Here is a 60,948-nt window from a genome sequence, read left to right as displayed (position 1 = left end):
TTTGTGAGCCCACTAAATGGTTGGGACATTCATAACTCTGCAGTGTTTTGTAGTCCTTCAGACTGCTGCTGCAGTTGGCGGATGTAACATTGTTTGGTGGTTTTGGGGACGGAGAAAACCGGGACTTTTAAAGCTTTGAGGAAAGGGAAGTGGTTTTGGTTGATAAAGATTGGGGATATAATTATCAGCTGGAAAAACACGCTTTGTCACCAGGCCTTTCAATTAAACAAATGGAATAAAGGTGAAGGAAATTAATCAAATTTTGGAATGAGATGTAAAGGCAGCCTTTTGCACTTAGTGGGTTTCTCTCAGAATCTGGCAAACGGTTAGTTCTGTCTTCCAAAGACAACCCTCTCCCTCTCTCTCCATTAGCAAATATCAGGGTCTGCAGTGTGATCTCTTATACAGTAAAGCTCCTGTTCTAGCAGAATGTAAGCTGGTGCTCTCTCTCTCTTTCTCTCTCTTGTGTATGTGTGTGCGTGCACACTGCAAAAAGGCCTTAAAGTTTCATCTTTAGTATTTGGACTTTTTCATAGAAAAGTTCAAACTCCAAGGAATTGTGAAGCCATATAGCACTTTCTCTCTATAGCAACTGAGGGAGGTCTTCATTGTTCTTCTTCATTTTCACAAGTTGGGGTTTTATCATCAAGGGTTTATACGGTGAGGAGATTGGAAGGTGGAGCTTTGAGACATGGTGAGTGTGTTTATCTTGGTGGTTCTGTTCTTGAGCTATAGTGGCTCTGTTCTGTGCTTAAATGAAGAAGGGTTGGCCCTTTTGGCATTCAAAAACTCCATTAATGATGACCCACAAAACGCTACCAGCAATTGGGATTCATCCCAAGAGACTCCATGCTCATGGAATGGTGTGGCATGCAGAGAAGACATAGTGGTTTCTCTCAGCATACCCAAGAAGCAGCTCCTGGGTTCTTTGCCATCCACTCTGGGCTCTCTAGGCTTCCTTAGACATATCAATCTAAGGAATAACAGACTGTATGGAACTCTGCCACCCGAATTGTTTCATATTGTGAGTCTTCAAAGTCTGGTTTTGTATGGGAATAATTTATCTGGACCCCTTCCTGCACAGATTGGAGAACTAAGGTACCTTCAGTCCCTAGATTTATCAGTGAATTTATTGAGTGGTTCTATTCCTCCTCCTTTATTGAACTGTACTAGATTGAAGTCTTTGGTTCTTGGGCACAACAATTTTAGTGGAGTTCTTCCTCATGGATTTGGTGGTAGCTTCAGTGATTTGGAAAAGCTTGATCTTTCTTATAATGCTTTGGAGGGTCTCATTCCCAGTGAGATTGGCAGTTTGTCTGGCCTTCAAGGGACTGTAGACCTGTCGCATAATCGTTTTTCCGGCTCGATTCCGGCATCGTTAGGAAACCTTCCTGAGAAGGTTTACATTGATCTTACTTACAACAATCTCAGCGGCCCGGTACCGCAGAACGGCGCTCTGGATAACAGGGGCCCAACTGCGTTTGTGGGTAACCCAGGCCTCTGTGGTCCTCCATTGAGAAACCCATGCTCTGACACTTCCCCTGGTTCATCGCTGCCAAATTTGCCAAGCAGCTACCCGCCTCCTACATTCTCAGACGTGGTTAACCCCAGCGGTAGGCACAAGAGTTTGAGCAAAGGAATCATAGTAGCGATCGCACTGAGTGATGCTATTGGGATCGCATTGATCGGATCTGTGTTTGTGTTTTGCTACTGGAGGGTTGTTTCTTGCCGTCGGAACGGCGAGCTTTCAAATTCTGAGAAGGGCCATAAGGGGAAGAGGGAATGCCTGTGCTTTAGAAAGGATGAATCTGAGACTCACTCTGAGAACATGGAGCAGCTTGATTTGGTGCCATTGGACATACATGTTGGATTTGATCTGGATGAGCTGCTGAGGGCATCTGCATTTGTTCTGGGGAAGAGTGGGATTGGCATAGTCTACAAAGTTGTGCTTGAAAATGGGCTCAACTTGGCAGTAAGAAGATTGGGTGAAGGTGGGTCACAGAGATTTAAAGAGTTTCAGACCGAGGTCGAAGCAATTGGAAGAATACGCCATCCTAACATTGTTACTCTCCGAGCATATTACTGGTCTGCTGATGAAAAACTTCTAATCTATGACTATTTACCCAATGGAAGTTTGGCATCTGCAATGCATGGTAAGTACCAAGATTCAAATCACATGCTTGGTAGATTATGATAAGCAGTATTTTTTCTTTTCCCTATTCGTACAGTTTCATCCAAGTAACCATGAAAAATTCATGTTAAACTATGATGATCAATTTTTAATTGCTTTCCTTGTACTCAGAAATCTTTTCTGTTTCTAAAGTTGGCTAACGTTTAATCAGACAATAAAATTTTCTTAAAATGATGGTGCTCGTCGATGAATTTCATGGTTACCTTGGTTCTGATCAGTGTAGTCGTAAAATAGTTTCAATTTTGAGGACATGCTGACTTCTTTATCATATTGGTATTGTTTATTCTTTAATGATCTTAGTTTATTTTGGCTGTAATTGCAGGGAATAGTGGAGCTCCTTTGTTGTGGGAAGTGAGAATTGGAATTGCAAAGGGGATAGCGAAGGGATTGGCTTACTTGCATGAATACAGCCCGAAGAAATATGTCCATGGTGATCTAAAGCCTACAAACATACTCTTAGGTGTGAACATGGAGCCATATATATCAGATTTTGGCTTGGGACGGCTGGCAAACATAGCAGGTGCATTGTTAGGATCGCAATCTAATCGAATTCCAACTGAGAACAAACAACAACAATCATCCGAAGCAGCAGTTAATTTAATGGTCAGTCCTAGATCTTTATATCAAGCACCTGAAGCTCCAAAACTTCTAAAGCCATCGCAGAAATGGGATGTTTACTCATATGGGGTGATTTTATTGGAGTTGATCACTGGTAGATCACCAGAAGTTTTGATGGCCACATCGGATACAGATTTAGTAAGGTGGGTTCAGCTGTGTATCGATGAGAAGAAGCCGTTTTCAGATGTTTTGGACACTGTTCTGCTACACGAATTGGAAATGGAGGAGGAAATGAGCGGTGTTTTTAAGATTGCATTGGCATGTGTTCACAGCAATCCAGAAAGGAGGCCTTCGATGAGGAATGTTTCTGAATTGTTGGATAGACTGACAAGGACAAGCTAAGAATGCAAAACAAGCAATGATGCTGTATGTATGACTGCTGTTAAACATATTGCAGATTAATCAAACAAGCTCCACAGGCATTTATTTGAATAAACTGAACCAGAGTTCATTTCAGTTCAATGAAGAAGGTCTTATTCCATGCCTGAGCCTTTCATGTTGATGAAAGCTACGGTGTAAAAAGTCCTGTTTTCCCACCTCACTTTTCTCATGTGTTTTGGTTCCATTTCAACAAAAGGCATCTGTCATGGTCCACTTCTTTCCATATCCTTTTCTTGGCCCTTGGTGATTCAATACGTTGTAGTTTCGCTATTTTAATAGCAATGAAATATATGAATTCTGCAATCTGCATTGTCATGGTTCGTAGTTCTGTTTTTTATGAAGAGCGATGATATTATGCTGGTTCAGTGGAAGACCCACATTGCAACGGTATTATTCATAGTTATATAGAATTTATGAAGGGTAATAATATTATGCTGGATCAAGCAGCCGACTCACATAGCTGGTCGGTCTGTGATTCATTCATCTCTACAATTGGCGATGGATGGCAAGTCAATGTAGAGTATCACTGTCCAGGTATTAGCCACGGTGTGTGGCTATCTGTTATACTGAACAAAATCCAATGCTGGAAGGAATGTCAGTGGTTGTTCCAGCATCATGATCTTATGCTAGATCACAACCATTAAAAAAGATTATTCAAATCAGCAAGATTTGTAAAGATCTGAGGGAATATATGTTCTCAGCGAGAATCTTGCAGGATTATAATGTTATCTTGAAGATTGCATTGGCCCCATGATTACTGACCCAACTGAGTTTGGTCTTTCCAATTTGCATATGCTTAATCTACCTGGCCTTCAGGTTGGTAGCTTTTCTGACATTATAACCAATGTCTCTTCAACACTCTTGGTTGAGTCCATGCAAGATGTGTTCTAATCTCTAAAAGATTCCTATTGAGTGAAAAATCATAGGTTAGAATGGTATTTATTCTACCATGAGCCTGTGCCATTACTATAATAAATCAAGGTATTGAGAACTCAAAACTTTCTTGGTACTTGCAATACAATAGTCAACTAGACCATGCTAATATAAGAGCATTGGCCATGTGAGCTCTATAAATTTATCAGTATTTTAGGTTTCCAATATTGAGGGAGCCTGTGGAATGGGCTAGAAGAGTCTTTTGCTAGAGCACTAGTGACTTGTAAAGATGGGATTTACAGCAGTCATGCTATTCAAAACTCTGGTCAAAATGATTTTTTTATATAGTAGTTATGTGGTGTGTCTAGCGTATACCTCATGCCAATATGTGCGTTTGGATGCTGACCTACATGTGGGTGACATCTTAGTTACTCGATGCAAAAATGTATTTAATCAAGGACAGCCAAATAAGACATACTGCCATGCTGGATCTGGCGTGGTTCAGGAATATCATTTGTTGGACTTTGTGATCTTTGTTTTGTTTTAACCATGGGGACGCCACTGGGCCCGAGATGGTCAATGGTCAAGGGGATGCTCTGTGGCCATGATGAATTATGTCCTGACTACTGGTTAGGTGATTGTACTGATTGGTGTGAGTTCGAGCTCAGATCAGCTAAGCCAGATTTTCTTTATCTTAATAGAAAAACTGCTAAGCAAGAAATTAATATGCACAGCATGACTAAACAAGCTTCATGCATTCTATGCTACGCATTCACCATGAAGGGCCACGCATATATACTAACTGGGCCAGTGACATGCAATCCAAGTTTTTGGCTTCCTCATTTGGTGGCCAGGCTTGGGCGCATCATGGCTCGGCCAAATTGTCATGTCTGCAACTCTATTCAGTTGGCTGAATCCACACTAGACCACCCTAGAATCATATTAGTTTCCTTAGTCTGTACATGAGTTCTGTACATGAGTTGGTCTCTGTAAAAGGTTTAATTTCTGCTACTTGGCAACAAAATAAGGTTCTTGCCATCTCGCTGATTTATCCTTAATGGCGGTATATTGTCATAAGACTGCATACTACCCTGTGCACCCTTTCGAGCCACTCCAATGTACTCAAGAATAACAAAAGAGTTTGGACAGGAGTGACAAAAAACCATAGGAAAGTACCTTTTTGCAGTGATTCCTTTTATCCTCGTACACAAATTAACTAAGCCAAAGAGCAAGATGCCTCGGTAGTGGTCCTAGCTATATCTCTCATCCCTGACAGGAACTTTATTTGATATGGCCTTAGACATGCTCTAGCTGAATGGGATTCTCAAACTCAATCTCTGTAAGAAAGCAATCAGGTCCCAAAAATTCATTACAAGCTAATCCATGATGGTTGGCATGGTTGAAAAGACACAAGACAGCCCAATGGATGCTGAATGATAGATCCAGTTGGCTTAGTTCATGATGCATCTCACTGTATTTGATACAAATCATCCAACTTTGGGGTGATCTATACTAAAAGTAATTTCCCCTTTCTACACAGTTTTTATTGTTGCCAGTTTTAAAGTTTGAACGTGATCAAGTAAATGTCACCTCCTCAACTTGGACTTGATTAGATTTGGATTGCTACTTTGTTTAGTAATCTACATGATCAGTTTAACATGCCCAAGGTGCTTAAATGACGGAATGAGATTATGAGCGATATTAAACATAACATTCTAGTCTTGCATGATATATTTTTGATATGCAGGTTGGGAGATAATGGCAGCATATAGGGTGAAGGATAGGCCATCTAATTGGGGTTTTCTTTTGTTCTGATGCTGAGAATGGTTTAGTCCCCTTAAATTAATGAGGGAGGCTTTAGTTCCCAGAGAGAGAGAGAGAGAGAGAGAGAGAGAGAGAGAGAGAGAGAGAGAGAGAGAGAGAGAGAGAGAGAGTACTAGGTTTCAAATCCCAGTCCTCTTGGTTAAAGATAGTGCAACCCATCAGGATGGACCCAAACCTGCCCAAATAGCAAAACACTCAGGTTTAGGTTAGTTGAAAAATGGAACCTCCCAAACCCGACCCACATGATTCAGAAGGTATTTAAGATGTATTCTTTTACACAAAAATATACAGCAAAAACTCTCTGGTCAGCTGGGATCAGCTATTACATATCCATAGAAAACCATGTCCCAAATCCCACCATTTTATTTCGGCCGAGGTAGGTAGGGTCTACCTGAATAACATTCATGTTTAGCATTTTTTATGCCCATACCCGGGATTGAGTCGGGTCATGTACTCGAGATAAACCCAACCCATTGACAGACACTACTGCAACATATTTCCAGCTATGAACTTTGCTTTGTATATTAGGTAATGATAAGTACCATATGAGACTGTATTATATGCTTGAGCTAAAAATACAGCCATCCATAACCCCATTTGCATTCTCATCTCAAATGGAACTTTTTGAAAAGGCAGGTGGGAGCCACACAGGTGCATTCGTGGTGGTACTCCAAAACCACCTTAGCTTGGGCCATCATCAATGTCTTGAGATGACTGACATGGTAGATAGGTCCTATAGAATGCCTTTATGCTTTTCCACTGGAAAAGATGAAAATAAAGGGATGATGGTCACGAGTCATGACCAAACTCCAAGGGCTTCTCTAGAGTGAGTTGAAGGGACAAAGCATAACAAATATGAAACAAAATGTTTGTATGGTGAGGGGTCCTTTTCCTTTGTTCTCTTGTGTACCGTCAGCTCCGTGACCAGATGAGGCCATTGAGATAGGGCTAAAGTTGGTAGGGTTGCCCTATAAAAGGATCCAAAATTTGAACACTAATAGTCAAGGAATGCAATTCCCAACAGCCCTTCCAGCACATGTGATGCCAGAAACCAAACAAACCCATGATTGAGAGAGAGAGAGAGAGAGAGAGAGAGAGAGAGAGAGAGAGAGAGAGAGAGAGAGAGAGAGAGACCAGTTCATGAACTGGCCTCTTCACTAGTGGAGTACATTTTGGATTGTGTGAAGAAGAAATACTCACAGCAGTGAAAAAGAATAGGAGAATGAGGTGCACTTTAATGAAGGCACATTCAAGTTCCAAAGGTGCAACAAAATGTACTGCTATAAAAGCATATTCATAGTTCCAAAGGTGCATGGACATCCATCCCAACTTCACCTGTGAATCTACAGTTAACATTTTCTCAAAGAAGAAAACGCCAACACTCATATGGAGAGCACAAAGCAAACAGAAAGTCATCTATCTGTCATTGTTGTAATATGGAATCAAAGCATGACTGATCATAACCCTATGCACCTTTCGTACAATGCTTGATCACATGCATGCTTCTTCTAGCCCTCAAACAAAATTCCTTGTTGTTTCCAATAGTTGAAAGAAAAAGAAAAACTGAGAACAGAAAATCCAACTCATTGAGCATATAAATATTTTGAATATGGAGCCAAGAGATCCAAGTGGCAGAATAATTCATCACATAAGAGGCCACGATAACTCGGGCCCGGGAGTGGTAGCGGGCCTGGCAAGAAGGTGCAGACCCCGTTCATCCCAGGTTCGATTCCCATCGAGTGTACGGGTGCCTTTCACAGGTAGGCTCTGTAAGGGCTGGAGTGTTGGTGATCCCACCAAGAGATTACCCGGCTTTGGGGGGCAACTTTGTTAATAAAAAAAAAGAGAGAGGCTGTAGTAGGCATCCATTCATAAAGCCTAAGGTGGCTCTCATTGTACTAGGTCCAGCGTAATAAGCATCTGCCAAGTACTTTGTCATGGATGTAAGGGGTCCTCAAGGAGAAGATTTTTTTTTTTTTTTTTGGATTTATAACCCGAATAAGCAGCACCCCGGCACTAAGACCTGGTCACACTGGCTCAGCTTGCCATACCTATGGTCATCATGCCGGCAACGAAAAACTCCAAGGCTAGGACCCCCTGACCCTGTGGCCTATGCTACGTTGTTGGCTTGTGCAGAGAGGCGACACCCATGGGAATCGAACCTTGACTGCCTGTCTAGCAGCCAAGGCCCCACCCCACTACACCAACCCCCCTTGGGGCTTAAGGAGGCGTTTAAAAGCCTGGGATGTGAGATCCCAGGATCTGAGAGGTGGCGCAGGCCCCATACCAAAATTTGGAAGCAGGATATCAGATCAAGGATCTAAGACCCTTGGTATAAATAAAAGGCTAAATCCTTGGATTGGAGAATGGATGGAGAGGGATCCATTCTCAACTCCTCAGTTTTTGAGATCTGAGGCTCTCAATCACAGCCAGTGTGCCTGTGTCTCCAAGTAGTTGTTCCACAGCACCCACTCATGTGATTCTTACTTGCAAAGTTAAGCACATCCATCTTTGAGAGAGTTTATAGTTGACATGAAACTAATGTAGCATTAAGTTAGCTGGGCTGTAAATGGATCGAATATGATCAGATATCCGAGCCGAGTCCAACATGTTATTTCCTGATTTTGATCCTTCAAGTAAAATCAGAATGTGCATTCGGATCTATTCAATCTGATTACTTTAGGATTTGGATAATTGTTTTGAAGGGGATCTAGAATTGATCTCAGTCAAAACCTGACCTGGTTTCATTTTTTATATGCAAATACCATGTTTTTGTTCTATTTTTTCTGGATTCAGCATACCAGATTTAAGCTTATCTCATCACATCATATCTGATTTGGATTCTAATCTACTGTTTGTATTTCAGATTTGGATCTGGACAGATCCAGCCCACACCCAACCCTATTATACCTAAGGGTGTCAACAGGTTTGGTTTGGTTTGGACTCAATTAGGACCAAATCTAGATCTGATTTGAGATGCTGGTACTGAGTCTAGACCAAGGTCCGATCGGACCTACCATAAGAGAAACCATACTGGTTCCTATAAGGATTACGTGAACCAGACCTGGACCTAGGGGCGGAGCCACATTAGAGCCCGGGTGGGCACGTGCCCACCCTGGCCCAAAAATTTTCCCTATAGGGCGAACACAAATGCACCTAGACTTCAGGCCAGTGCCCACCCTGACGCACCCAACAGTGTGGGCACTGGGAAGTGCCCACACTAACCCGGTGTATGATCGGGTCAAGGTGGGCACACCCTGAAGATAGGTGCATTTGTGTCCACCCTAGTCTAGATTCTTGGCTCCGCCCCTGGCTGGGCCATACCTGGTAAAATAATATTTTTATCCGTTTTACATTGAAAATTGTGGATGTTTGTCAGAACTCAGGTTGGACCTGGGTCTGGTGTGAATTTTCACATGCCATACCCAGCTCCATATATTAATCATTGGACCCTTTGAGTCTGACCCGGATTCTAATCAGACCCCTTTGTTTATCACCAAACCCTGACCCTATAGAGTTTTGGTATGGGTCAAGTCCAGGTCAAACCTGGCCCATTGGCACCCCTAATTGCACCCAAAGATCCGGTCGAGGAGAGGGGATTGGGGTGAGTTGTGTGAGAGAAGCACATGAATAACACAAGTTCTTGGGGCTAACTTGGCCCATGGAGGTCAGACCCGGATCTGGAGCCACATGGATAGCACAAGTTCTTGGGGTAAACTTGGTCCATGCAATCATTTTGCTGAATTAAGCCCAGTCAACTTAAGCCTATCCAATAGCCGAGTCAACCCACCCCTGACTCAGGCTCAACCAGAATCTGACTTGGTGAAAAATTAAGCACCAACAGTTCCTTGTTTTGAAAGACTTGTTACATTATATGCAACGTCCGCTGGCATTTCTTGAGATGGGTGCGTTTCTGTCCACAAGAAGAGAGTGTAAAGGCTCAAAACCAAAAGCTTTTGATTTGCCATTATATAGTAGTTTAGCATACAGCATAGTTTGATATCGAACCAAGCGAATTTTGCAACTTCTTGGAAAAATCATGACAACTTTGCTTCCCATACAGGTAGCTGTTTTATTCCTCAGCCTGCTGAACTTTACACAATAAAAAGACATTAAGATGGTGAGACTGGAAGAGATCTTCTGATGGCTGCAGTATGGTTTCTTAACCTCTGCATAAACTCATGATTAGCTCTAAGGCGTTCTTTGACATAGCCCGTACGAGCCTCAGCTACAAGTTTATCAGCTTTCTCTGCATCATCTATCAGAGCATACAAAGTCCTCAGACAGTCCTTTCGGTTCTCTTCCCGATGTTCAAACCTTCATGAAGAAAAAGTGAAATTGTTATGGTGCCCTTTTATATTGCAGTCATAATGCTGTTATATGCAGAATGGAAAATAAGTAAAAAAATGATGCTGATGACAGACAGTAAGGCATCTGCAAAGGCCTGTATTACACGGTTTTAGAAGGAAAAATGATGGGGGAGTTTTTTCTAATTAGCTATAGCAAATAACATCATCAATGTCATCCAAGTTGTAATTTTATGATTCGAAAAAGCAGAAAATAAGTAGTGGGACCACGTTCAATAAGTTTCTTAGATGAATATGTCACAGTGCAGCAGTTTTTCAGATAGCAGAAAGTCTAAACATGCGGAATAGCAAAACAGGCACATTTCCATGTGTGTGCATCAATACCTTTCACTGGTTATTGTAAGCTCATCTCTCCCAGGGTGATATCGCTTGCCAACAACCTCCCTTAATCGACGATAAGCATATTTTGAAAGGCCCAGCTCCTTCACAGTGACAGAGAGCTTCACCTTACGATTTTTGGGGTGGTATGCATCTCCTCCAGGACCAAAAACTACACGAGTTTCCCACCTCAAAACAGGGCCTTCACCAGGTGGGTCATCCAGGGATTTTGTCCTGTCAGATTCTTTTCCAACATCTTCAGGGGGCTGCTCAGCTGCCATCATATCAGAACATTCTTGGACAATTTTGTCCTCGAACTCTTTGAACATTTCATATGCTACAACAGGTTCTACTTCTCCTCGTTCACACATATTGCAAAGCTCGTCGTATTTAGCCTCTACTTTTTTCTTTATCGCATCTGAAAAGAATTTATTTTTAACATATGAAATGAAGGAATGATAATTGACGTCAAATTCAAATAGCCATTAGCAGTTTCCAAATATCTAAGCAAACAGTAATAATGGATGATGAGAAGACGGAAAGGAGTTGGAGGTGGGGTTGCATTGGTGTTGGTGTGCAAAGATGGCTCAGTCACCTGTGTTATTTCCTAGTTATCCATAGTTGACTGAATAAAAATGAGCACTACTTTCTTGTTTATAGTATCCACTAAACAATGCGTGAGAGGCAACAATGGTGCATCATGTGCGGGTCAATCTTAAAGCATTAACAAGTAGAAACAAACCCTGGACTTCTAAAAGCAAAAAAGCACAAAGCAATTCTCATGCATACAGCACTATACTGAAAAAAAAAAAATTGAATGGAGATAAAAAATTTCTCTGACAGAAATTTCCAGCCAGCAGTACAACATAGCTCTCCTCCTCAGTGATGAAGAACACCTGTTGCTTGCAGTGAATGCTAACAACAAGAGGGAAGAAAGAAGTCTCTATTACCCTATCTCATCAAAGATGCCAGGTCAAGCCTTTTCTGCTCTCATCAGACCTATTGGCCTTAAAGGCTTAAGCAAGATCCAGGCAGTGCAATTAGATTAAGATCACTATGTTTTTAGTGATTAAACACCAAAAATAAAGTTAACTCATGCTGGATTGGCTCAAACTCACGTAATTTGTGTTAGAGTGACTTCACTACCCCTCTTTAAAGAACAAATAAGCTTTTCATTTGGAATGTTATGGTTGATTGAAAGTTTCCGTATCTAGATCAACTGACAGATCCAACCACGTATCATCTTCTCCGTTAAAAGCCTAGCTACCGGACGAGAAGCAAAGACATCTAATCTGTTTCCTTATTTTCCTCTCATATGTGGCAACACTAAGAAATATCATAAAAAAAAATCTTCAAGATGTTTCTCCCAAATTCAGCCTGTTTATTATGAAATGAATTCTCCAAGTCTCAGAACTATATGTCTATCTCTTGTTTCTAAGCATCATCTCAAACTCAGAAATGCTGAAAAAATAGAAAAACATTGTACTTTTAGAACATAAACACTATGTCACAAAGACCAATGAACAGTGGAACCTGTCGAGGAATAAAACACACTGCAATACTTCATAAAATGTAGCTATTACATGCCCTTTTTATTTTCCCATTGTGTTGAAAAGAAGCCATTGGGGTGTTCTCTATGCAAAAACCATGAATACCTCATACCTCATACAATGAAGAATACATTCAATACCTTGACAATTTGAAAATATCTTGACAACAGGAAAATTTTTTCATACCCTTTTTCATTACTTACTCATTTCTTTTTTCTATAATAGAAAGATTTATCAAATAGTTTGCCAAGCAAATTGATTAATTTCAAATCGACCCAAGCGATAGACTCACTGTAAAGTTGCCTTCACATGGTGAATAACTGAATATAGTCATAATATATGAAGCGTAAAACTGCACATGTGTGTCATGTAATGGTGGAGGCAACTAAACTTTTCACATCTTTGCCAAGTGAATCAAATGTAGCACACTAGTCAAAGTGTGCAGCAGGTAAGGTAGGCATATTCAAGGTATCTAATAGAAGCGGATTTATTATCAACCTGGGATTTAGTCTAGAAACTGAAAAAAGAGTAACACATGAAAACAATGGTTTAAAACTAATTGGTGAAAGCTTTTAAAGGATATGATATATGTTTTACAAAAGCATAACATATGGTGAAAGCATAATCCCTGAACAAAAATATCTTTGCAAAGAATGAACTACTACAAACAGGACAAGGATTGAAGCATTTAAAATATGCCTTAATCACATTACTTGCATGTTGTAATGGATTCATTCATCACTACTATTGGTCGACTTTTCCTTTTTTTCACTAAAATTTTGGATGTAAATGAAACAGTCATTCCATATACGAAAAGATTCACACCACTTGCAAGATGGTTTATGTACAAGATGATTTGAGAAAACCAAGAAGACAACTTAAAATTTAAAAATAATATACACCATCAAATTGCAAGACAATGCACAAGACCACCAACTACTGAACACAAAATTATCAGTTCTGAACTCCCTATAGTTCATGGCTGATAGTTCAACAAGCATTCACAACAATAAACTAAATAAATCATTGGTATTTGGTATGGTGATCCAGGAAACAGTAACAAATTCAAATAGCATTCTTCAGGGTTTCAATATGAATGCTTAGCCAAGGAAAAACAAAAAGAAGTTACCTCCCGAGAAAAAAGGGAGTGAAAACAAACACAAGTTACCTGGAAGGAGTTTATCCCAATTCAACATGTCCTCCAGAATCTCTTCGCATTTGCCTGTATCCTGAAGAAACCCTTTCTCTGTCGCCTCCTTTATCATCTCATCATACTTCTCACTCGACATATTGAAAAACTCATCCTTCATCAATTTCTTCTCCACATACTGCCTAGCATTGTAAAGATTATCAATTTCCTCATCTGTCTCATGGAGCTCCTCAAAATCAGACTCAAATTCCTGATCACGGATATCATCAAGGGGCTTGAATCTCAATTCATCCATCAACTCATCGTCAGTTTCTTCATGTTTTCCAGATAGTTTTCGGGCAAGAATTGCTTCCATGATAGAACCAAGGGCTTCCTCATCACCCTTGAAATACTTCCAGATTCTGTGATTAAGCTCTACAAAGTTAAAAACAAAAAGTTATTCTCCAACCCAAAATCTGAACAACCTTCAATTCTTTCATTGAAACAACCAAATAGATAATCTAGAAACACCAATTAACTAAGCAGTAGAATCATATTCAGATTCAAAATGATTCTGAATTTCCAGAAATTTTCCTACCTCACAAAGACTAATATCCACAAAGGCCTAAAATTTCAAAAAATTTAAACCAAATCTAAGCCCAAAAAATTTTCAGCTGTCGAAGCTTCTAATTGTATTTGAAATCGTCAAGGTTGGTAGAATCATCAAAGATTTCAGCCAATTTCAACCCTAGAAACATTAAAAAAAAAGAAACAGAAAGCATACAAAATTTGTGACAATTAATCTCAATAGAAACTAATTATTTCCAAGCATTCAAAAGAACATTTAATGCGAGAATTTTTCAAAAAAAAAAAAAAAAATCACCGATGCTTATAATTTTACAATGTTGTTAACTATTTAAACAAATTTAAACCGGAATAAAATTAAAAAAAAGTAAAAAACCACCGATTTTTTTTGTCCACTAATCTTCATATAAACTAATAGCTTCCGAGTAACGAAAAGAATAACCATCCAACAAATCCTACCATTAACACTTGTAATGTTACAAGTCTTATGACCTTATCAACCGTTTAATCAATTTTAACTCCTAAGAAAAAAAGAAAGAAAACAAACAAAAGAGCAACAAAATCAAGAAAAATTGCCTAATCTTGAAAATTGTGATAAAACTTCTAAACATTAAAAAATACAAATTCAAAACCAACTAAAACTTTTAAGCTTTACTATGTACTTAATCTTGTAATCAACCTGAGAAGTCTAGAATGTTCACAAAAACCAGCAAATAGAGAACTTTCTAACTATTTCATTGTTCAAAACTTCAATTTTTTCTAGTCTTTGTATATCAGATCTAGGCAGAGATACAAATCCCCCATTAAACAGAAACCGCAATAAAAAAAATCCCATTATGTACAACTAACGTACGTATAATTTAAACTCGAAAGCCCAAAACTTAATAAAAGGCATCTACAACAAATTCAAAGAGCACCACGGAATCAAAATCCGAGATCGTAACAGAAATGAAATCTAATAAAAATGTGCGAAAGAGTTCGAGATTATTAAATTATTCTCCTACGAAAACCCTGATTCAGAACCAGATTCGTCGATAAAAATCTCAAAAACGACGATCGAGAAACCGAGAGCAAGAATGGGGAGACGCGGATCAAGCTCGTACCTTTGGTGCTGACATCTTCGAGCTGGCTCGAGGCTAGGGATTTCTCGGACCCGGCCGGGGCTATCTCGGTGGTGGTGGCGGGAGGCTCCGGCGGCGGATGGGAGTCGCCGGAGTTGGAGCCACTATCGGCGGAGAAGAAGCGTCTGGCGGGGGCGGAGATGAGGCCAACGGAAGGGAGGGAAGGGTTAGGATTAGGGTTTGAAGGGGAAGAGAGGAGAGAGAGGGCGTAACGAGGGGCGACCCTGAGGAGGTTCCTCATTGGAGCGGGAGCCAATTAAGGAAAGCATGGCCGTTGTAGCAGAGGGAAAGGGTATAAGAAGGGCTTTTGGTGATCGATGGCGCAAGGTTTCTTAGTGGACTGGATCAAGCAGTATAGCGCATGACGACGTCGCATCGGTTCACCTTTCCTGCGTGCGTGCGTGTGCGTCGGGTCCAAGAAATGAGCCAGGAAGTTAGTGGCTCGGCTCGGTGGGTTCACAAAGGGACTTTATTGATTCGCGGACAATGCTGGACAAACTGTGTTCTGTTTAGTTATGTTTTGATCCGGTCTTAAACAGTGACAGCCTTTCTTGTCCAGCTTTTGCTTCAACCTTGGTACTGTCCATGTGTCTAGTATTTGATTCATCTTCATGGATAACTTTGACAAATATACAATATGAGTCCCATAGCATGCATTCACTCAATAAGTTGCCAAAAAAGTAGATTAAATTACAAAATCCTTAAAATTAAAAGCATAACTGAAAAAAATTTGGATTTAGCATCATTTACTTAATAAATTATAAAAATAGAAATTAAAATATAAATCTCTAAAATCTAAAGCATACTAAAAAAAATCAGATTTAGTATCATTTACTTAATAAATTGCAAAAATAAAGATTAAAATACAAAATTCTTAAAATTTAAAGCATAAAAAAAATTCAAATTTAGCATCATTTAACCAATAAATAAAAAAATAAGAATAAAATAAAAAATCCTTAAAAACTAAGCATATTAAAAAAAATAGATTTAACATCATTCACTCAATAAATTATAAAAATAAGGATTAAAATGCAAAATTATTAAAATCTAAAGCATACAAAAAATCAAATTTAGCAGCAAATATAAAATCCGTAAAATCTAAAGCATACAAAAAATCTGATTTAACATCGTCCACTCAATAAATTATAAAAATAAGGATTAAAATATAAAATCCTTAAAATCTAAAGCATACTAAAAAATAATAATATTTAACATTACTTAATCAATAAAATGCAAAAATAGGGACTAAAATACAAAATTATTAAAATCTAAGGCATACAAAAAACCAGATTTAGCATTATTCATTCAATAAATTACAAAAATAAAGATTCAAATATAAAATCCCTAAAGTCTAAAGCATATGAAAAATTAGATTTAACATCATTCACTCAATAAATTATAAAAGTAAGGATTAAAATATAAAATCCTTAAAATCTAAAGCATACTAAAAAAAATAATATTTAACATTACTTACTCAATAAAATACAAAAATAGAGATTAAAATACAAAATCCTTAAAATCAAAAGTATTTCCAAAAAATAAAATCAAATTTAGCATCATTCACTGAATAAATTAAAAAAATAAAGACTAAAATCTAAAACCTCTAAAATCTAAAGCATGTTCGAAAAAATGAATTTAACATCATTTTACTCAATAAATTACAAAAATAAGAATTAGAATGCAAACACCCATCATCTTTGGCTAAAAACCAAGGGTGGTCGTAAGTGACGAGGGGGCACCAATTGACAATCTTGTTTCATCACCACCCTTGGAGCTCCATAACGAGAGGAGGTGCCACCCAGGATTCTTGATCCCATCATCATTGTTCTATAACCGGGGGTGGCCCTACCTGATGAAGAGTCCCTAACTGGGGTTCATTATCGGATGTTTTTCTGCCACTGTTCACATGAGGACCAATGATGACAATTTTTTTAAAGTGAAATAGGAATTATCGGAGGTCACAACTGTCACTAATTTTGTTTTTTTTGCAGCACATTAGCGGTGGTTGTGACTGCTGCTAATGAGCTGGTTTTGTTCAAAATGAACTTATCACAATGTGTCCAATGTCGTTCGATGTTAAGGCCATCCATCATTACAACTTTAACACACACACACACACACACATATATATATATATATATATATATATATATATATATATATAAAGGAAGGGAGACCGTCCAACCAAAGAAAGGTCCAAAATCTACAACCAATGATAATCAATGATGTTCCTTCTCTAATGATCGAGTTTTTCATCGATCAGAATTTGTATATTGGATTTTTATCATTCATTTAGCAAGTGATATGTTTTGGATTATGAATTTTTTATGTTTAGATATATTTTTTAAAGAGCAGTTTTGCCAAAATACTTTTATATTGTAAAGTTTTAAATGCATTGCGAGACATCAATTTTTTTATGTTTGAAAAAACATACCTATATATATATATATATATATATATATATATATATATATATATATATATATAGAAAGAGCGAGAGCGAGAGAGAGACATGAACTTATATAGCTAAGTTAAGTTGAACACTTTGTATTTGGGCTTGACTCATTTAAGCTAGATGAGCAATTCGTAGTTTGGCTTTCTAGCTATACGAATTGATCATGAATTACTTCACCACAAACCGAACTGAGCTAAGTCACAAGATGCTCAGTTCATCCCCAGCTCTATTGAATGGGCCGGGGTTTCTAATAAAAGACACACACATAAACACAAAGAGGATTTACATGGTTTGGCAATGACTGCTGACATCCATGGGAAGGAACGTGGGCTGAGCCCAGTTTATTTCTCACGCACTCTCATCCACAATGAATACAATATTAAGGATAAATAAACAATCTCCATCCACAACAAAGGAAACCACCAGCTGAAGATAAACACACATAACCAAAATGGCAACTCGATAAGACAAATGTTGAGTTACCAAAGAATGTAGGTACACTATCACAACCATATTCTACTCTTGCCAAAAAATCTCAACAACAAATATGGAGGACATAAAGACTTGTGTGCACCCACATGATAACAATCTCCCCCTCAAGTTGGAGCACAAATGTCCATCAAGACCAACTTGGAACTTTGCTTGAGATGATTTTCACAGCTTAGGGATTTAGTAAAAATATCTGCCAACTGCTCCTTACTACTGACATATGATGTGAATACTTCTTTAGCTTGAATCTTCTCTCTTATAAAATGGCAGCCAACTTCTATATGTTTGGTTCTCTCATGAAAAACCGAATTTACTCCAATGTATATTGCAACCATGTTGTCATACTTGAGTTCCAGTTGATAAATTTTGATGCCCATATCAAGAATGAGAGCCTTGATCCAAATGAGCTCACATGTACATGCTGCCATGGCACGAGACTCGGCCTCAACACTAGATCTGACAACTACAGACTGTTTCTTGCTCCTCCAGGTGACAAGATTTCCACCAACAAATGAACATAAGCCTGTTGTTGACCTTCTATCATTTGGGTCCCCTGCCCAATTGGCATCAATTAAACCCATTATGTCAAGACTGTTATTTCTTTTCATAAGAATCCCTTTGTTAGGGCTCCCTTTAAGATAATAAAGAATTTTGTGAGCAGCTTTAACATGAATGGATCAAGGTTGATGCATAAAATGACTGATCACACTCACATCATATGTAATATCGGGATGTGTGATAGTCAAATATATTAGCTTTCCTACAAGCCTTTGAAAACTCTCGATGTTGGCAACAATATCTTCATCATTTTTTTTTAGTTTGTAGTTAGCTTCCAGGGGAGTTTCTGCAACTTTAACACCAATCAAACCAGTATCTTTGAGAAGATCTAATGTATACTTCCTTTGACATAGGAAAAGACTTTTGTTTGAATGAGAAACTTTTATGCCAAGAAAATACCTTAATTTTTAAAGGTCTTTAATTTCAAATTTGGCATGAAGGATTTCCTTGTTTTTTTGCATCATAGCCTTATTGTCTCCTATCACAATTATATCATCAACATATACAAGCAAGATAATCATGCCCTGTGAAGAAATGTGCACAAACATGGTATAATTAACAGTACTTCACTTAAAACCAATTTTGATAAGAACCTCACTGAGCTTGGCAAACTAGGCTCAAGGAGATTGCTTGAGACTGTAAATAGATTTTTGAAGTTTGCATACTTTCCCACGATCATATTCATAATAGGGAGGAGGATCTATATACACTTCTTCCTCCAACTCCCCATGGAGAAAAACATTTTTCACATCTAGTTGGAAGATGCCCCACTACTTATTAGTAGCAACAGAAACAAGAATGCAGATTGAACTCATTTTTGCAACGGGCTCAAAGGTTTCAGTAAAGTCAATACCTTCTTTCTGCATGTATCCATTTGCAACCAGTCTTGCCTTATACCTTTCTACGGAGCCATCACTATTGAATTTAATTTTATATATCCATCAACATCCAACAATTTTCTTACATTTAGGCAATTCAATTAACATCCAAGTATTGTTTTTGAGTAAAGCTTTTAGTTCATCATCCATAGCCGATTTCCACTTAGGGTCTTCAAGAGCTTCTTTATAACTCAAAGGTTCATGATGGGCATATGTTTTGGCAAGGTAGGTTTAATAAGGTACGGGCAATTTTGAAAGTCTAAATTGATATTCTATTGAATGAACTTTAGGAGTCTCGATAGTACAATAGGAGTAATAATCTCTAAGTTTGACAGGAGGCCTGGTGGAACGGGATGACCTTCTCAAATTATTAGTCTCTTGACCGATTTGACACTCAGGAAAGGGTTGACTTGAGTTAGTACCGGTCACGGGATTCACAGATATTGTATTGTAATATGGTATGGGTGAGGACTCAGAATCCTGGTCTGGTGGGCCAATCAGATAATTAGGGCTAAGCGAGGTAGGTCGGAATTCAAAAAGAGGTTTGGGTATAGGCAAGAAAGAGTTGGACATATTTGGTTGATTCTCCCCCTCATTAGGATACTTGAAGTAGGATTCTTTCTAAAAAAAATTCATGTCCCTTGACACATAAAGGCTTTTTGAGATAGGATTGAAACATTTAAAACCCTTTTTTGATGAAGAACATCCAACAAACACGCATTTGACGGCTCTTTTTTCAAGCTTGTTGCGGAATTTGTCTTGTATATGCATGAAGCACTTACACCCAAAAACTTTTAAATGGTTGATGGAAATGTTCTTATTTCTCAAATTTTTCATAGGGATCTCATACTCCAGACTAGAACTTGGAATACAGTTTATGATGTAATAGGTAATAGCTATGGCATTGACCCAATATTGCTGGGGGATGTTCATATGAAACATAAGAAACCGTGCAACATTGATCAAGTGACAGTTTTTCCTTTCGGCAACCCCATTTTGCTGGGGGGTTCTGGCATAAGTAGTTTGAGGCATTATACCTTGCTCAAACAAGAAATCACCAAGAACTTCACTAATATATTCTCCTTCATTGTCAGATCTTAGACGTTTAATCTTGTGATCATATTGAGTATACACAAGATTATAATTTTTTTTTAAAAACTTTGGCCACTTCATGTTTATGTTTTAGGAAATATACCCAGGTGACCCGAGATCTATCTTCAATAAATGTGACATAGTATCTAAAACTGAACACCGAGTCTACGGGGGCTGGACCCCACACATCATAATGCAACAATTCAAAAAACTCGCTACTTCTAGTGGAGGAGTTTTGAAAAGGAAGCCTGATGGCTTTAGCAAATTCGCAAGCATCACACGATAAACTATTATTATTAAATTAAAGCAGCAAAGATTTTATAATTTTAGCAAAAGCATGTCCAAGACGTGAGTGCCAAAGGCTATAAGTGTTATTTGATTGGGCACTACTTAAAAATGTTGTCTTTGGTTGACTGAAGATATATAGACCATCACGTTCTATGCCTCTACCAATCATCCTCTTTGATCTCTTGTCCTGAAAGACATCCTCCTTAGAAGAAAAAACATCCAAACAATCACGAGTCTTAGTAATCTAGCTTATAAACATAAGATTAGTAGCAAGTTTTGAAACGATGAGGACTTTAGAATCGATATCACGATTCATAAAATTGACATTTTTTGTGCTGGTGACCATCATGATAGAACCATCGACGGTATATACCAATTTTTTTGAGCTAGTTATACCATCATCATGGTTCATCATGTGGTCTAAGGCTCCAAAATCTATAATCCACTCATTGTTTGTAATACATGAAAGAAGAGGATGAGTTTTACCTTGTTGTTTGGCAAGTGCATCACTGATAGGAGATGACGATGCTAAGTTAGTCTTGGCCATCTGTTGAAAAAAATGAGTAAGGTCATCTTTGGTGACAAAGTTTGCAGCATTAGGCTTAGTATTGTTCTTCTTGTTACGGTTAGGATGACCTACAAGATCCCACCACCGATCTTTAGAGTGACCTAACTTTTTACAATAGGAGCATTTGAGTTTCAACCTTGGTCGGGACGGGTCTTGAGAAAAGTTGCTTGGAGGTTCGGTGCTTAAATGACTTTGCTTTATGTTACCTAAAAAACATTTTTTTGGCCTGATCTTCTTTAATTTGAATGCTCAGATTCATAAATTTTTGGCCAGATTCTTTTCGCTGATCATTGTGCATACTGTGTTATATGAAGGAAACAACATTGTCATCAAGATTTGGCTTCATCGGTTTTCATAATCTGGGCCGAGACCTGCAAGAACTTTAAACACTTTGTCTTCCTCAAACTTTTTTTTTAACTTTTAAGGATATCACTAGTCAGAGGATGATATTGGAGCAATTCGTCCCACATCCCTCTAAGTATACCTATGTACACACTAAAGAGCTTATCGTCCCAAGTATATTTAGCTATTTCCAGTTGAAGCTTGTAGAGTCTTGCAAGGTTAAATTGTTCACCATAAATCTCTTTAATCACATCCTAGATTTTCTTTGCAGTGTTCATAAACAGAAAGCTTCTAGCAATAGCTGGTTTCATAGAGTTTAACATCCAACTTATGACCATATCATTCTCATATTCCCATTTTTCATAAGTGAGATTTGTGGGATCTAGTTTATCATTTTCTCCAATGATATATCGAAGTTTGGATCTGCCACTTAGAAATAACTTAACGCCCTTTGCCCAGCTTAGATAATCGGCCTCGGAGAATAACATGTTAGTAATTTTAAGAAGATGATTATGCTCAGAGTAACCAACCTTATTCTCGATAATTTGGGTGAAGGAACTTTGATTGTTCTCAGCAGCGAAACCTCCGATGGTATTGGTAGCATTAACGACCATTGATCTTCTACTCAATACGAAGACTAAAAGAACGTTGATCACTTTAACGCATCACGCTTTGATACCATGATAAAACACACATGCAGACACAAAGGGGATTTACGTGGTTCGACAATGACTACCTACATCCACGAGAAGAAACGTGGACTGAGCCCAGTTTATTTCTCACACACTCTCATCCATGATGAATACAATATTAAGGATAAATAAACAATCTTCAGTCACAACAAAAGAAACCACCGACTGAAGATGAACACACACAACCAAAATGGAAACTCGATAAGGCAAATGTCGAGTTACCAAAGAATGTAGGTACACTATTACAATCGTATTCCACTCTTGCCAAAAAAACTTAGCAACAAATATGGAGGAGATAAAGACATGCGTGCACCCACATGATAATAGTTTCTTGTCCAGAACTAGACCAACCTGTTGTCCAACATACCAACATGATCTCAAACAGGGATACCCTCTTAAGGGTGCTTGAATCAAGTGCAATCACATTGCACAAATGCAATATGCCACTGCACCTGATCACCATCCATCTGCTGTTGTGACCCACTCTGAGAGGATGTAAAGCGAAAGATAGGGTTGTGAAACTAAACATAGGTATGTTTAAAGGTGAGAGCATGACAGTATAGATTCCTTTTAGCCGGGGGTCGTTTGCATACCGGAGCAAATGGGCATTGAGAAGGTCTGACTCTTGTCCCTATTTTTTGAACCTCGCCCAATTTGTTTGCAGACATGGGAAACTATTGTGTCCTCAGGCGAGTTTTGTCCTGCATTTCAAAAGCCTCTGTTCAGTGCCCATGCACACCTTACATATGGAAAACAACTCGCATCAAAGGATATTTGCACTCTCCCATTAGCATTGTAAGTAAAGTTGGGTAGATCATGTTTGTTCACTACACTGGGTCACATAAATATGTAGATGTGTTTTCAAACCAACTTATCTCTGTTTCCTTTACTCACAGTGAACTCTAATTTGAGTCTGTGTTTTTCTACAAACGCTTTCCAATCACACTTTTCCCAAACCACATAATACTAGAATAAAGAAAAATAGAATTTGCACAAAATACAATGGAGAGAGTACATGTTTCTATCAATATGTTATCCTTCATTTGATCTAAAAAGAGTAGCAATGAATATGGATTGTGTTGTTGGATGTTTACTATGTAGGATAGAAAAGAGTGTGAGGTGTAAGGGAGTAAGGGTTTTCCAAAGAGCTAATTTTGTGTTTGGTGTGCATGGAGGAAGACTCCAAGCCTTACAACTTGCACACATATCAGCCAGCTCGTCACCTTACAGAAGGTAGCAGTGGATTTTGGAACATTCTAGATAGTTGGATGGCCAAGTGCACTCCTAACTATGTTATACCTAGAGAAATAAAGAATCTGCTATTCATAGTTTAGTTATTCTGCGCCAATGGTTTAGTTTGATTGGTCACCCCTAATTATGATTTTCTGGTTTGTTTAGAGCGTGTCTGATTATGATGTTGGTTCAAACCGAGAAACACACAGCAACACACTACAGAATAGTAACTTAATAATGAAAGAGGTAAATACTAAAAAAGCTTCTTAATATAAGATAAAAACTTAGGTAAAACACAAGGTGATAAACTACAACTCATACAAGCTACAAAACTCACTATTTATAGATAAAAAACTTATAACTGCTTCTTCCTAATTAATAGGCACTACCCCATTATTCCTATTACTAATGCACAACTCTAGTAACTCAAAAAACTTATTCCTTACATTTTGGAACCACGTAGACACAATGTGGATTCCCAAGAGTCTCACACACCCACTAACCCATGACTTATGGTTACCCATTCATAACCTCTCTTTTGCATCATACACCATCACTCCCCCTTGATGCAAAACTCGATACACCTAAAGTGAATCTGAATTTCACAAACTTTTAATAACTAAGTGCTTTTGTAAATCCATCTGCAATTTGGTTATTTGTAGATCAATATTTCATTGCTATAGCTTTATCAACAACAACTTGTCTGATAAAATGATGATGCAACTCAATATGCTTAGTTCGCCCATGGAACATAGGATTCTTTGTCATGGTAATGGTTGCTTGGTTGTCACAATAGAGTTCCATTGCATTTGCCTGTTCTTGATGTAGGTCCGCCAAAATTCTTCTTATCCAAATAGCTTGACATATAGTTGCATTCCCAACAACATACACTGCTTCTGAGGATAAAAGTGCCACTGTTGCTTGCTTCTTTGACATCCATGACACGACTCTCGATCTAAGATTAAAGATGAATCCACTTGTGCTTTTCCTGTCATCTACAAAACCAACCCAATCACTATTAGAAAAACCAGTTAATTTGAAATCAGAAATTGATTGGTATAAAATCCCATAATTAGTTATTGCTCGAACATAACGAAGGATCCGCTTTGTCACTCCAAGATGATGTATCATGGGACACTGCATAAACCTTGAGATTAGGCCGACTGGAAACACGATATCTGGACATGTCTGTGTAAGATACATTAGCCGTCCAACTAAACTTCTATGTAACCGTTCATCAGCCTTCATAGTACCATCGTGTATCGATAATTTTTCATTAGTATTCATGGGAGTGGAACATGGCTTGCACGACACCATATTAAATTTCTCAAGTAAGTCTAAAGCATACTTTTCTTGAGAAATAAAAATACCATCAATACTTTGTTGGACTTGAAGTCCAAGAAAATAATGTAACAACCCTAGATCTGACATTTCAAATTCTTGCATCATGCTCACCTTAAATTCTTCAGAAAGTGTACTTGATAAGCCTGTATAAATTATGTCATCTACATAAACACAAACTATAAGAAATTCAGTACTTATTCCTTTTACATGCAAAGTATGCTCACTCTCACTTCTGTGAAATCCTCTTTGCATTAGGTATGAGTCCAATCTCCCGTACCAGGTTTGTAGTGCCTGTTTAAGGCCATAAAACGCCTTTTTCAACTTTTACACCTTCTCTTCTTTCCCTTTAACAACAAATCCCTGTGGCCGAAAAACATAGACCTCTTCTTCTAAGAACCTATTAAAAAATGCAGACTTTACATCAAATCAAAACACTGACCATTTCATATGAGCGACTAATGCCAAAATAATTCCAATAGTTTCAAAACGTGCAACATGAGAAAAAGTTTCTGAAAAGTCTACTCCAAATTCTTGAGCATACCCCTTAACGACTAACCTTGCCTTGTGTTTTTGCACGCTCCTATCAACATTATATTTAACCTTGTAAACCCATTTTACACCAATAACATTTTGACCTGTGGGTAAATCTACAAGTTCTCAGGTATCATTTTTTTCAATGGCTACCATTTCTTCTTCCATTGATCTTACCCATTCTTGTTTCCTACTAGCACCCTCATAGCACATAGGTTCTTTAACCATCAGGGCAAATGTACAAGATTCATAAATTTCTTTTATGGATCTTACCTTTCTAGGCGGTGAGTCTGTGTCCTCAGTATCACCGTTGTCTTTAGACATACTTGTTGAGGCTTCCAATGTCTTATCAGGTATAAGGAAAATATCTTTCATCTTTGACCTATCTGCATCTTGATTCCAATTTCAAGAGCTTAATTCATCAAAAATAACATCACAACGAATAATTAAACTCTTAGTTGTTGGATCATATAATCGATACCCCTTTGTTGTGTCACTATAACCAACAAAAATGCATTTCTCACTTTTCTTATCCATCTTGTTATGATCACTATAATCGATCAAGAAATAAAACACACAACCAAAAATTCTTAAGTTACTTACATTTGGCTTTTGCTGCCACCACGCTTCATACGGAGTCATGTTACGCACAACCTTTGTTGGAGATATATTGAGTAAGTATACTGTTGTGTTTACTGCTTCAACCCAAAATTTGTTCGGAAGACGTTTTTCACTTAACATGCTCCTGGCCATTTCCACAACTGTACGATTTTTTCGCTCAGCTACACCATTTTGCTCTGGTGTTTTATTTACTGTTAGCTACCTGCGAATTCCATTCTTCTTGCAAAAATCTTCAAACTCATTTGATAAAAATTCTCCCCCTCTATCTGTACGTAGACACTTTATGACATGCGCACTATCCTTTTCTGCAAAGGCTTTGAACTCCTAAATTTTTTTAAAGGCTTTTGATTTTTGAGAGAGAAAAAACACCCAACTCATGCGAGTAAAATCATCAGTAAGCAATAAAAAATATCTACTATTGTTTAAGGATGGAGTGTTCATGGGCCCACAAAGGTCTACATGAACTAACTCAAGAGGCTTTCTGGATCTCCATGCCTTTCCGATGAGAAACGGCAAACGATGTTGCTTCACTTATACACACCCTTCACAAACTCCATCACTGCATGTTACAATAGGCAACCCCAAAACCATATTTTTGGTTCTTAGTATTTTCAGCCCATTATAGTGTAAATGTCCATACCGTAAGTGCCAAAGATATGAAGGCTCATCCTCTTTGCTAATCAAGCCAACATCATTCAAGCGTGTAAATTCAAGAGAAAACATTCTATTAAGTGCCATATTGACTCTTATGAGAGGTATACTGACTATTTTCCTTTTTCTAATTTCACATACTCTATTATAAAAGTTAAGTGCATAACCATTCTCAATTAATTGTCCAATACTCAATAAATTGTATGATAAACCAGGTATATAATAAACATCATGAATCACCCATTTATTACCTAATTTAACATCAACTTCAATAGTTCTCTTGCCTTCACTTTGCACATGTTTGTTGTTTTCAAGCCGAACATTCATTCTCATGGATTCATCAATATTGTGATTTTTTTTTCACCTGACATGTGGTTACTATAACCACTATCTAGAAATCACATATTATTAATCTTGGTTTCCAATTGAGCAAGGAAAAGGTTACCTTGTTCTTGTTCTTCAGCGACATTGACCTGGTTCTTTGTTTTCTCCTAACATCTTGCTTCCACATGCCCGTACTTTTTGCAATAATAGCATTGTTTGTCTTTATAACTCGACCTTTGATTGCTTCCATTGTGCCGACTCATTTTAAATCTCCCATGACCACGACCACAACCACGATATCCTCCTCTACCTCTTCCTTTTTCTGCATATTTATACTCTAAGATACCTTCGCCACTCGCTTGTTTGTTGGAAGTTTCTACCTTGGCCTGAAATGCATGTTCGTTACTTTTCTCGGTTGACCTGTTCAACCTAGCCTCATGTGCCAAAAGCGACTCCATTAATTCGTTAATAGAATTAATCACTCATGTCTTTAGATTCCTCTATAGCTGTGATGACATGATCAAACTTTGGTGGCATGCTTCGTAGGATTTTTTCTACTACCTTTTTATCATCAATTATTTCTCCGAATATTCTCATTTGATTTACAGTAGTAGACATTTTAGAAAAAAATCTTGCACAAACTCGTTTTCTTTCATTAGCAGGGTCTCAAAATCTCTACAAAGTGTTTGGAGTTTTACAGTAGTTACCTTACTATTTCCATGATAGGCTTCCTTCAAAACAATTTACACTTCATTTGACTTGGTGGCTGCCGCAATTTAAGGGAAAATACTTTCAGTTACCGCTTGCTGCAAAACGAGAAAGGCTTTGACATCCCTTTTGCGCAACTCTTTTGCTTCATTTGCTGCCTTTTCTGTTGCTTTTGAGCTTTGTGTCTCTATAAAACCATTTTCAACTAGAGCCCAAAGATCTTGAGAGATGAAAAACGTCTTCATCTTAATACTCCAAAATTTATAGTTTTCTCCATTAAAAATGGGTACCAAGGCATGTGAAAGATTTATAGAGTTCAGATTTATACCGTTAGACATCATGAATTACACCACATAATTGCAAACCAACTTGAAGATCTGGCTTCGACAACGATCTTTGCAATGTTCAAACATGCCCAGCTCAATCAAACCTGATGCTCTGATACCAAACTGTTGGTTCAAACCGAGAAACACGCAACAACACACTACATAATAGTAACTTAATAATGAAAGAGGTAAATACTAAAAACACTTCTTAGTATAAGATAAAAACTTAAGTAAAAACACAAGGTGAGAAACTACAACTTGTATAGGCCACAAAACCCACTATTTATAGATAAAAAACTTATAACTGCTTCTTCCTAATTAATAGGCACTACCCCATTATTCATATTACTAATGCACGACTTTAGTAACTCACAAAACTTATTCCTTACGTTTTGAAACCACATAGACACAACGTGGACTCCCAACAGTCTCATACACCCACTAACCCATGACCTATGGTTACCCATTTGTAACCTCTCTTTTGCATCATACACTATCATGTGTGCTCTGTGCATCGCTTGGCATGCCGCGAACATTGGTCACGTGCCCACTATCAAACAACGGATGTGCATAATGTTGTTTTTATACCGACCCCGTGGAATGGTGGGGATGACACACTATTTAAAAGACAGAAAAAAATGACCAGGATAAACTGTAGAGTGTGTCCTAAACAGGAACACTGTCCTGTTCATCCTGTGCAAGCAGTTCTGTCCTAACTTGAACAGAGAGATAAACACTCCCTTATGTTTCTGTTGAGAAACAAATCCAATCAACCTCCAACTTGGGGTGAGTTTGCATATTGCAGAAACCTGATGGTTTTGGCAGAAAAATATGACAAATTTGTGTTTTTGCGGTCCCCATGACAACAATACAAACACAAGGATTTTGAGAGAAATAGGACCGAGCCCAATAGTTTATGTCACTTGACCACACAATCAAGAATAACACCAACACTAAGAAAAACTCACTCTTCCTTCGCTGCTATGCTTTTATGAATCTTTATGTTGTTTCCTTGGACGATCATGCTTCCTCTAAATCTTGGCGTCCTAAATCCATCACAAATATGGATTTTGGACAAATTCCAGGACATGTAAAATGAAAAACAAACAAACTGTGCTCACCTCATGTGTTCTCAACCTTTCAGACCAGTTCACCAGCCACTTTTAGCGCACCGCGCTTGGATTTTATCAATCCCTACATGACTCATGGCACACGCCCAGTGTGCTGAGCTAGGCAGAGCGGTGTAAATCGCAAGTTGGTCAATAGTGCCTTTAGGGTTTGACTGGTTACAGAAGATAGAAGGGACGATGTACTGCCACAATAAAAATGCCAAGTGAAGTGAACCAAAAAGACTAAATTTGTAGTGAGTAGTATACTTCGATTCACTTTGCTTAGCATCTTTGTTCAGTGACTTTACACCGACTTCTCATTTTTTTCTAAATCACTAACCGTTAACACAACTTATATCAGCCAAACACAAAAGTTTCTTGTGTCAACTAGAGATTTAGACCATTCCAACTAGCTCAGGGTATTGGGTCATGTGCCTTGAATCATATAAATAGAAAAGCGGTTGGTGGACAGACCTCAGAGGCTGAATACACATGAAAAGATTCATGACAACCATCTTGACTGATCAAATTTGAAGATAAAAACATTTCACCATATGCATCAATGTCTCTAGACGGGAAGTCAGACACTAGTTTGTGACTAGAAGATCTTTGTATATATATGTTACTATCCTATATGCATCAACCAAGCAAGTCATGCAATGGGAGCAAGCAACATGTTGGTTCTATTTATAAACAAAGGTGCAAACAAAGAGTAGCAACATACATGGATTGTTGTGTTGTTGGATGTTTAATGTATAGGATAGAAAGGAGTGTGAGGTTTATGGGAGTGGGGGTTGCCCTAAGAGCTATTTCCGAAGTCAAGTTCCATAATCTCATGCTGCCAGCTGCAAAAAAGAGGGTATATTTGGATATGAAAAGTAAATTCAACATATGATTAGAAAAGGAAAAAATATTACAGGTGGCAGCTTAAAGATATCAGGGCTTCTCGTTCTAACTCACAGTTGGGCGAAAAAACAAATTTATTTCTAGAACCCTAAAGGAAGTGTACCTTAATAAAAGACGCACTGGTTGCAGTTACATGGTCAGAATACACCAGTTAAGTTCAGATCTAGTTGTCATGTTCACACCAAGTATTCAGAAACTTGATGCAGATTTCATAATATCACCAACACTAAGAAAAGCTTACTCTTTCTTCTCTGCATCTTTATATTGTTTCTTTGGACGATCATGCTTTCGCCAAATCTTGGCGGCCTAAAACCATGATAAATATGGATCTTGGACACATTTCAGGACATGTAAAATGAAAAACAAACAAATTGTGCTCACCTCGTGTTCTCAACCTTTGAGGCCAGTACACTAGCTACTTCAAGCGCCCCACACTTGGATTTTCTCCATCCCTACATAACTCATGGCACACACCCAGTGTGTTGAACTAGAGTACCTTCAGTGTTTGACTAGTATAGGTTGTATTAGTAGAGAGTTTGTTAAAGGAGATAGAAGGGATGATGTAAAGCCACAATAAAAAATGCCAAGTGAAGTGAACCAAAAAAACTACATTTGCAGTGAGTAGTATCTTTTGATTCACTTTGCTTATCGTCTTCGTTCAGTGACTTCACACCAACTTCTCATTTTTTCTAAATCACTATCTGTTAAACACAACTTATACCAGCCAAACACAAAAGTTTCTTGTGTCAACTAGAGATTTAGACCATTCCAACTAGCTCAAGGTATTGGGTCAATGTGTCTTGAGTCATATAAATAGAAAATCGGTTGGTGGACAGACCTCAGAGGCTGAATACACACGAAAAGATTCATGACAACCATCTTGACTGATCAAATTTGGAGATGAAAGCATGTCACCATATGCATCATTGTCCCTAGACGGGAAGTCAGACACCATTTTGTGATTGGAAGATCTCTGTATATGTTACATACTATCTTATATACATCAATCAAGCAAGTCATGTAATCTGAGCAAGCATCATGTTGGTTCTATTTATAAACAAAGGTACAAACAAAGAGTAACATTGGACATGGATTGTTGTGTTGGATGTTTATTGTGTAGGATAGAAAAGAGTGTGAGGTGTAAGAGAGTGGGGGTTGACATAAGAGCTAATTTTGTCTGGTGTGCATGGGGAAGACTGCAAGCCTTACAGCTTGCACACATATCGACCAGCTCGTCGGCAGAATCAGTGGATTTTGGAACATTCTAGATAGTTGGGTGGCCAACTGCTCTCCTAACTATGCTACACCTGGAGCCATACAAAATTTGCTCCTCACAGTTTAGTTATCATGCTCTGATGGTTTCGTTTGTTTGGTAAAGAAAACCATGTGTGCTACTCTCTATTTTCTCTCTCTCTCTCTCACACGAGGGCCGATCAAGAGCAATCACATTGCACACTCTGAGTGTGCCGCTGCACCTGACTACCCTCCATCTCTTGGGTACTGTTTGTCAGCTTGGGGCCTAACAAAAAATGGAGGGTAGATCAGGTGCATCGATACTCTTAGAGTGTGCAATGTAATTGCATATGATCTGCGGTCCTCTAACACACATACAGGCTTGGTATACTGCACTTGAATAATGTAAAATTTCAACATCAATTTTCTTGTCTTATATTCTTTGAGAGCGTTTTCCCACCGTATAGTACATGATATTATATTCCACCACAACCTTTGAGAGCGGTTCCCACCGTATTGTATGTTATATTCCATCACGCTTTACATCCCACTTGGTGGAGGAAGGGGCGTAGCTAGGGGGGGGCACAGTCCTGCCTACCCAAACAGTTAATTTTTTTTTTTTTTTTTAAAAGCCCAGTCCTAGCCCTGCCCTGATTCCATATGAAATAGATTTTTATCCATTTTTTAGCCCAGCCCTTACTGCAGCAAATAGTTTGATTTGTCCATATGAAATAGATTTTTATTAATAATTGTAGCCATTTTTTATTTTATCTCAAAAAAAAAATTTTTCGGGGGCACTGCCCCCGAAACCCCGACTATTACACAAATAATTTTTTTTTCTACGCGCCTGTTTGCCCCCCCCCCTCACATGAATCCTAGCTACGCCCCTGGGTGGAGGTGTAACGCATCTCAGGGTGGGAATTGAATATAACTGAGATTTGGTTATATATATATATATATATATATATATAGAGAGAGAGAGAGAGAGAGAGAGAGAGAGAGAGCTGTGATAATATACCCAACCCCATCCCTGCCTGACCCGATCATTTTTTTTTTCAAAAATCCAACCTTAGGGATGTGTTCTGCATGATTGATTCACTAGAAATTGACTCCTGAATCATGCATTTTAGATGAAAAAAAAGATTTTTGGAACCTCAAAAGTTTTAAAGAATTATAAACTATTGATTTTGGAAGCTTATAAAAACCTATCCACGCGTCAAAATCAAATGATCCAAGACCTGATTCTTATGAAAAAAGTACGTAGAAGATATCTGTATGGTTAGAATTTCAAAAAAAAATACTGAAATTTTTGAAAAAACCCCATTGGACATGGATGAAGCTGGGTAGATTCCCATTTTCCTATATATACAGTAATGGGTCGGTGCTAAACTCATTTGGTGCTAAACCCCATGCTAAATGAGTTTTTCAGCTTCTTTGATGCTTTTTATGCAGTTCCGACCCTGTAAATGCGTTGGGCATAGTCAATTTACTAAGAATCCACACCTGGATCATGTCTTTTCGATGAAAAAAATATGTTGGAGCCTAAAAAATTTACAAAGATTTTAGTCAGTTGATTTTTCAAACTTTATAAAAACCCACCCATGTGTTGGAATCAAACTCTTCAAGAGCTGATCCCTATTAAATCAAGGACATAGATCACATCTGCATGGTCAAAATTAAAAAATAAAATGAAAAAAGTCCAAAAAACCTATTTAGCACGGGGTTTAGCACTAACTCATTACTCTCTCTCTCTCTCTCTTTATATATATATATATATATATATATATATATATATATATATATATATATATATATATATATATATATATATATATATATATAGAGAGAGAGAGAGAGAGAGAGAGAGAGAGAGAGAGAGAGAGTAACCGCTGTCATGTTCTTTTGGACATGTCCAATGACAGCCCATAATTGTAGGAATACCGTTGTTATTTCATTTCCTTCTATTTCCACCAAAAGTTTTACAATTTCACTGTCAGTTAATTAAAATACTCCTCAACATTTCATCATGCACTTACTTCGTGATCTTGCATCATGGTGATGATGCTACATTCTCTCAATACTATTTGGCATGAAAGTTGGTACAGCCAAAATGAGATTCACATTTCGTGCTCAAAGATGGTTCGATTGTTAGCATAAATATCCTTAACTTGAACCTGAAAAAAACTGTAAGAGAATGAAACAAGGACATCGTGGAAGGTTAGAGAGCAAAGCAGTACCCAAATTACTACTTTTCATTTTGCCAGTTGACTCATCCTCCTGCAGTTAAAAGATAAAAATAATATGATTAATGTGTTATATATAGGGTTAAGATTTGCTATAGTTGTTTGTACGTGCAAACGACCTAGTAAATAGAGTGAAACCCCTTTGTTTTTTTTTTCTTTTCGCATCTAATGCCATGATGTGATCTACAGGTTTTGTTTAGTGAGAATCATCTTTTGGATCGTCGGAATCTGACATGTATGCAGGGTTTTTGGGCGATAAAAAAACAACAGTTATGAAGGCATCCATTTTTATTGACTTATAAAAAAGTTTTTTTTTTGTCAAAAAACAAAATCCAAGAGTTAATTCTTACTAAATCTAGCATGCTGAACACATGTATGAGGTTAGATTGTGTTAAAACAATTAGATGAGATTCAAACTAGAATGTAGGTAAAATGATTAAACCAAATATAAACCCATATAATGTAGAACAATGCATTCGGCAGATCATGCGATCTGGGAAAGGTTGTGGCACATGTTATTGCCCAAATTAAGACTTGGACATAATTTTGACCCAAGAACCGAGTGTTGCTTGGTTCATTTTGTAGCGTAAGAAAGATGAGCCTAACTGAAAAAGTATGAAAAGCTTGGCTCAAATCCAGGCCCTCTCACAAACAGCAGCAATGATAGGGGATTTAGTGAATCCCCTCTCCCCCCGCCTCTCTTCTTTCGATCCCGGCCCGCTAACAGAGCCTTATTGTAGAGAGAGATAAACCTGAGCTGATATAACGCGCAACTGCTGATCATAGTTGGCTGCCACTGAAGGAATTAACATGCATGGCAACATTGGCAGTGTTGAATGAGGGGAATGACCCAGTGAAGGGTAAGGAATCAAAGGAACATTTGAGGAGCTTGCCCCGCCTGGATTGCCATTACCAAAACACATTCTTTCACTGATTCTTAGTCCCATTGTTCCAAACTGAGGATAGTGCAGATATTGAAGTCCAGTTGTGGAAGTAGCCAGTGGAATTGCACAGTGACTACTTCCCGTCGACATTGCCTGCTCAATGAATGCCAACATAAAAAATTAAAATAAAAAAATAAAAAAGGATTCGAATAAGAGTATAATATGAAAAAGATATATTTATAATTTGGTTCAATTCAAGGAAGAATACCCTTTTTTGATCAATAAAGCATAAATACGCATTTTGAACTCGCAAATAGTACTTAGTAAAGTGATCCAAATTTTCAGTTCATTGTGTTTGGGACCATATGATCCATTCAATAATGGGACTTAAAATTTAACTGTAACTGTCTTCCCAATGAAGTGGATTTTCCATGTGAACCCCATTTATATTGAACTTTGAAAGGAAAATGATTCATTGATTCTCAGTAAAAAGAAAGCATTACACAAAATAGGAAGTCAAGTAGTCGACATCCATAGAATTTAAAAGGTCAGGAAAATGAACAAACAAACACTGCAAGCACTCTAGGGAACTGCTACACCATTTTCCCCCAGACATTAAAAGCACATCAGACAGGATAAGCCGGAACACGTATTCAGGTTGGTGGTATTCTTCCCTGTGCTTTCTGGAATTCCTTTGGTTCCAGATGGTCCACCAAACAGTGATTATCCAACACCTCCACACCAACGCCCATTTTTCCGAGTGAGCAGAAAATTTCATAAATTTGAATAGAACGGGTGACCGTTTGAGGCTAATTCCATAAATTTCACTCATAATTTCTCTTTCTCATCTTCTTGAGCCTAGGTCTATATTAATTATTTTTAAAGTGCATTAAACATTCTGAAATATCAACCTAGGTCAACATCAATCATTTGCATTAAACATTTATGAAATTATCTTCTGAGCTCGTCAGAGTTTTGATTTCTTTATAAAGAAAAAAACAAAAGAATCATAATAAACTAAAGGAACTTCATGGAATTCAAACATTAATATCTCGTAATTCATCAAGCGATCTTTTATTGTAGCTTTTGAAATGATTTAAAATTATGAATTTTCTACATTGGAAATCTTTGAGATTTTCTCAAAGAAAAAAATACTTATTTTTAATTCTCTTAACAAAAAATTTCACTAGTATTATTTCAAAACCAATATTTGTCTCTATACAATAGTGAAAGAAACGCGGAACAGATGGATATATCAATTCAGTCAAGCTAACACTTTGGCTATGTCCATTTTTAACCAAACACATACTAATTTTATGTTTTAAATATTCACTTATATGGGATAAGTTGGGAAAATAGCATTGTGACATGCAAACTTCTCAATGTCCCATCTTACCCCATCAATTGGCAATGGGTACAAGGAACCCTTGAAATTTCTAGGCATGGCAACAAAACTTGATGCAAAAATTGGCAATGACATGTTTCTCATATGGCAATGAAAGGATGTATGTGTGTGTGTTTGTTGTGCGTGTGGAATTTGGTTGCCATGAGTAAGGCTGGGAAACGAAACGAGCAGCTCGCCGTTCGGCTTGTAAACCCGAGCTCGGCTCGTTTACCAGCCTTAGCCTTGAGAATTTGAGATTGCCAACTACTTTTTCCCACTTTTAAATGTCATTTTACACATGGCAAAACTTCATTGGTAATAGTAAGTAAGAAAACAACAGAACTAGTTATGCACCATTTTGGTTTGTACATGGATTAATTTCTTATATGCGTTTACTTTACCATTAATTTAAATTTAACAGATTTTTGTATTTTTCAACGATTTTTTTGCAGGTATATATACTGTTTCACCAAACCATATTATAAGTAGGGATGCACACGAGCCAGGTTCGAGCCGAGCTTTGGCTGGCTCGAGCTGAACACATTAAATTTTTTTTTAACGTTCTTTTTTTTAAATCTTATGTGTTGGGATTTCAACCCAGTCTCTTTCCAAAGAGACAAGGCTCACCCACTACGTTAACAAGTCTTTTAATGATAAAGTATAAAAATATAATATACATATATAAACTCTAATATCTTTATATAACTATATGAAAGAGCCTAATTGGGTTTAATTATCGAACCTAACCGAACTGAACTACCTGTTCAATCTCGGCTTTTTTATGTGTACCGAGCCTATACTTTTGTTCAAGCTCGGCTCATTTACTTTTCAAATGAGCTCAAGCCGATTTTAAATGGGTCAAGCCCGAGCTAGCTCAGCTCGTTGTGCATCCCTAATTACAAGAACACAAAAGGAGCAAATAAGGTTGAATAATACAAATCCTGGAAGGATCATCCCGGAAGGCAACCGAATCCTTTGAGGTTGTATTTTTTACTATAAAAGACAAAAAAAAAGTTGAATAATACGGAGATAGCACTTGTAATGTATTAATGGTGACATCATTCAAAATTTGAGGCAAAAGCAAATAGAGGAACAAGAAAAATTTAATAAACAGCATACATGTATGTGAAGTTAAGTGATTTTACATTTTCAATGACTTCCTCAAGTATAGAGGCCATTGGGCATGAGCCTTGAGTCTTCTAGGGATGACCAATCCAAACACATCTCACTCAAATGAAATGATTCATGAAAACAGTCTTGATTATTCGGATTCGGCAACGAAGATGCATTGTCATATTCATAAATGTCACTAGAGAGCAAGCCGCCACCGTTCACGTTGCCGTCAACACCATCAAATAAAAAACCAAGCATCTCATTATACTCATTCATGACTGGAAGAAATATTTACAATGCAAGCAATGCAGGGAAAGCAAGCAACAGTATAAGGATGCAGGTGAATAGTGGCGGTATATTCTGCCGCTATTGCTCTATTTATTATCGCTATAGGCTTATAATGACGAGAAATCTCACCAACAATTCACCAAAAAATGACCTTTTTTGAGTAATAACGGCGACATTTATAGCTCGCTGTTTAAGGGTAAACCAACACCAGCGATGAATCTTGCTGAAACCGAGAACACCAATAGCAGCGCGATAATCCTTAATGACAAAGCTATTTTAATGGGGAGATAGGCTATAACGGCGAGATCCCTATCTCGCTGTTATAGGCTATAACGGCGAGACAAGGATCTCACCTATAATGGCGAGACAAGGATCTCGCCGTTATAGGCTATAAACCTGCAATAAAAAATAAAAATTAACGAATGCCCTGTTTGTTTTAAGCCTATTTGGGTATTTCTGTCTCGAGAGCAATAAATGAGACACTTTTTTCAAACAACATAAGAAAATTAGAAGGCCCATAAGAGTAGACATAGATGGCAGCATAGTGACAAATATCACGAGATTTATGAAAATCTCCCGAGAAATTGCCTGAAAGTTTAAAACGGCAATTTCTCATGAGATTTTCAAAATATCGCGAGATTTATGAAAAAAACATAAATACCGTGATTTAAACGTGATGTTTACCTTTTATACTGCTATTTATCGTGAAAAAATTGTCTATTTTTATTTTTAAATAATTTTATTAATATTTTCTTATAAAAATTAATTTTATATTTTTTTATTTCCGAGATTTTGCCCCAAAAAATGCGAGATTTAAGATTTTTTTTCAATTTCTTACGAGTTTTTGAAAAATGAGAAATTGCCTATAAAAACGTTTGTCGGTATGGATGGCAGCCTAAGTGAACGTGAAGAATAGGTGAGACCATGCAGCTGGCAATTCCATATAGCAGTCATATAAAATATGTGCAGAAAGCAGGCTACAGCACATTATAAGAACGTATGGTACATTCTCTTGTTATAAAAGCAAGCATGATGGTATTATGTTAAATGCTGGGATTATGTTAAATGCTCAATAATCCAGCACAATTATTGGTTATCTTATCAAGCATGTCCATGCTTGCAACAATCATACAACAGCTAATAACTGGAATACAAAAGCTATAGGGCTTAAAAATCATGACAAGGAAAATCCAACCACCGATATTAAGAAAAATGTACCATAATCAAGTACTACACTAACATCCATATGCAAAAACCTAGGGACAAATTGCACACTGATGATTTATTTCAAAATTTTGATTTAAAATTAATGTGTCATCAGGTTCTTTACCTGCTGGATCAAATCCAGGCTGTACATCACACACTTGCACACAAAAAAATAAGAAAAATACTCACAGAAAAGGGAAAAATAAAAGGAGTGGGTAGAAATGCAAAATGCTCTAAATAAACTTAAAAATGAACAAAAAGAGGTAATAATCAGCACAGTCATAAAACCCTAGGCTTATCAGAAAATGATCAGTTGTTTCAGGCTTTCTATTTCCTCTGATCTCACTGATTCCTCCATAAGACACCTCTACAAAGAACGATCTCACTCACTCACTCCACCTCAAACACAACAAAAAACAAGTGAAACATAACAAATTTGGATAAAAAAAACAAGAAAAATACTCATAGAAAAAGGAAAAAACAAAAAGAGTGGGTAGAAATGCATTAAATTAACTTTTAAATAAATAAAAAAACATAATAATCAGCACAGTCATGAAATAGTGGGTTTACTATCAAATAATAGGTTGTTTCTGGCTTCCTATTTCCTCTGATCTTATTGATTCTTTTTGCAGACACCTCTACAGAGAACGATCTCACTCACTTAATCACAAACACAACAAAAAACAAATGAAACATCACAAATTTGAAAAGAAATTAAGAAAAACAGTTATAGAAAAGGGGGAAAATAAAAAGAGTGGGTAGAAATGCAAAATACACTAAATAAACTTGAAAATAAACAAAAAAACATAATAATCTGTTGAGAAACTCTGTTTTGATGTCACATAATATGATACACTGTCGTATTTGATTTTATATGATATGATAATATGTCCTCTTGAAAAATGTTATATTATGACTGAATATGTTTTGCCATAAAACTAACGAGTATTTGATGCAAGGATATCTCACCCAAAAAGGATGGAGACTTCCTATTCAAGTACAACTAGTGCAATCATACTCCTTGAAGAAAAAGCTTGATGAGCCATGCATTCCAAAGTTCAACTGAAGAGATCGGCTACCTCAAGATGAAGACTTTTTTCTTCTTTAGAGTCATATGTAACAGAACCTTCAGGAACATGCATATTGCATATTACATACTCACTCATAAAAACTATATCATAAAAGTATACAATAGTTTCAAAAAGCTCCTTTTTAAAAACTAATAATTGTACCTTCTTACAACCCTTTATGAAAAAGATATTTTGACATGTAATAATTGTACCTTACACTATATACAAGACAACATGAAAAGAAATGTAGAAAAAAGACAAAACATGAAATCGGCTACATAGAGAAAAACAAATATAATATATTTTTGAAAAGACTCTAGTTACCTTCTTTAAAGAAATGATTTCAAATATAGGTAAAAGACAAAACATGAAAATCGGCTACACAAAGAAAACAAATATAATATGTTTTGAAAAAGACTCTAGTTACCTTCTTTAAAGAAATGATTTCAAATATGGGTAAAAGACAAAACATAAAAAAATCGGCTACACAAAGAAAACAAATATAATAAAGGTTCTTGAAAAGACTCTAGTTACCTTTTTACAAACCCATAGAATGTCGACTTACTTGAAGTCATCATTCTCTTTGTACAAGCATTAAATACCTCTTGTAAGAAATCCTTGTTAATATCCTTCTCAAGAATGTCGACTTTCTTGTAGTCCTCATTCTCTCTGAAGACTTTGAAAAAACACAACATAAAGAAAACACTTGACATGACTATGTACAAATAAATATCTCAAAGCACTCATTGTACTTACACTCATTTAAAGCAAAGAAGTACTTATGTACCTCAAATCATTAATTAGAATAAAGACAAAACTACAAATCCAACGTTCAATGTACTATTGTAAGAAATAGACTTTTTACATAAAATATGTATTACCTAAAATATTACAACGACTAAGTGTACCCTATATTTTACTTTTATGGAAAAAGGCATTCTCGAACTTCTCTAAAAGATGTTTTTGAAATGACATAACATTTCACATTTCAAAAAGGCTACGATTTCAAAAAGTAACGACTACTTTTTTAAAGCTATATATACACACTCAAATAAACTATTCAAGAAGAAGAAAAAAAAACCAGATGTGTGAGCTTACAACGAGAAAAATTCTATTCATTATTTGAAAAGAGAGCCTTGAAAAAGAAAAGAAAGAAAAGAGAAAAAGTCAAGTATAGCTCTTTGACAAAGAGTATCTTCTGAGTGACAAACAGAACATTCTGAGAACCCTTCATTCGTGCATTCATATCATTCTGAAGGTTCTATAGGAAGTATTGTAACTTTCTGTTATTCACTGTATTTCTTCTTTGTTGAAAGAAGTAGACCTCTGTGAAAGAGGGTGTTGCCCTTCTCTGTTGAGAGAAGTAGACCTCTGTGAAAGAGGGTGTTGTCCTTCTCTGTTGAGAGAAAAAGACCTCTGTGGAAGAGGGTGTGCCCCTTCTCTGTTGAGAGAAGAAGACCTCTGAGGAAGAGGGTGTTGTACTATTTATCCGGTGACTCAGATGTTATAGTGGAAAGCTCAAGTGGTTTGCTTGGGGACTGGATGTAGGTCTGGGTATTGACCGAACCAGTATAAATTCTGTGTTTTATGTGTTGTGCCTTATTGCCTGATTATTTTATTTTATCGATCTTTATCGAATTTCACTATTCACCCCCCTGTAGTGAAATTTCATTTGGTATCAGAGCAGGTTTGCTGGTTTCGACATAACAAGTCTTCCAGCACAAATGGCATCTACCTCTTATGCTCGTGATATTAAAGGTCAACACGCATCTCGTCCTCCTTTCTTCAATGGCTCCAACTATGGATACTGGAAGTGCAGAATGGCTATCTTTCTCAAATCCATAGACTTTGCTGTATTGAAAATTGTTGAGCATCCATACACATCTTCATCCGCAGACTATAACTTATGGTCTGATAAAGAAAAGAAAATGGCAAACCTAAATGCAAAGGCTATGAATGCCTTATATTGTGCCATTGATCAGAATGAATTCAACAGAATATCTATATGTGAATCTGCATATGACATTTGGCATTCTTTGGAGGTTATTCATGAAGGAACCAACAAAGTAAAAGAAGCCAAAATCTCATCTCTTGTTAGAAAATATGAGTTGTTCAAAATGAACAAAGATGAACCCATCACGGAGATGTTTACCAGATTCACCAACATCACCAATGATCTGAAATCTCTGGGTGTAACATATTCCCAGACAGAAAAGGTGAAGAAAATCTTGAGATCTCTCACAACTGATTGGGAAAAGAAGACTACAACTATTGAAGAAGCTCAAGATTTATTTAAGCTTACTTTGGACGACTTAATAGGCAATCTTATGGCCTATGAATTCCACATGAAAGAAAGAAGGGAAGAAGAGCAACCAGTAAAGAAAACTCTAGCTTTCCCAGCTCTATCTGAGAATGAAGACTCAGATAAAGAATTCGAAATTGCGCTACTTACCAGAAAATTCCAGCGCTTCATGAGAAGGAACCGACTTCCAAACAGGCACAAGGAAAGAAAAGATCCTAAGGAAGATCCCATGTGCTATCAGTGTAATAAGCCAGGCCACTTAAGACGTGACTGTCCCCTTCTCAAAAGAAAGTCCAAGACTGAGGAACCAAAGAAGAGGTTCTTCAAGAAAAAGGCTCTGCATGCTCAATGGGATGATTCAGAACCATCCAGCAGTGAAGAGTAAAGTGATGATGAAGCCGAAACTGCAAATATGTGCTTCATGGCAAACAAAAGTTCTGTAAGTGAAATCTCTGATTTTTCCTTTGAAGAACTTCTAGATGCTTTTCAAGAACTATTTGAAGAATCTAGAAAATTGAGTTTCAAAAATAAAGATTTAAAATCTGAAAATCTAAAGCTTTCCCAAAAGAATGAAAAACTCAACAGTGAAAATTCTGAGTTGAAAAAGAAAAACCTTATGCTTATGTCTGAAATTTCTTCTACTAGCTCCAAAACTAAAAATCTGCAAGTAGAAATTTCAGAGCTAAAAAGTAAAACTGAGAACCTCATGAAAACGGTTTTCAAGTTTACTAAAGGTAAAGAGAACTTGGATAAACTCTTATCCTCTCAGAAAGTCTCTTTCTACAAGAATGGTATTGGCTACTCTCATTTCAACAAGCCTTCTTGTATGAATCAAAAGACCACGTTTGTGAAAAGTTCGTCTGAACCAAATAAGGAGTATTATAATGCTAATCTTTTTAACTCCTCTAAGGTTGTAGACAAACCCAAATCCAAATGGATATGGGTTCCAAGGTCTAACAAAAAGGGACCCGATTGGGTACCAAAAAGAAATTTTACTTGATGATTTGCAGGCTCCAAATAAGAAGAATAGATGGATTCTAGACAGTGGATGTTCAAAACACATGGCAGGACATCCAGACCTTTTTGCTGTTCTTCATCATAAAGAAGGAGAAACCATCACCTTTGGAGATAACAACAAAGGTTTGATAATTGGCATTGGTAATATTGGTAACATAGATACCTCTTATCAAAGACGTTCTCCTTGTTAAAGGCTTAAAACATAACCTACTAAGTATCAGTCAAATGTGTGACACAGGTTATAATGTTAGCTTTAATCATGATGCATGCCTCATAGCAGACACCAATGAAAACATCATCTTAAAAGGTATAAGAAAGAATAATATATATGAACTATACCTAGAAAACATCACAGAACATTGCCTCATAGCTAATAATGACACTCAACATCTATGGCACATGAGAATGGGTCATGTCAATTCTAAATACATGTCTAAATTAGCTAAAGATAAGTTAGTACGTGGGTTACCCAAAATATCTTTTAAAAAGGATTATTTTTGTGATGCATGTCAATTAGGAAAACTGTCAAAATCATCTTTCAAATAAAAAAATATCATTTCAAGTAAAAGACCTTTAGAGCTTCTTCACCTGGATCATTTTGGTCCTTCTAGGGTAGCTAGCCTTAATCATAATAGATATGCTTTTGTCATTGTAGATGACTACTCAAGATTTACTTGGGTAATATTTTTGAAAAATAAAAGTGATACGTTTTGTCAATTTGAAATTTTATGTAAAAAATTACAAAATGAAAATTCGTGTTCTATTGTTAAAATCCGTAGTGACCATGGAGGAGAATTTGAAAATGAACTCTTTGTAAATTTTTGTAACTTGCATGGTATTTCTCATAACTTTGCCTTTCCTAGAGCTGCACCTCAAAATGGTGTAGTAAAAAGAAAGAATAGAACCCTTCAGGAATCTGCTAGAACTATGCTCCAACACAATAATCTTGCTAAATCCTTTTGGGCAGAAGCTGTTAATACTGCATGCTACATAACAAATAGAGTTCTCATTAGACCCTTATTAAATAAAACTCCATATGAACTATTCTATGATAGAACTCCAAGAATAGACTATTTCAAAGTCTTTGGTTGTAAATGCTTTATCCTAAACACAAAAGATAGCCTAGATAAATTTGATGCTAAATCTATTGAAGGCATATTTTTAGGATATTCAAGTCATAGTAAAGCATACAGGGTTTTCAATAAGCATTCTAAGTCTATTGAAAAATCTATGCATGTTAGTTTCTGTGAATCTATTGATCAATCTGTTCATAAGCAAACTAATGATGATGATGTTGAAAGTACAGATTTATTTTTAGATAACACAGCTAAGTCTAATGAAGATGATCATCAAAGAACATTTGTCGATATCAAAGATCATCCTCAAAAGCAGATTTTGGGAGAACTGACAAAGGGGGTTCAAACTAGAGCTTAGCTAGAACAGATTGCAAACATGGCTTTCATTTCTCAACTTGAACCAAAGAAGATTGATGAAGCCATCATTGATGAGTTCTGGATGCTAGCCATGACTGAAGAACTGAATCAGTTTCAAAGGAATGAAGTTTGGGATCTTGTACCAAGACCAAAGGATCATCCTATCATTGGGACAAGATGGATCTTCAGAAACAAGCTAGACGAAACAGGTAATGTTATAAGAAACAAGACCAGACTATTAGCTCAAGGATACAACCAAGAGGAAGGTATTGATTTTGATGAAACATTTGCTCCTGTTGCTAGACTTGAATCTATTAGAATGTTTTTAGCATATGCAAGCTATATGGATTTCAAATTATATCAAATGGATGTTAAAAGTGCTTTTTTAAATGGTTTTATAAACGAAGAAGTTTATGTAAAACAACCTCCAGGATTTGAAAATGAATAATATCCAGATCATGTTTTCAAACTCAAACGTGCTTTGTATGGTTTAAAACAAGCACCTCGTGCTTGGTATGATAGACTTTCGATTTGTAGAACCTCATGGCATTAGACATCACCTATACATGAAGGGTTTTGTGAGTGATTATCAGAATTTGATGTTTCATGGTGAAGAGTTTAGAAACAATTTTGATGCACGGGTGAATGTGGTGCACGATAATCCATATATGAAGTTGATATTTGATGTCACAGGAACATAACTGGGTTCTGCTATGGGTCCTAATGATGTAACAACTGTAGTAGATGAAGGATCACCAAGCAATGCAGCTAGTAGCTTTTATGATTTACATAAAGATGCTGATGAGCCACTTTGGAACGGTTGCGAAGTCACACTATCTTGTCTGCAGTTCTTCAACTAATGAATTTGAAGTTCGAGTATAATTTGAGCCAATCATGTTTTAACCGTTTGTGCATGCTTGTGAAGGGTATGTTACCCAACGATGAGAAATTGATATTTGATGTCACAGGAACATAACTGGGTTCTGCTATGGGTCCTAATGATGTAACAACTGTAGTAGATGAAGGATCACCAAACAATGTAGCTAGTAGCTTTTATGATTTACATAGAGATGCTGATGAGCCACTTTGGAACGGTTGCGAGAGTCACACTATCTTGTCTACAGTTCTTCAACTAATGAATTTGAAGTTCGAGTATAATTTGATCCAATCATGTTTTAACCGTTTGTGCATGCTTGTGAAGAGTATGTTACCCAAAGATGAGAAATTGCCACAAAATTTCTATCGTGCGAAGGTTATGGTTAACGCTCTAGGTATGGGGTATAAAAAGATAGATGCTTGTCCAAATCACTCAATGTTGTATTTCAAGGATCAGGAAAACAATATATCATGCCCGTCATGTGGGCATCCTCGGTTTAAGCCAAAGACAAGAGACAATGGTAGCACAAGATCAAAAGAAGTTTCATACAAGTCGCTCCGCTACTTTCCTATCACTCCGAGATTGCAACGATTGTATATGTTTTTAAGGACAACTAAACACATGAGATGACATGCAAATAAAGTTCGACATGATGAAGACAAGATCACACATCCTGTTGACGCGAAAGCCTAGAAGCACTTTGATCGTACTCATCAGAACTTCACAATGGAAGTGTGAAATGTTAGACTCGGTCTATGTACAGATAGATTTAATCCATTTGGGTGTAGATCAACTCCATACTCATGCTGGCCAATATTTGTAACTCCATACAACCTTCCACCAAGATTGTATATGAAGCGTCCAAATCTTTTCTTGTCTCTATTGATTCCTGGTCCGACCTCACCTGGCCAAAATCTTGATGTATATTTAAGGCCATTGATTAATGAACTAAAAGTATTGTGGGATGACAGTGTTACTACATATGATGCCACCCTAAAACAAAATTTCGATATGAAGGTCGCTATTCTATGGACAATCAATGACTTCCCTACATATGATATGCTATTTGGTTTGAGCACACATGGGAGGTTGGCATGTCTGTACTACATGGAGGATACAAAAACTTTTAGATTGGCACATGGAAAGAAGCTTTGCTGGTTTGAGTGCCATCGTCGATTTCTACCCAGCGACCATCCATTTCGACAACAAAGGAATGTGTTTCGAGCAGGCACAACTGAAATGAAAGGTCCACCCTCAAGATTGTCTGACATAGAGATTTTAAAAAGATTGCGATACTTTTCAGATGTATTAGCAGATGCCCGTAGTCCGACGCCCTTCCTTGGATTTGGGAAGGATCACAATTGGACAAAGAAACCTATTTTTTGAGAACTACCATATTGGCCGACCCTATTGATACAACATAATTTGGAAGTGATACATGTGGAGAAAAATGTGTTTGATAATATGTTCAATATAGTAATGAATGTTAAAGGGAAAATGAAGGATAATCTGAAGGCTCGTATGGATTTAAAAGTAATATGTAAAAGACCAGAACTGGAACTCAAAGAGTATAATGGCAAAGTACGTGCTTGAACCTGATCAAATAAAACATGTATGTCAATGGTTGAGACGAATGAGATTTCCAGATGGATATGTCTCTAACAATGCTCGGGCTGTGAAGATTGACGATTGACAGTTATATGGGTTGAAGAGCTATGATTGCCATATCTTTATGCAACGATTGATACCCCTAGCATTCCACGATATGTTAGACAAACCTATATGTGGGGTATTGTCTGAGTTGAGTGGATTTTTAGAACATTGTGCACATCAGAAGTCGTAGTATCTGATGTAAAGAATCTCGAGGACTCTGTCATCACCACTGTTTGTCTGCTAGAAAAGATATTTCCGCTAGCATTTTTCGATGTTACGGAATATTTGATCATACATTTGCCATATGAACTAAGGGTTGGTGGCCCTGTACAATATCGATGGATGTACCCATTTGAAAGGTATATGTTTTTTTATATTTGTCGCTTTAATGATAGATATTTAAAATTTGAAATGTATATTTTTGCCAGATGCATGTTCGACCTCAAAAAAAAGGTTCGTAATAAAGCAAGAGTAGAAGGCCCTATTTGTGAGGCATACACTTTAGAAGAGATTTCAAATTTCTCATCTATGTACTTCGAACCTCACATTCCAACACGTTACACATGCCTGCCCCGTAATGATGATGGCGAACAAGTAACTGTAGCTAACAAGCTGTCGATATTTCAACCACTTGGACATGCATTTGGTAGTTGCCGATCAAGGCTCTTGACAGATCGAGAGCAAGACACACCATACATCTATATTCTTTTTAATTGCTCAGCGATCGACCCATACATCGAGTAAGTATATATAGATGCAACACAATTATAAATCCTTTTATGTTCTATACGTGGATACATGGCTCGGTATTATAAGTATTTGTGATTTGCAGACGATTTGATCTGGAGTTGCAAAGAGAAGTTTCATATCTCACTAATGCAGAAGTATAAAAAGAACGTAAAACTAAGTTTGTGGAGTGGTTGAAACAGTTGGTAAAGAAGCTAACATAAATTTTATACTTGTAAACAACACTAAGTTACTTAATTGGTCGTGATCACAATCATTGTTTATGTCTATGCGTAGGTCCGCCATGGTGATGTTAAAGATCAAGGAATATGTGATTTAGAAAATGGTCTGACCAAAGTTGTGCAATGCTACAACAGGTACATCGTAAATGGTTATCGATTCCATACAAAAGATTACTGTGTAAACAAATCAACGATGAATAGTGGTGTGTGTGTCAAGGGTAGCATCTACGGTGAAAATGAACATGATTACTACGGTGTTATAGAGAAAATAATGGAGTTGACTTACTTAGGCATAAATAACAGGGTAACTTTATTCAAGTGTCATTGGTTTGATCCAACTGCAACAAGACTCGACAAAGCTTCAGGCATTATGGAGGTGAATCATAAATCCAGGTTTGGAACATATGAACCATTCATATTAGCCTCGCAAGCTCAACAAGTTTATTATACTTCATATCTGAGTATAAAAAAGTCTGATAGAAATGAATGGTGGGCAGTTTGCAAGGTGAAGTCCAAACTATACTGAGTATGATCAATTACAAGAAGACAAGTTAGTTGAAGACAGTGATTACTATCAATCAGATGATATCCATGACTTCGCTTATGGTCATGATGTTGCGCATGATATGCATGTTATATCTCCATTGGAGGATGAAACATTAATAGAAGAATGTGATCCAAATGATATACCAAGTGGATGGGTAAACAATAAGAAGAAGAAGAAGAAGAAGAAGAAGAAGAAGAAGAAGAAGAAGAAGAAGAAGAAGAAGAATACGAAATTCAAACAAGTGACGAGGAAGAATTCTCAAGCTAGTGAGCAAAATCTTGTAATACAAACCTCTATTTGAATGCATTGCAATACTTGATGTGAATGATTTGAATTATTTGAATGTATTGTAATACTTGATGCGAATGAATGAGTTCTATTGCAATACTTGATGTGAATGATTAGAATTATTTGAATGTATTGTAATACTTGATGTAAATGATTTGAATTATTTGAATGCATTGTAATACTTGATGCGAATGAATGAGTTCTATTGCAATGCTTGATGTGAATGATTTGAATGCATTGCAATACTTGATGTGAATGATTTGAATTATTTGAATGTATTGTAATGCTTGATGAGAATGAATGAGTTCTATTGCAATACTTGATGGGAATGATGTGAATGATTTGAATGCATTGCAGTACCTGATATGAATGATTTTAATGCATTGTAATACTTGATGTGACTGATTTGAATTATTTGAATTTATTGTTATACTCGATGTGAATGTTTTTAATTATTTGAATATATTGTAATACTTGATGCGAATGATTTGAATGCATTGCAATGCTTGATGTGTATGATTTGAATGCATTGCAGTACTTGATATGAATGATTTGAATGCATTGCAATATTTGATGTGAATGACTTGAATGTATTATAATACTTGATGTGAATGACTTGAATTATTGTAATACTTGATGTGAATGACTTGAATGTATTATAATACTTGATCCGAATTATTTGAATGTATTATATGACATATGTTATTTGTTAGAATATGGTTCGTGGAGGTTACAGTGGTCGCTCATCCAGTAGTAGCCAGGCCCAACCTTCATCTTCACGAGCTCCTGTGATAGGTATGTCATTTAAGTAATTGGATGCTTGATTAGTTGAAATGCACATTCTAAGAATTTTTAACGTATTTTTTTACAATTGTTGTTTCGCTTGTACATGACCCACCTACACCAGTTGATCACACAAGTCAGGAGCCAACACAGGAAGCAGGGTCTTCTCAGTCTGGCACAAGAAGACTCATTCAAATAGTGTATATCGATAATCGACCGTAAGTATTTCATTTTCAATTATTGCATATCTTATAAATATTTTATATTGATATTTACTGTGTACAAATTCATGTGCAATATGAGGTTTGAGCCACAAGAAGTAGTACGCGAGATTAGGAATTCACTTTTTCAACATCTACCAGAACCAGTCGCTCAATGAAAAGAGTATCCAAAAGAGGTGATAAATAGATTGTGGTCCTCATTCACGGTATACAGTTGTTTCTCATAGTTAATGTGTTTCCTATTTAAATTTGTTTTAGTCATGTCTACTAACTTTCTAAAAAATATTTGTAGGCTTCGAATCGCTTCACAACTACGGTAGAGAAAAATAATGCAAGGAAGGTGTGGCAGAAGGTGACTGTCAATCGATTTGCAGACATGCTGCACAATATGAAGACTGCAGCAAAAAAAGCATCTGGCGGAATAAATGATCCACTACAGTGGAAGGGCCATGGCCCTATTATTATCAAGAGAGATTATTGAGATGGAATGTGCGATAAGTGGGCGGGTGATGCATTTCGAAATCACTCTGCGAAGGCTGCACAAAATCGAGCGAAAATGCCCAAAGCCCATTTACACACAGGTGGATCTAAGACATTTGGGAGCCATCTGAAGAAACTGATAACTCATCAATATATAATATTAATTTTATAAGTATTTTTGCAAACTTGTTAACTAAATCTTTTATCATTTAACTTCGCAGAAAGCAGAAAAAGGAGGCATTGTACCATATAAGGATGTGTTTGTTGAAACACATAAACGGAAGATCACGTGAGACTTCGTATCAGAGAAGGCGAGAACGACAACCGTATGTATTTATTCTATTAATAATCATTACAATATGCAAGTTAACATAATGTTATCATTAATTATTAATGCATAATTTAGACATTATTTTGTAGGAGGCATATGAGCAACATATGGTAGAGCGATATGGAGATGAAGCTACTCAACATCCATCATTTGATCCTACAACATGGGTGACTGTAGCAGGTGAACCAAAAAAGAGTCGTGTGTTCGGGTTTGGGAGTAATATGAACACTTCACCTGTTATTGCTTCTTCCAGTTACGACTCACAGACTTCTTCCGCCGACATAAGCTCCAAACAGCAGCCTATTCTTTCCGGTGAAGATGTACGCCAGATCGTTAAGGACACATTGCGTGACTACTTCCATGAAACCGTCGCCGACGTTCTCCGAGCTGTGGTCAACAGTTTTTTGCTGAACAAGGGAACTTCGATTGCAAGTCCCTATCAAGTATGAAAGTTTCATGCAATATATTACATGTCGTTAGATTTCATGTAACTTTGATTGCCTTAACATATTCAGTTTTTTTGACTGCCTTAGAACACATATGAGCATGCTATAATTACATATTCAGTTTTTTGACTGTCGTAGAACATATATGAGCATGCTAGAATCACATATACAACTTTTTAACTGCCTTAGAGCACATATGAGCATGGTAGAATCACATATAGAGTTTTTTTAAATGTGTTAGAACACATATCATTCATGATAAAATCACATATAAAGTTTTTTGCTTTGCCTGCCTTAGAGCATATAGGAGCATAATAGAATCACATATAGAGTTTTTCTGACTGCCTTAGAACACATATGAGCATGCTATAATCACATATTCAATTTTTTGACTGCCTTAGCACACATATGAGCATGATCGAATCATATATATAGCTTTTTGCCTGCCTTAGAGCACATATAAGCATAGTAGAATCACATATAGAGTTTTTTCTAGCTGCCTTAGAACACATATGAGCATGATATAATTGCATATAAAGTTTTTTTACTGCCTTAAAACACATATTATTCATGATAGAATCACATATAGAGTTTTTTGCCTGCCTTAGAGCACATATGAGCATGATAGAATCACATATAAAGTTTTTTTATTGCCTTAGAACACATATGAGCACATGATAGAATCACATATAGTGTATAATTTATTTCATTATATTTTATTTATCAATACTGACTGTTCTTTTCTTGTATAGGCTGCTAGCGATAATCAGCGTAGCGGAGCTGAAGGGACAGATCAAGGCAATGAACAAGAAGACGCACAAAATCTTGGTGATGATTAGAGAACTGTGTTGAAGAAGTTCTATTTTTTTTTGTTTCGAAATTGTAATTGTTGTATTGTAAATAATTAAACTTGTTAATTTTAAAGTGGAATGATTAATTGTTGTAGATTCCTTTTATATGAAATTTTATGTGTACTTTGTTTTTTATTTACAGGAAATATAAATTATACCGTTCTCGATATTTAATTTTCAAATAATTTTATTTTTATTTTTTTTCCTTGTTAGCGATGGATTAGCGACAGATATATCCGTCGCTATACATACATTTTAGCGACGACTTAGCGACGGATGCAAATCCGTCGCCAAGCCAAGGTCACCGTTTAGTACCGGCAGATTTGCGATGAAATACATCATTTGTTATTCCGTCGCAATTAGCAACAGAACTGGCGACATATTTATTTCGTCACCAATTAGCATCGAAAAATTCGCGACGTAAGCTTTCCGTCGCCTCGTCGTCGCTAATCCGTTGCTAAGCTAGTTAGCGACGGAATGAGGTCGTCGCTAATCCACTGCTTTGTTGTGGTGCGTGTTTGGGTTTGGGAGTAATATAAACACCTCACCAGTCGTTGCTTCCTTCAGTCACGGCTCACAGACTTCTCCCATCAACATCAACTCCAAGCATCCTATTTTTTCCGATGATGATGTACGCCAGATCGTTAAGGACACAATGTGTAACTACTTCCATAAAACAATTTCTAACGTTCTCCGAGATGAGTTCAAGAATTTTTTGCAGAACAGGGGAACTTCGATTGCAGGTGCCTCTCAGGTATGAAAGTTTCATGTGATATATTGCATGTCGTAAGATTTCATATCACTTTGATTGCCTTAACTTAGGTGCATTGAATATAATTTATTTCAATATATTTTTTTTATCAATACTGACCTTTTATATAATATTTTAGTATAATATTTTTACCGCCTTTGAACACATATGAGCACGATACAATCACATATACAGTTTTTTTACTGCCTTAGAACACATATGAGCATGATAAAATCACATATATAGTTTTTTTACTACCTTAGAACACATATGAGCATGATAGAATCACAAAATTTTTTTTTACTACCTTTAGAATACATATGAGCATGATTGAATCACATATAAAGTTTTTTAACTACCTTAGAACACATATGAGCATGATAGAATCACATACACATTTTTTTGCCTGCCTTAGAATACATATGAGCATGATAGAATCACATATACATTTTTTTATTACCTTAGAGCATATATGAGCATGATAAAATCACATATACAATTTTTTGTCTGTCTTAAAACATATATGAGCATGATAGAATCACATATAAAGCTTTTTGACTGCCTTAGAGCACATATAAGCATGATAGAATCACATATACAATTTTTTTGACTACCTTAGAACACATATGAGCATGATATAATCATACATACAATTTTTTGCCTGCCTTAGAACACATATGGGAATGATAAAATCACATATAAAGTTTTTTGACTGCCTTAGAACACATATGAGCATGGTAGAATCACATATAGAGTTTTTTTGACTGCCTTAGAACATATATGAGCATGATATAATTACATATATAGTTTTTTGTCTGCCTTAGAACACATATGAGCATGATAGAATCACATATAAAGTTTTTTGACTGCCTTCGAGAACATATGAGCATGATAAAATCACATATACAGTTTTTTTGACTGCCTTACAAAACATATGAGTATGATATAATCACATATACAATTTTTTGCCTGCCTTAGAACACATATGAGCATGATAGAATCACATATAAAGTTTTTTTACTACCTTAGAACAGATATGATCATGGTAGAATCACATATAGAGTTTTTTTGACTGCTTTAGAACACATATGAGCATGATATAATCACATATATAGTTTTTTGTATGCCTTAGAACACATATGAGCATGATAGTATCACATATAAAGTTTTTTGACTGCCTTAAAGCACATATGAGCATGATCAAATCACATATATAAATTTTTTGACTGCCTTAGAGCACATATGAGCATGATTGAATCACATATAAGTGCTTTTTACTGCCTTAAGAACACATATGAGCATGATAGAATCACATATACAGTTTTTTTACTGCCTTAGAACACATATGAGTATGATTGAATCACATATAAAGTTTTTTTAGTACCTTAGAACACATATGAGCATGGTAGAATTATATATATATATCTATATATATATATTGCCTTAGAGCACATATGAGCATGATTGAATCACATATAAGTTTTTTTTATTGCCTTAAGAGCACATATAAGCATGATAGAATCACATATACAATTTTTTTACTGCCTTAGAACACATATGATCATGATAGAATCACATATACAGTTTTTTTATTGCCTTAGAACACATATGAGGATGATAGAATCACACATAGAGTATAATTTATTTCAATATATTTTGTTTATCAATACTGACCTTTCTTTTCTTGTGTAGGTTGCTGGCGATAATCAGCGTAGTGGAGCTGAGGAGACAGATCAAGACAATGAACAAGAGGACACACAAAATCTTGGCGATGATTAGATTCATATGTTGAATTTGTTCTACCTTCTTTTTGTTTGAAAAATGTAAATGTTGAATTGTAAATAACTAGAACTTGCGAATTTTAAAGTGGATCGATTAATTATTTTAGTTTCCTTTTATATGTATTTTGATGTGTACTTTATTTTTTATTCATAGAAAATATAAATTGTATCACGAGAAATATTTCTTGATATTTAATTTTTAAATATTTTTTTTTTAATTTTTTCCTTGTTTGCGACATATTAGCGACAAATATATCCGTTGCTATTTAATATTACCGTTGAATGTAGTGACGGATTAGCGACGACTATAAATACGTCGCCAAACCAAAGTCACTGTATAGTAACGACGACCTTGCGACAAATGTTGGCATTCATTATTCTGTCGCAACTTAGCAACAGACTTGGTGACAGATATAGTCCATCGCTACTTAGCGATGGAATGGGCGACTGATATATTCTGTCGCTATTTAGTGTCAAAAAATTCGTGATGGAAGATATCTGCTACTAATCTGCCGCTAAGTTGTTTATCGACGGATTAGCGACAAATTTAGGTCGTCGCTAATCCACAGGTTTCTTGTAGTGTGTGCCACCGCTGACCACTGACCGCTGTGTTACTTCTTCCCTCACTCCATCTCTCTCACCATCGTGTGCCGTCGCTGACCACCGACCCCAAACCCTCACTCAGCTTCCCCGAACCCTCTCTCCTTCCATCGACCTCCGTGTTACTTCTTCCTTCACTTACATTGTGGAACCCTCTCCCTCGCTTGACTCTCATAGTCAAACCCTCATTCACCTCTCTAGGTAACCTCTCACCCCCTCTCTCTTTCTCCAGTATGTTCTTCTTCTCCTTCTGTTTCTTTTCTGTCAACCGGCAGGGGCCTGTCGTTCTTCCCTGTCAGCAAACCATGGCTGGCCCGCAGGGGCTAAAGCCCTTGCCAGTTTTTCTGACAGGTTGGTAGGGTAGACACCCCATGTCGCCTGTGAAAAAATTTTCAACAGGGGCTTTGGGCCCTTGCCTCGTTTTTCTTGGTTTTGAGGGAGGGGCTCAACTCGTTCCCGTTTCTCCTTTTTGGTAAGGGAAGGACCAAGACCCCTTGCTTGTTGCTTGAGTTAAGAGGGAGGGGTTCAGCCCCTCCCCCGTACCTTCTTTGTTTTCATTCGGTCGGCATGGGGCGGAGCCCCCTGCCCTTGGTTCTTTCAGTCGACAGGGTGCAGAGCCCCTCCGCCCCTTGTCCACTTTTTTTCTCCGGCCGACTGCTATCTTTTCTCATCGAGCAGGGAGGGCGAAGCCCCTACCTGAGTGGTTCTTTTGCCGATAGGGGGAGGGGGATCTACCCCCTATTGTGTTTCCCTTTCATCAGGCAGGGCGTGACAAAGCTTACTGCCTGTGTCTTTGTCTTTTGCTGACAGTCTTTGTCATTGCAGATGCATAGCAGAGCAAAATGCATAATGCTTAATGCTAAGCATTGCATGTGGCTTAAAATGCCATGTGAAAAAAAAGAAGAAAAATGCAAATGCAAAAGCATGAAAATCGGGTAAATACCCGTGGTGAGTAAGTGATGCAAGCACATCACATGTTATTTACTTTCTTAGATGCAATACTTTCTTGCTCACACACTCACTTAGTTGGGGATATATATGATTGTTTTGCTGGAGTTCAAATTCCATGTTAGGCATGGTAGTAGTTAGCGAGATATTGGAGTGTGTTTGCTGCAGGTAGATGTTTGACATTGTTGTGATATGAGTGATTGAATGTATTACAATGTTTGATGTGACTGTATGCATGCTTGCATGAAGTTATTTTGGATTTGATTATATATTTCATGTGAAATTGTATCATGAAAATATGCTTAAATTGAATGTATCGCATTTGAGAATATGATTTCATCTTTCTAAATATCCTTGCGATTTGTATAAATATGATATGATGGTGTTATACACAAAAATATTCAATTATTAATGCATGCATAATAGTTCATGGAATTGCATTTTATATTAAGCATATTTGTGGTAGAGAGGGAAAGAAAAATTGTGCATTAACTAAAACAAAAAAATTGCTCACCAACAATCACCAAACAAGAATTTCTAATAGATTTGTAAACCACATAGCATTCTTATGATTTTCTTTTGTCTGGTTATGATAATATCCATAACATCATAGGACAAAATGACTGCAAACCGTAAATGAATGTACCGTAGAATAGTTAACAATGAGGTATCACTTGAATATATGGATGGTGTTGACAGTTTTATTGAATTTACAATGGCAAGTGTCAGTACAGTGGATCCCACATGTCAGATCAGGTACCCCTACACGATGTATAAGAACAATCAATTTGAGAACCTCATGGCGTTAGACATCAGCTATACAGGAAGGGTTTTGTGAGTGATTATCAGAATTGGATGCTTCATGGTGAAAAATTTTGAAACAATTTTGACGCACGAGTGGATATGGTGCATGATAATCCATATGCAAATTTTATATTTGATACCTTAGGATCAGAATTAGGTTCTGCTATGGGTCCTAGTGATGTACCAACTGGGGTAGAGAAAGAAATACCAAACAATGCAGCTAGTAGATTTTATGACTTACTTAGAGATGCTGATGAGCTACTTTGGAATGGTTGCGAGAGTCACACTATCTTGTCTGTAGTTCTTCAACTACTGAATTTGAAGTCAGAGTATAATTTGAGCCAATCATGTTTTGACTGTCTGTGATCTATTGTGAAGAGTATGTTGTCCAAAGATGAAAAACTGCCACAAAATTTCTATCGTGCGAAGGTCATGATCAACACTCTAGGTATGGGGTATCAAAAGATTGATGCTTGTCCAAATCACTGCATGTTATATTTCAAAGATCAAGAAAACAATAAATCATGTTCGTCATGTGGGCATCCTCGGTTCAAGCCAAAGACAAGAGGCAATGCTAGCACGAGGTCAAAAGAAGTGTCATACAAGTCGCTTCGCCACTTCCCTCTCACCCCTAGATTGCAATGATTTGTATATGTCTTCGAGGACAACTAAACACATGAGATGACATGTAAATAAAGTTCGACATTATGAAGACAAGATCACGCATCCTGTTGACGCGGAAGCTTGGAAGCACTTTAATAATACTCATGAGACCTTCACAATGAAATTGAGAAATGTTAGGCTTAGTTTATGTACAGATGGATTTAATCCATTTGGGGGTAGATCAACTCTATACTTGTGTTGGCCAGTATTTGTCACCCCATACAACCTTCCTCCAAGCTTGTCTATAAAGCATCAAAATATTTTCTTGTCTCTATTGATCCCTGATCCGACGTCTCCAAGCCAAAATCTTAATGTATATTTAAGGCCATTGATTGATGAATTAAAAATACTGTGGACTGATGGTGTTCTCACGTACGATGCCCACAAAAAACAAAACTTCAATATGAAAGTTGTTGTTCTATGGACAATTAGTGACTTTCCTGCATATGGTATGTTATCTGGTTGAAGCACACATGGGAGGTTGACATATCCGTACTGTATGGAAGATACAAAATCTTTTAGATTGACGCATGGAAAGAAGTCGTGCTGGTTTGATTGTCACCATCGATTTCTACCTAGCAACCACCCGTTCCAACGACAAAGGAATGTGTTTCGAGCAGGCACAAATGAAATAGAAGGTCCACCAATACGGTTTTCTGGTATAGAGATTTTAAGATGATTGCGATACTTTTCATATGGACTGACAGATGCCCGTAGTCCGAAACCCTTACTTGGATTTCAGAAGGATCACAATTGGACAAAAAAATCTATATTTTGGGAAGTTCCATATTGGCCGACCTTATTGATACGACATAATTTGAATGTGATGCATGTAGAAAAAAATGTGTTTGATAATGTGTTCAATACGGTAATGAATGTCAAAGAAAAAAATGAAAGATAATATGAAAGCCCGTACGAATTTAAAAGTAATATGTAAAAAACCAGAATTGAAACTCAAAGAGTACAATGGCAAAATACTGAAACCAAAGGCAATGTATGTGCTTGGATCAGATCAAGTAAAGCATGTATGTCAATGGTTGAGACTGGAAGTGTTGTAGGATCGATGCAACGAGCACTAGAGGGAGGGTGAATAGTGATTTTAGATAACGTCTTTGGAATTTTGAAGGATTTTGAGATTCGCAAAGCAATCACAGAAAGAACATAATAATTTATCCTGGTTTGGTCTTCCACACCTACATCCAGTCCCTAAGCAAAACCCGCTTGAGATTTCCACTATCAACCTTGTGTAACTACAAGATCATACAGTCCAAATCCGGTCTCACTTTCAGTAACAACCCTACTGAAAGCAAACAACTCCTTTAAACCAAGGAGTTATTTCTTTTTACAAAAAAATATAAGTAAGCAACTTACAATCAACCTACGAGCCTTTCTTATGAATGCAAATGGAATGCAATTGGCTTTTGAAGTTGTTGAAATACTCAACTCACAAATTCATTGTCTCTCAAAAGAATTTGAGTGAAAAACTGGAGTAAAAATATCAAGTGAGTGAGAAAACAAATACTTGAATGAATATGAGTGAAAATCAAAGAATTCAACCTTTGTAATTCGATATGATTCGATGTTTTTGAGTGTGGAATGCACTCATATTTATAGTTGAAAGATTCCATATGTTGAGGGTATAAAAGTGTGTCAAAACAGTCCATTTTGAACAGTCAAATCATTTAAAAAATAAAAAGACACGCCTTTTAAAAGTTTTAGGAAAAACAACAAAATTAGTCGACTGGAATAGTAGTTAGTCAACTGAAATCAAATATTATTAGACTAACAGTTATCGTCGGTCGACTAATGTATTTAACAAAGCTGTTTGAAAATCTGAAGTTTGAAACTTAGTCGACTAAAGAAAAAGTTAGTCAATTGATAATATCATCAGTAGACTGAAAAATATTTGAGTCGACTGCTGCTAAATTTTTCTGAAAACTCACGTTCTGTCCGATCGACTGATAAAACCTTCAGTCGACTGTTGCTAAATTTTCCAGAAAACAGACATTCTGTCCGGTCGACTGATAAAACCTTCAGTCGACTAATTCAGAAATTTGACATTTTTGCTTTGGAAAATTGGCGCAAAAAAGTTGGTCGACTGGTGAGTCTGTTGGTCGACTAATAAACATGAAAAATTAAGTAAAGAGTTTTCTAAAACAATTTCATGAAGGGTTCTTTTAGAAAAGTTTTTCTAAAGACTTTTTAGGTGAAATGAAATTGAAATATGCACTCTAAGTAAGGCTCTTACAAGAATCTAAAACATTTAATGAATTTTACATTTGCACACTAGTCTTCAAAGATTCTTCATTGAATTCTTCAATTCTTGTCATCTTTCTTCATTGCCTTAGCTGAAATGCAGTTGATTCACTTGTTCATCATCAAAACCTTGTACTTGAAGTATCGTGTACGACTTCATTGTCGTAACAATCTCCCCTTTTTTGATGATAACAAACTAGTCAAAGATGGAGCATTTAGATGCATAAATGGAGATTTTACTCCCCCTATCAATATGCTGCAAAACATAAGAAGTTAGCACAATCAAAGCATATGTATCACATATTGATTATTTTGCATTTTCATCATTACTTCATGCATTTCTATTTCTTTTTCATGAATGCAATTTTCAATGCTTTCACATGATGCAATTTTCATGTCATGATGCAATATGCAATTTCCATGTCATGATGCAATTTCCACGTGTCTTGTTCTTTTTCTCCAATTTCCATGTGTCTTGTTCTTTTTCTCCCCTTTTGTCATAATAAAAAAGAGTAAGTGCAGACATAGCATAAGCAAAATGCAAATTTAAGTTCAAAATATGTTTTATGTAAGATTGGTCGAATAAGAACACGGTTTACAACATAACATGTTGTATTTATTGCTTCAGCCCAAAAGTATTTTGGTAAATTTTTATCTTGAAGCATGGTTCTAGCACATTCTTGTAAAGTTCTATTCTTTCTTTCAACAACTCCATTTTGTGGAGCCGCTTTAGGAAAGCAAAGTTGTGAGATATACCATATAAATCACAAAACTTTAGAAAAGATTCATTTTCAAATTCACCACCATGATCACTACGAATTTTAATAATAGATGTAGATTTTTTATTTGTAATTCTTCTACAAAGTTTAGAAAATTAAAAAAAAGCATCATTTTTGTTTTTTAGAAAAATCACCCAAGTAAATCAAGAATAATCATCTACTATAACAAAAGCATACTTGCTACCATTCAAACATTGAATTCTAGATGGTAAAAGTTCAAGAGGACGTTTTGTTGAAACTATATCTTTTGCTTTGAACGAACTCTTGATTTGTTTACCCATTTGGCAAGCGTCACATAAGTGATCCTTCTTATATGATATTCTAGGTAGGCCTCTAACAAGCTCATTCTTGGATAACTTAGAAATTAATTTAAAATTAACATGTCCAAGTCTCTTGTGCCATAACCATTGAATTTCATTTGAAACAATAAGACATTTTTCATTAAAAGTGGGTAACTCATTTAGATAAAGTTTATATACATTATTCCTTCTTTTACCTTTAAAAATGATTTTTTTAGATTAAAAATCAGAAATTAAGCACAAATCATGTTCAAAAGAAACAAGAAAACCTTTATCACATAATTGACTAATGGATAATAAATTATGCATTAAACCATCTACTAAAAGAACATTTTCTATCAAGGAAAATTTTGGATTACCAATGTTACCAATACCAA

At 36.6% G+C, this 60,948-nt stretch overlaps 2 protein-coding genes across 2 annotated transcripts; one reads left to right on the top strand and one right to left on the bottom strand.

Moving 5' to 3' along the window:
- The first annotated feature begins 691 nt into the window (after nucleotides 1-691).
- LOC149832104 (receptor protein kinase-like protein ZAR1) lies at nucleotides 692-3,438 on the top strand. Its single transcript, XM_090012354.1, has 2 exons — nucleotides 692-2,153; nucleotides 2,514-3,438. The coding sequence occupies exons 1-2, from the start codon at nucleotides 692-694 to the stop codon at nucleotides 3,149-3,151; spliced, it is 2,100 nt and encodes a 699-aa protein (XP_089868480.1). The 3' UTR covers nucleotides 3,152-3,438.
- A 6,457-nt stretch (nucleotides 3,439-9,895) lies between these two features.
- Nucleotides 9,896-15,198, bottom strand: LOC149832103 (uncharacterized). Its single transcript, XM_090013160.1, has 4 exons — nucleotides 14,940-15,198; nucleotides 13,291-13,686; nucleotides 10,579-10,990; nucleotides 9,896-10,204 (listed from the first exon to the last, which is right to left on the bottom strand). The coding sequence occupies exons 1-4, from the start codon at nucleotides 15,196-15,198 to the stop codon at nucleotides 10,000-10,002; spliced, it is 1,272 nt and encodes a 423-aa protein (XP_089869286.1). The 3' UTR covers nucleotides 9,896-9,999.
- Between the last annotated feature and the right edge of the window lie 45,750 nt (nucleotides 15,199-60,948).

This window comes from Nuphar pumila, chromosome 7 (assembly GCF_984573655.1).
Source record: "Nuphar pumila chromosome 7, dmNupPumi1.hap1.1, whole genome shotgun sequence".
NCBI lineage: Eukaryota > Viridiplantae > Streptophyta > Magnoliopsida > Nymphaeales > Nymphaeaceae > Nuphar > Nuphar pumila.
The sequence above is the reverse complement of the archived record's forward strand: the minus strand, read 5'-3'. Positions and strand labels throughout refer to the sequence as shown.

Coding starts and splice junctions, on each gene's coding strand:
- LOC149832104 (XM_090012354.1), top strand. CDS start 692: ATGGTGAGTGTGTTTATCTTGGTGGTTCTGTTCTTGAGCTATAGTGGC. Junction 2,154..2,513: donor TTTGGCATCTGCAATGCATG/GTAAGTACCAAG, acceptor CTGTAATTGCAG/GGAATAGTGGAGCTCCTTTG.
- LOC149832103 (XM_090013160.1), bottom strand. CDS start 15,198: ATGAGGAACCTCCTCAGGGTCGCCCCTCGTTACGCCCTCTCTCTCCTC. Junction 10,991..13,290: donor TTGGGATAAACTCCTTCCAG/GTAACTTGTGTT, acceptor AATTCTTTTCAG/ATGCGATAAAGAAAAAAGTA. Junction 10,205..10,578: donor CTTACAATAACCAGTGAAAG/GTATTGATGCAC, acceptor TTCTTCATGAAG/GTTTGAACATCGGGAAGAGA.